Source organism: Mustela nivalis, assembly GCF_964662115.1.
Source record: "Mustela nivalis genome assembly, chromosome: 20".
In the NCBI taxonomy this organism is placed as follows: Eukaryota; Metazoa; Chordata; class Mammalia; order Carnivora; family Mustelidae; genus Mustela; species Mustela nivalis.
This window is the reverse complement of record NC_139039.1, coordinates 27,981,578-28,052,283: the sequence shown is the minus strand read 5'-3', so window position 1 is coordinate 28,052,283 and position 70,706 is coordinate 27,981,578. Positions and strand designations below refer to the sequence as shown.

The window sequence follows — 70,706 nt, the reverse complement described above, 5'->3', positions numbered from 1 at the left end:
ACTCTCCCTCTGCCTCCTCCCCTGCTTGTACTCTGTCTCTCTCTCAAATGAATAAATAAAGAGAGAGACAGCATGAGCCTAAGGCAGACTCTTAATCGGCCAAGCCACCAAGGCACCCCATCTTCCAGAATTTTCTTACATGACATGGGGATCAAAAGCTGATTGTCTAAAACTGAGAGACTAAGAAATTAAAGATTGAGTATATTTAAATGTGTGACAGCTGGCCAACAAAAGAATAATAAAAATGCAACTAACAACAATCGGGAGAAGAATGGGATAGTAAAAGTGATATGGATTTATCATCTTTCACATTCCAAGGGGGAATAAGTACTATTTAAAGTTGAAAAATCAAGAAAGAGAAACATTAGCATATAACTTAGTTACAAAAATAACTGCACAAAGAAACAAAGGCAGAAGATGACATACATTTGTAAATAAATGCTGTTATTTTTAGAGGGGGACCAGGGATGAGAGGGAGAGAGATTTTTACCTTCATTTTATGCCTTTTATTTCCATTGAAAAGTTGCATTTCTGTGAGCATGTGTAAGTATACTTTTTTAAAACTTGGCCAGAACTTAACTCCCTTCATCCAGGCAGCTTGCTCCCAATCTAGAACGTCCATTTCGGGCATTCTCTGTCACATGGACTCCATCTCCCACCTCCAAACTTACATTTTCTTCGAAAATGGGGGAAGTGTTTCTCCTTCTCCCGTGAGGTGAATCTCTCTACCTGTATGTAGGATCCCTGCCCCTTCCACTCCTTTAGAAATTGTTCCCCTTTTTTTCCTTCAGGGCCCCCAAACTCTCCCTCTACTGGCTCTTCCCAGTCACAGAGAAACACGTTCAAGATACTCCCATCTAACTAAAAGCTGTCAGGACGCCATGACCCTTTCTGGCTCTCCCTCTCTTCTCTCCTTCAATCAGTCATCTCCTTTTCCTCTCCTGAACTCGCTCCGTGTTGAGTCTATCTCCACCACTCCACCCTTTTGCTAAGCTCCCCGGAAGGGTTCCAACCTCTACATCCGTTGACAGTATTCCTCTTCCTTGACTTCTCCCCAGCTACCGACGCAGGGGACCACTGTCTACTTAAAGCATCTTTGACTTGCAGGACCCTTCATCTTTTCACTGTGGTTTGACTAACTTGTGACCTCGTAGATCGTTTGCTGTAAATGTTTTCCCTTCACTGCGGACTGTTTCTCAAGCCAAACCATAACCTCAGCCGTGACATTGACTAGAGCATTTGCTTTACCCAGACTGTCGCACTCCACGTGCAGGCTTTGTGCCCAACGCGTCCTAAGTCCTCTTCCTGCAGTCACCCTCAGGAGCAGGAGCCGGCCTTTCGGCTTGCTCCACGTGGGGGAGCCATCTTGCATAAAGGTCGGCTTGCCACAGGAGTTTTTACCAGATTTCTCCAGAGACGCAACAGAGCTTCAATTTTAATGAATGTGCTTTTCTTTGTAACGAAACAATTAATCTCATGAAATTAAGAGAATTCGGCCACTTGCAGCTTAAAACACAATTCGGTGGGGGTAGCAGTGGATATTTCTGTTTATTAGGATTCTCTCTCTGTCCTCTGATCAGATTTCTGGGGGGCAGGCAGAGGTAGGGGAAGTGGCTTGTGTATCATCCTAGCATTGTCTCTGTACTACTTCTCTCTGTACTGTCTTCCCTGTGGGATCTACTGAGAGCGAACTGTCTGATCCCCCAATACAAGTGACATTGGTCACTGGTGGGGAGTTTGAGGGGTTCTCCCCTCTTGATTGGCCCTACCTGGATCTCAGGGGCCTCATGACTTGTTGAGAACTGGCTGCTTTCTCCTTTGAAGCCCAGGCCGTCCTATCCTCTAGATGCATTTGGATCATGCTGCCTGGGAGGCACCCGAGCATTCCTCTCTCTCTCCCTGTAACTTTTTTAATTCCTCTAGGACCTGTGAGAGACATGTGTGTATGTGCTGGGGAGAAGGAATGGGGTGGTATAGTCAGTTCTCAGAGCAATGAAAGGTTCTTTCGGTGCTCATTTCTACTCTTCTAAAAGCCAACCCATGGTGGCTCAGGGAACTAAATGTGCTGTCTTCTCCCAAAGGTGCAGAAAGAGCCAACACTTCCCCTCACATTCACTAATGTTCCTAAATTCTCTTACCTTTTTTCTCTGAATTCTTCCCACAGTCCAAAAAGGAATTTCTCTCCACAGGGTGAGAAGCATTTTCTTTTTCTTTTTTAATATACCATTAAATTTACCATTTAAATTGGTATTATTTAAATTTACCATTTAAATTAAAAATGGTAAATATTTTTACCAAATCTTTACCAATTTACCAAATTTACCATATTAATTTTAATATACCATTACATTTACCATTTAATATACCATTCTTCTAGCTCCGTGGTCCATGGTCTATGCCCTGAATCTCTCTATATGTAAAATAAACTTTTTAGGAATGAGAAATACATGTATCTTTTCTTCCTGTCAAGCCTCTGGCTCTTGGAAAGTACTCTGCCTTTCAGGCCACATTGCTTTTACTGTAACTTTAAAAATTATTTGGGAACTCAGGCATTACTCTCCTCTCAAGGCAATGAACCCCACAGGTGGAAGGCTACATGGGAACAAGAAAACAAGTGAGAGGGGCACCTGGGTGGCTCAATGGGTTAAGCCGCTGCCTTCGGCTCAGGTCATGATCTCGGGGTCCCGGGATCTAGTCCCGCATCGGGCTCTCTGCTCCGCGGAGAGCCTGCTTCCTCCTCTCTCTCTCTCTGCCTCTCTGCCTACTTGTGATTTCTCTCTGTCAAATAAATAAATAAATAAATAAATAAATGAATAAATAAATAAATAAATAAATAAATAAATAAAACAAGTGAGAAAATTCTTGGCTTAAAATGCACACATAGGATCTAGGTATATGATCAGGGATTTTTACGTCATCTTCCCCCATGCCAAAGAACTCATGAAAGCAAATACCGTTACCATTTGTCTTTTAAATTCCCAGATTCTGAAGCCTTTCATCTCAAGTTTCAGAAATTTTCATTGAAGAGGAAAGAACACAATTAGAAGCAAAATCCCAAGCTTCAAAACTCCCTTGGGTCTGTTTGTAGGAAGTTTCACTTAGTATAACAGGAAAGTGGGTATTATTTTCATGTTAATAGCTGGATGGTTTGATTATTCCAGTATGTCCATAAATTACGTTTAAAAAAAATCTTATCCAGTGTGACTTTTTGGGCTTGATTATTCTGATTCAAGCATTTTTGAATCCAAGTCCATAAATGTTTAATGGAAAGAAAATTTATTTTTTACTTCGTAACTGATCATTATTGCACAGCACTTATTTTACCTTACTACAATGTATTGATCTTGAAAACACATACACCTGAAATTGAAATCGTTAGCGATAAGCAAGCCGGCGGCAATGTTTTTAAGTGTGGATATTATAAAGTAGAAAAAAACCGCAAGGGAAAAAAGCTCTAAAGGGGGAAAGGTTTGGGGGGACAGAGATACGCAGGCACTTTTCCACGCTGCCTCCCGGCTATCTGCCCAGCTGGGGGTTACGCTCTGTGACTCTCGGGGACCCAAGTCTTTAGCAGTCCGGGACGCCGCGGCTCGTCCACCTCCGAAGCAGCGCCGCGGGCTGTTTTCTGACACGACCCAAAGATGGAGGCGCGCTTTTGTTGATGGCGGCCCCGCAGAAAACCAGCGACCGCGGCGGAGGCGCGCACACCTCGCCTTGGACTCGCGCCTCGGGCTCAGCGAGGACGCGGGGGCACGCGGGGGCACGCGAGGGGTTGACCCGCCCCGGCCCGGCTGCCCTCCGCCGACCCGGCCCTCCCCGCCCCCACGCCCAGCGCCGCGGCGGGCCCGCGGACGGAGGCGGCGGGAGCGCGCGCGGCGTCACAAAGCCGAGCCGGATCGCGGGGCTGGAACCGGAGACCGGGGGGCCCCCCGCCCCGGCGGCGCGGAAGGCGCGAGCGCTCAGCGCCCACCCGCCCTCCGCCCCCGCAGACGCCCCTCCGCCGCCCGCCCCGGTGGCGGCGTCCCGGGCGCTCGGGCGGCGCAAAGCGTCCTGGGAGAGCCGGCTCGCGCCGGAAGGACGCGCGGGCGCTCGGCGGCGGCGAGGTTATAAAAGGGAAGGAGCCGGCGGCGGGCGGAAGTGGGCGGTTCGGCGGCTGCCGGCGCTGTTGTTTGGCGTTTGGGCCTCCCGAGGGGCGTTCTCCGGAGGGCCGCCGGTGCAGGCCGCAGTGACAGGGCCGCTCGCCCCCGCGCAGCCCGCCTCTCTCCCGGAGCAGCGTCTGCTCGCGGCTTCCGCGACCCGCAGGCCCAACATGGCGCAGGAGGTGTCGGAGTACCTGAGCCAGAACCCGCGGGTGGCCGCCTGGGTGGAGGCGCTGCGCTGCGACGGCGAGACTGACAAACACTGGCGCCACCGCCGCGAGTTTCTGCTCCGCAACGCCGGGGACCTGGCCCCGACGGGCGGCGCGGCGGCCGCCAACGCGGAGGCGGCTGCGGACGCCGAGAGCGGGAGCCGCAATCGGCAGCTGCAGCAGCTCGTCTCCTTCTCCATGGCCTGGGCGAACCACGTCTTCCTCGGGTGCCGGTGAGTGAGCCGGCGCCCCTGACCCGCTCCCCGCGTCGTGTGGCCGCCCCCGGACTGGGGCCCGCAGCCTCCGCGGGGAGCGGGAAGTGGGGAAGCGCGGGAATCTGCGGGACCGGCTGCCCTCTGAGGGTGAGAAGGGCGTCTCCGCCCGAAGCCGACCTGACCCACAACCGGCCCCCGGTTGGGTGGGGGGCGTCTGCTCGGGTTGTGGGCGGACCACGCTCTCGTGGGGGACGCCGAACTGAAGGCTTGGGGAGGAGCGACCCCGCCCCCCAGGCCCTGGAGCGTTTGTTTCTGGGGTTCCAGGAAACCGAAAGTTCTGGCGGTCGGCGCACTTGCTTGATTACAACCAGGAAATGCAGTTCCTGTGGCCTGTTCTTGCATTGCCGAAGTAGTAGCTTAAAAAAAAAAGAAAAAACACCAAAAAGCATTTTTTAAGGGTCTTTTTCTTTTCCAGGTACCCACAAAAAGTTATGGATAAAATACTTAGTATGGCTGAAGGCATCAAAGTGACAGATGCTCCAATCCATACAACAAGAGACGAACTGGTTGCCAAGGTGAAGAAAAGAGGGATATCGAGTAGCAATGGTTAGCAGATCATAGATGTGAACATACATAGGAGTTTAGAACATAAGTTTGATACCATTAGGAATTACTGTTATTACTAATTTTTTTTTTTAACAAGCTAGAATTTTTACGATATTGATAATCAAGTTGGAATGTTAAACCTACGTTATGTGTCTGTGTGTTTTAGGCCCTGGTTTTGATAGTTTCCTTTGACTGCTTTAGATTTTCAAGTGTCAAATGTTGTCTGTGCTGTTGACTTTTTTTAATATTAGAAATTAAATGATGTCATCCAACCCCGTTTTAAGAACTTATGCAAGTTATTCCACACTTTTGAAAGAAACTGCTAGTCCTGAAATACTTTTGCCTCGTGCCTTTATTTTAACAAGTATGTGTCTTGTAAACTTTCAGCTGATCTGTATGAGCTCAACTTAGTCATTTGTCTGTTTTCTTCCTTTTCAGAAGGGGTAGAAGAGTCTGCGAAAAAACGAATCATCGAAGGAAAAAACAGTTCTGCAGTTGAGCAAGATCACGCAAAAATTTCTGCCAAAACAGAACGTGCGTTGGCTCAGCCGGAGAACAGCTCTGCGTGTGCAGGGGCATCTGCGAAGTCGGAGAGTGGTGGGAACTCCAGGCGCAGCTCTGGCACCTCGAGTCAGAATAGCTCTACAGGTGATGGAGATCGGTCTCTTTCTAGCCAAAGTAGCAGCAGCATTTCCTCTCAGGTAACAGCGGCAGGGTCTGGAAAAGCTTCTGAATCAGAAGCTCCAGAGAAACACAGTTCAGCATCCATTGTTTCTTCGTTGTTGAAATCCAGTGTGAATAGTCATGTGACCCCGTCTGCTGATTCCAGACAACAAAGCGGATCACCTAAAAAGAGTGCTTTGGAAGGCTCTTCGGTCTCCTCTTCTCAAAGCATCTCAGAGATTGAGGTGCCTCTGTTGGGCTCCTCCGGAAGCTCAGAAGGAGAGTTGCCACTGTTGTCTTCTAAACCTAGTTCAGAGACAGCTTCAGGTGGGTTAACTTCCAAAACTAGTTCAGAGGCCAGTGTTTCAGCATCTCTTTCTAAAAATAGTTCCTCATCAGGCACATCCTTACTAGTTCCCAAGAGCAGCACATCGACAAGTACCTCGATGCTGACTTCCAAAAGCACTTCGCAGGTAGCTGCCTCACTGTTAGCGTCCAAGAGCAGCCCCCAGACCAGCGGATCTCTAGTTTCCAAAAGCACTTCCTTAGCCAGCGTGTCCCAACTGGCTTCGAAGAGTAGTTCTCAGACTAGCACCTCACAGTTGCCTTCTAAAAGTACGTCACAGTCAAGTGAGAGCTCTGTTAAATTCTCCTGTTGCAAATTAACCAATGAAGATGTGAAGCAGAAACAACCTTTTTTCAACAGACTGTATAAGACAGTGGCCTGGAAGTTGGTAGCTGTTGGTGGCTTTAGTCCCAATGTGAATCATGGAGAGCTCCTAAACGCAGCTATCGAAGCTCTAAAGGCAACACTGGATGTGTTTTTTGTTCCACTAAAAGAACTAGCAGATCTGCCTCAAAATAAAAGCTCCCAAGAAAGTATTGTTTGTGAATTGCGATGCAAGTCTGTGTATTTGGGCACTGGCTGTGGAAAAAGCAAAGAAAATGCAAAAGCTGTTGCATCAAGAGAAGCACTAAAGTTATTTCTCAAGAAGAAGGTAGTGGTAAAGATATGTAAAAGGAAATACAGAGGCAGTGAGATAGAAGATCTGGTACTCCTTGATGAAGAATCAAGGCCTGTAAACTTACCGCCAGCATTAAAACATCCCCAAGAGTTATTATAATACGTCCAGAATACCACTGCATATAATGTCTGGTATTGGAAGAGAAAAACTGGCTTACTTTTGTATAATATAAAACACAGGCTTTCACAAATTTTGTATTGCTTTTTTCCAGTTTTGCAGAAAATTTACATTCGAGTTCTCTTCACACAGTAGAAGTTGTAAATAATTTATGACAGTACATACTAAAAAGTATGCATTAACAGCATACCAGTATGCTGTTTTATTTGCTGAAGAAAATACTGTCTTCTATTTTTAATGATCCGTTAGGTACGATGTGTAGTTCTGTAGAATCTTAAAACTTTTGTACTACTTTCAATTTGGTGAAAATGTATTAAGTTGTCTACCATGCTTTCCTTTTTTTTTTTCCCTAGCTGAATAAACCTGCACATCAAAGGGGACCATAGTATTTGAATGTCTGAAAGTCTGTGAAGCTTAAGGTTTTAAGAATGTTGCCCATAATGTTGAACATGTCTGTTAAAGAATAAAAGAAAAAATAGTTGCCTCAGACTATTTTTATGAGAAGTTGTAAGCATTTTTTAGATATAAAGCAGTATAAAGTACTTAAGGTTATTTTATTCTGAAGTTGTTTAAAATTCACCATGATTTTGACCGCTGCAGATTCTTTAAGTGGGTTAATTTATGTTTGAGGTAAAATACAATTTACTCTTTTTCTTAAAGACATAAATGTGGGTTTCTATATTAAGCATATTTTGTGACTACTATTAACAGATTGATTTGTTTAGATATTAAATGCTTTAAGCTATTTTACCTTTTCAAGAAGTTGTGTTTTTTTTCCCCCCTCTAAGTCCCAACCAGTTCCTGCAAATGGGCTTCCCACTACTAGTCATAAATTACAGTCAGGTAATTTTTCTTGGCTGATACACAACTTTTTAGGGATAGAGATGTTACAGATTACAAATCTAGAAATAGTTAAACTAGATGGTTTTTAAATTTACAAATCTACAAGAAGACTGGGAACAACGGAGAACCAGGGCGGCTTGAATGAGCTTGTTCGGTTGAATTACACTTGTTTGTAATGAAATGGAATCCTGTGTCAGGGGATTCTGACTGTATTACTCTTATTATATATTCTGTTTCATTTGTCTTCACACTCTGGCCCAAGACCTGGCCTTTTCTGTCTAGCTGCTGCACATTGAGAAGTTGTGTATAGAGAAAAATCAAGAAATGACCTTTTATATTCTAGTTTTATTAGAATCGGAAAATTGAATATAAGTAGCACAATTTCAAGTACACAGAAGTTATTTCTGTTTTATATTCTAGAAATAGACAAGGATACTTAACATACTTGAAATGATCAGCTTTCATTTTACCAGATAATCTTCAATGATTCAGTTTCGAGGATACTAAGTAGATACCAAAGTCCATATTTGGTAAATGGGTTGGGTCTTTATATGTTGTAAGAAGCAATGACATGAGTGTTATGAAAGCATAACACATTCCTCAGTCTGGGAATGTGTATTTTGTGGGACAATGATTCCCAGAAAAGTAAGCAAGATACTACAAAGGATAAATAAATTTCTGTAATGCATCTGATTAGGTGGTTTGGTAATTTCCTAAATTGGCTTGTGTCAAGTTAGTATAAAGTTCAGTGAAAATCAGTTATATTGATACGGTAGAATTGGAGGAAGTTGCTTAGTGTAAAAACATTAATTTATAAATGTTTAGTTGCTATAGCCTTACACTCAGCTTATAATACAGCTTATACTTAATAAAAATTTAAAGAATCCCTGATAAAAGAGAAACGCTTATTTTGCAATAGTTCAGGATAGTACAGTGCAGAAGAAAACAAGCTTTGGGTAGGAATCTGTTACTCTTTTTTTTTTTTTTTTTTTTAAGATTTTATTTATTTGACAGAGATTACAAGCAGACAGAGAGGCAGTCAGAGAGAGGAGGAAGCAGCGATCATGACCTGAGCCGAAGGCAGAGGCTTTAACCCACTGAGCCACCCAGGCGCCCAGGAATCTGTTATTCTTGAGATAGAATCTTGGCTCCCCTTGGGAATTTAACCCTTAGACTTCACCTGTAAGATGGACTAATGGCCGTCTCGAAGAGCTATGAGGATTAAGGGAAATAATACATTTAAACTGTCCAGTACAGTGCAATATACCATACTTCATTAATTGCTTGTGTATGTAGGCTAATTTCCTCACAACTTCATGAGTAACTATTCTCATGTGGCCTATTTTTCAGTTGAAACCAAGTTACACGGTCAAAGAGTGAATTCACACCCGTATCTGATTTCAGAGCACAAGCTCTTACTGTTTATCTTTCTCATTTCTCTAAATGCTAAAATTTCTGAAAATCCCCGAGACTGTAGCTTTCTACCAGTTTTATTAAGTGACAAAACATGTTTCCAAAGCCTCATTTCCCTGGAATGAGTCACAGCAGGAACTCTTCTGTTTCTTAGTCCTTTTCCTTAGTAGTTGCATGTCTTAAATATCTTCAACTAGGGAATTAGCCATTATGGGTGTAACTGAAATTTGTTATGATTATTATTTTTAAGATTTTATTTATTAGAGCATAAGCAGGGGTAGCAGTCAGGGGAGAAGCAGGCTCCCTGAGGAGTAGGGAGCTCAGATGTGGGGCTCGATCCCAGGACCAAAGATCTTGACCTGAGCTGAAGTCTGGCGCTTAACTAAGCCACCCAGGTGCTCCTAAAATTTGGTTTTTTGAATTTTTTTTTTTAAGATTTTATTATTTGACAGACAAGTAGGCAGAGACAGAGAGAGAAGGAAGCAGGCTCCGCGCTGAGCAGACAGCCAATGTGGGGCTCAATCCCAGGACCTTGGGACCAGGGCCTGAGCTGAAGGCAGAGGCTTTAACCCACCTAGCCACCCAGGCGCCACCTGAAATTTGTTTTTAAAGAAAGCCCTAAAGGGGTCCCTGGATGGTTCAGTCAGTTAAGTGTCTGCATTTGGCTCAGGTCATAATCCCAGGACCCTGAGATTGTGCCCTGCTTTGGGCTCCCTGAGCAAGGAGCCTGCTCCTGGAGTCTGCTGCTCCCTCCCTCTGACCCTGCTTGCTGCTCCTGCTCTTGCTCACTGGCACGGAGTGAATAAATTACCAAGATGGGAAATAACTGAATTTCATCCTTAAATTGAGCTGAGATGATGTTCTAAAACTGATTTCCCTTGATGGTGCTAAAATCGGGATTTTTTAAAATAGTAAAGTTAGTTTGATGTAGAAGACTGGTGTCATCATGAATTTTTAACCCAAATTTTGGGGGCCTGCCACTGCTTCCATCGACTAGGGTGATTGTCATAAGGATAAGTGTAATTCCAAGGCTTTTGATGTGTATTCTACACACACACACACACACACACACACACACACACACATGCATATATACGTGTATATATGAAATACATATAAAAAGCCTGCTTCAATTTATAAATGAAAGGCCCATCATTTAGCCTACCAAGTGCAGCTTTTTTTTTGGTACACATTTCTCCTTGCTGTTGAGATCCCTGAGTAATGACAGTGAGAAGGTAACCAAAGCCAGCATTGACTGGGAACCAGGTCAGTCCTACAATTGCGTTGTAGTGCAAGGGGAATTTGTAGGCTTTTTGCTCAAAAATTGTACTAAAGTCCTACATGGACTCACATCACTGACAAATCTCTCGGTAGCCATTTCAGCCATGACTTTTAAAAAAATATTTAATGTAATTAATGGATAGAAGTGCTTTCTGTAGCTTTTTACCATTTAAACAAATAGAAAGTGCAGGGGTTGTCAAGCCATTAATTTTCCCACTACGTCACAAGAAAGACATTGGTAGAAATTTCACATTTCCCTGGCTTTCTTGAATGCACTTTGGTTGTTATCCAGCTAAAACCATTTGTTTTTCCTTTGCTTTCTGTTTTAGCAGCTTTATCTGTCTCTACTTTTCTGTTTCCAAAAAAAAAGAAAGAAAGAAAGAAAAGAAGACTAAAGGAGGATTATCCCCTGCAAATGAACATTAATTTTTGAAGATTTCTTTATCTGTTCCTCTGTTGTTTATAGAGGGAAAAAAAATAGTTAGTAGACAAAGTCCCAAACTAAAGTGACTAACTTGGAAAGGGGAAGAATGTTAATACTGAAAAGGAATGGTGACATACAGGACATTTGTTTGAAAACGAGAGATTTCATATGCCAGGACTTTAACAGGAAGCAATCAAATACACCTTTTGTGATTTGGGCATTTTCACAAGTAGAATCTGAATCGACCTTAGCAGTCATTGGGAAGCAACCAAACTGTCTCAACATAAGCAGTAAATACACTGAACTATAAAACCAGTCTGCAGAAGTGGAATGTGTAGAACTTGAAAAGGAATGTAAAGACAGGCCAAAAGGATAGGCACCACCTAGGGTTTGCCCTATGACTGTTGTCATGTAAATCAGTTCACCAGGGCTTGGACACACTGAAATGATAAGACTGGAGCTCGGAATACGTAATCTGTGGTTTTCAAACTTCCCTTTCGCCATATGCCCTAAAAGAAAAATGGGAGCCCCGTGTGTATGAAACAGGAGCAGAACTACCTTAGTTCAAGGAGGGTGGCCCCCAGAGAATTCCTTCTAACTTCCTCATTCCTGCAGCACCTCTCTGGACCCTGAGCAGAAGGGTTAACAACCACGAGGCCCCATGTAGATCGCTTCCTCCTGCAACAGGTATCAGAAAGTCACCAGTTTACTACAAAATGGAAATACTCGCCTTTTAAGTCATTTGCCAAATAGAGACTCTAATTAGTAGGGACTGCAGTAAAGCCCAAGGGACCATCACAGAAAATTAACATTTAAATAACACTCAAAATAACTACCATTCCTTTCTTTTTTATTGTGAAATGGAATTGTGAAAGTGCAGGAAGCCCAATAATGATTAACTGAATGCCCATATAACATTACCTAGCTCACAAAATAAAACTATATCAGCACGACAAGCACTCCCATGTGAGTAGCCACATTTATTTGGTGCCTACATTAAGTTGTTGGTTTGCCTATGTCTTTTTTTTTTTTTAAAGTAAGCTCTCTGCCCAACGTAGGGCTTGAACTCACAACTCCAAGATCAAGAGTCACGTGCTCTACTCAGGCTGAGACTGCCTGGGGCCCCTACCTAGGTTTTATTTAAGCCTCCTTGAGCCCCAAAATATGGGTTGGTATTGCTGACCCTGTGTTACAAACAAGAAAACTGAGGACCGTTTTGAATTGTTTCCCTCAAATCAGAGAACTAGTGTATGCTGAGGCAGAGACTACACTAAGCAATGACTTGGTTCGAATTTGGGGCAGTGAATGTGAACACCAGTGAGACATGCTGCTTTCTATTCTCCAGAAAATATTAAGTGTAACAGATTTTGAGGAAAATTTGAGAAAATTTATTTGACTATTTAAACTAGGAAGCTTCTTGGGCGCCTGGGTGGTTCAGTGGGTTGGGCCGCTGCCTTCGGCTCAAGTCATGATCTCGGGGTCCTGGGATCGAGTCCCGCATCGGGCTCTCTGCTCAGCAGGGAGCCTGCTTCCTCCTCTCTCTCTGCCTGCCTCTCTGCCTACTTGTGATCTCTCTCTGTCAAATAAATAAATAAAATCTTTAAAAAAATAAATAAATAAACTAGGAAGCTTCTAAAGAAGTAAACTTGAAACTGGTCAAGTATAATCATTGGAAAATATTTTCTAGACATTCTATTTGTAGAACTCAAAGGGACAACTCACAGAGGCAATGGTATAACCAATGATGTAATCAGGGGTTGAAACAAATGATGAATCCTGTCTCGTTATCTTTCACCATTTGCATATTATTAAGTGGGTTTTGTACACTAAAGAAAAAATGGTTCTCAGGAAATAGAAACCAATAGAGGTCCAGGGAAGCATTTCTAGTTGATCTTACCCATGTGCACTGATGGCCATATTTAAAGAGGGAGTTCTCAGAGACGCTCAGTAACCCGCAGTTGGGAAACCAATATGGGGTAAAGTAGGCGTACCTTCTGTCCTTGTTTTTCATTCCAAAGTATTCAGTGCAATCAAGATAAATATGATATAGGTAAGATAAAGATACTGCTTTGAAAATATTTGCTCCCCCCCCCCATAATTCACATTCTCTAGCAGTTATTCTGCTGTTAGAGCAGAATACCTCGTCGGGAAGAAGAGGATGATAGGACTTTAGGGCAGTCCATTGTGGGGGTAGCAAGGAAGTAAAAAGCCGTGCATTCCAGCCGTGGTAGATTTTGAGGAGGAGAAGGGTAAGGAAGGGAAACAGGCATTTGAGACCTTGTGGGTCCTGAGCTCTAGCCCTATAGCATGAACTTCGACTGGCAGTCTTGTAGAGGCGGGAGTAAGAGTTTTCATTTAGAGAGCCTGCTTTGTTTATCCTGACTGTAATCAGAGACCGCATCGCTCCTTAGCAGGGTCCAAGAGATCTGAAGAGGGATTGAGTAAGAAATACTGAAGGCATCAGGACCTTAAACCCAGAGACACGGAGTCGTACAACACCACGGGTCATCATTCACGTGGAAAACAATGGGTGTCATTTAATGCAGTGCATGATGTCCCCTCGAGTTTTGTTAAGAGGTGGTCCTTTTTGGAATCCCTGAAATTGTTATATGAATAAACTTATTTTTAAAATCATACTTTAGGGGGCACCTGGGTGGTTCTGTCATTTAAGTGTCTGCCTTCGGCTCAGGTCATGATCTGGGGGGCCTGGAATGGAGTCCCATCTCAGGATTCCCTGCTCAGCGGGGAGTCTTGCTTCTCCCTCTCCCTCTGCGCCCACCCCTACCCCCGCTCATGCTCTCTCTCTCTCAAATAATTTTTAAAAATTTTCAATAAAAAAAAATCTCACTTTAAAAAAGTAATTTGAAATAAATATGAGTGGTTCTAGGAAGCATAAGTAGCATACAAATTCTAACAAACAGTTCTTAGGAGTAGCATATGTTAAAGTACTTGACCTTGCCAGGGGCATTATTTATACATACATGGTCATGAGTTACTTTGCCCAACACATTCTTCTCTAGGAAGAATTATTTTAAGACAGTAGCCTAAAATTAAATCATATTAGGTGAAGCAAGTCTACTTGGGTTATGCTAAGGATTTTTTTTTTCTCACAAAGCTTGGGGGCAATTCAGGAATTAGGCAGGTGAAGAATTATGTCAGCTCAGGTATGGACCAACACTGAGAGTCTGCACTGTGTTCCCTCCTACAGACAGAGACTGTCCCTTAATTATCAGATTTGCTTCCGCACATTCGATGCAACCCCCCCATCCCTCCCTGTTTCCGTTTGATCTGTTTCTTTGCTTTGCTAATTCTCTCTCGGACATTAACTTTGCTGAGGTGAGCTCACCCACATCGGAAGCTTTAAGAGTTTTACTTTCTAAAACCATGGAAGATAGTGTGTGCTTCAAAAGTTGGACATCCCATAAATTTCAGTGTCACTATAAAGCAGGAGGGGGAAGACTGTTACATAGAAAACAACAGAAGATCAGCTCTATCAACTCTGTTCCCATCCAATGGACCTATGGATTTTGTGTAGACTTTGGTAGCTTTTTAGAATTTAAAATTCTATCCCTTATTGTAAGGGAATCCATGCCATCATCTATCAAAACAAACCTTTCCCGCTGAGTCTTGACCTGCAACAGACAAACTGAAATAACATTAACAACATATTGATTTTCTACTGCTGCTATACAAAATCGCCACGATTATGGTGGCTTAAACAATACAAATCTGTAGGAGTGAAGTTAGAAATGATGGGTCGAGTCCTCAAATGGCATTACCCTGGCCCTGCTCCTTCTGCCAAGTCTTTTTTCTGTCCCTAACATCTCTGTCTACTCTTCCACTCCTGCCTTCCTTTCCCTCTTAGAGGGACCCCTGTCATTACATTTGGTTCACAATAATCTCTTTATTTTAAGATCGTCATCAGATGATCACTGATCATCTGATCAACTTCATTAATTCCATTTGCAAACTTCATTCTCTCAGGTAATGTAACATATTCATAGGTTCCAGGGATTAGGACGTGGTGCCCTGGGGGTCCACTACTCTGCCTACCACATAGAGATTTGAATTCACCACCACCATTTATCTTAGGAACGTTGGGCTTTTAACTTCATAAATGACAAGTGTTGACTGCCTTGCTGCTGAGCAAGACGCAGAATGGAAAGTGGTACAGCTTAAAAATGAGTCCCACAGTGCAGTTAAATAAATTGATGTAGTTAAGACGGATATATATATTTATTTATTTATTTTAAAGATTTTATTTATTTATTTGACAGAGAGAAATCACAAGCAGACGGAGAGGCAGGCAGAGAGAGAGAGGGAAGCAGGCTCCCCGCCAAGTAGAGAGCCCGATGCAGGACTCGATCCCAGGACCCTGAGATCATGACCCGAGCTGAAGGCAGTGGCTCAACACACTGAGCCACCCAGGCGCCCGACGGATATATTTATTTTAAATGGGGTCTGATCACAACTAGTTTCTCTGCCATTTAATCCTCAAAGTCTAATAAGGGAAACTCTTTCTCCTCCAAGTGTCCTTAAATAAGAAGGACTTTCTTTTAAGGGTCAAATAATAGAAGTTCAGTAGTAGCTACAATGGTAAACAAACTGTTGACAGGTTTTCAAGACTTCTTTGGGGGCTAGGACTTTCTCTTAAGGGTCAAATAATAGAAGTACAGTATTAACTACAATGGCAAACAAACTCCTGACAGTTTTTCAAGACTTCTTTGGGAGCCAGTAGAATTGCCTCTTTGCCATAATGAGGCTGGTGGGTGTGGTAAGAGCTATAAGGTCAGCACTCCGTGCCTTAACTTCCTTGACTTACTGCCTGACTGATCTCACAAATGTCAAATGTCAGCTTCTCATTGCTGAGGAGGATACATCTTTTTTTTTTTTTTTTTAAAGATTTACTTATTTATTTTAGAGAGAGAGGGAGCTCACATGAGAGAGAAAGGGCAGAGAAGGGGTGTAGGAAGAGGAAGACAAGCAGACTCCCAGCTGAGTAAGGAGCCCAACACGGGGCTCGATCTCAGGATCCTAGGATCATGACCTAAGCTGAATTCAAGAGACACATGCTTAACCAACTGAACCACCCAGGTGCCTCTCATCCTAATATATATATATTTTTTAAGATTTTATTTTTAAGTAATCTCTACACCCAACGTGAGCCTTGAACTCACAACTCTGAGATCAAGAGTCGCAAACGCCACTGACTCCATACCCCAGGTACATCTTAAACTTATAGCTGAACAAATAGCCTAAGGACATAATATAACTCTGAAAACACCTGATTCGACATTCTTTGTAGCCATAATGGTTAAATATATCCTAGGCATTCGAAAAATCACATTGGTTGACTTCAAATATTTCACATTATGTTGCAAGTATCCTAAAGAGGTGAAAGGGACGTGTTCATAAGGAACATGGTGGCACATGTTTTGCTCCAGATAATATGCATACTTCTAAAATCAGAGTTACGTGAGTATTTCTTTTAACAGCAAATTTATAAAACACAAATTTTATGGGCTTCCAAGAAAGAGTATCTTTATTTGGAAAGAATATCTGTATTTCATTAGTTTACCTTCAAAGTGTTTTTAGGCCACCTCTTTTGGAATTGCCTTGTGGTCCAGAAGCATGTTCTTTGGAATTACTTCAGTGATTTAGTGGTAGAAAATATTTGTATTCTGTGGATTGATTTGATTTTTTACTTTTCCTGGAGTTTAGGATACAAAATGCACTTCTCAGATGAGGCCTCAAATTAACTCATCAGTTTTGATGATTCACAAGTCTCCACTTAAGGGCTCTTGTGTCATTTGTCAACTGGCTGAACACAAAGATTGTCCTATCTTATCATCTCTTGAATGCCTATATCAGTTAAGGTTCTTTTGTTTCAAGCTACAGAAATTAACTCTAAAATGGCAAAACGAAAATTATGGAACGGTCATTCATTGAAACAAAGGACAAGTTAAACCACCAAGAATGTAGGCAGCAGATACCTACAAGAGACTCAGTTTCACCTAAAGACACCCATTGATTGAGAGTGAGGGGATGGAGGGATGCTGAGTGGCTCATTTGGTTGAGCCTTCAGCTGGGGTCATGGGAGCAAGTCCCATGTTGGGCTCCTTGCTCAGCAGGGAGCCTGCTTCTCTGTCTAGCGCTTTCCACCTTCCATGAGAAAGTCTTTGTATTGGACACAATAGCCTGTCTTCAGGAGCTGGTGAGAATATTTAGCAGGTGACTCTTGAATGTTAATGAGGCACAGCCCAACTCAGCACAAGGTGACTCGTTTCCTTAGCACTTAGGCATACTCACCAGGCATACTCACCAGGCATACTCATCAGGAATCCAAAATACTTAACCTTTCTCAGAGGGGATTTTTGTCCCTAAAACCTGGCAGCCTGAGGAACCCTGAGGTATACAGCTGGCGTATCGCATTATGAGTCCACAAAGGTCAATCTAAGACACTTCTGCAAAGAAGTTAAGAAAACTAGCACCATAAATAATCTGTTTTGTATTTTAAAATGAAAATGCTGTAAAGCAATGAAAAAGAAAAGCCCACAATTGTAAATTTGTTAATTGGGAAAGAATTTACAAAGAAGAGCTATAGAACAGTATGGCTCAAGAGTAGGACAGATGGGGTAAGAATAAAGCTTTCCAAGGTAAACATTTAAATGAAATTGGCACTTAAATTAATGTGTCTAACTTGGGAACAGATATGAGTTATACATCATGCGTTTATAAGGTTTTGTTATAATACGGACCAATTTTCCAGAATTTGAAATTGGTGGTGTAGAGTCAGCATGTTGCTCTTATTTTCCAGGAAATAATCCAAAAGTGTAAGAGAAAATGAGCAAAAAATAAAAATGTGTGTGTGTGTATGAGAGAGAGAGAGAGAGAGAAATTAGGAGAGAGCAGAAATGCCAGATCATAAAATAGTAGAGGAACTGCGAAAAGCAGTGGAGATCGATCAGCTACAAGCAAGGGAGGATATAGAGAGAAAATGCAACTGCAGGGTTGTAAAGCCAGCAAACTATATTTATCAAAGTGAGGGAGGCACCATGAAGCATAAAAGTTAAATCGTTTGTTTTCAACCGTGGGAACAGGGTACATGCGCTGATGGGATAAGTTCTCACGGAGGAAACAGTCTGTCTCTGTAGCAACAGGAGAAAAGAGATTTGGCATTATGAAAAAAAAAAAAAACCCAAACCTACAAACAAAAGTATGGGTTGTAAGAAAAATCCCAGCCGGGCAGGAACATGGTTTTGGTTCCTCCCCAACATAATGTCCTCCAAATAGCTGGTCCAGGAGTAACTTGTCTGTTTCAGAGATGAGTAAGGAAAAAAAAAAAAAAAAAAAAAAAAAAAGGAAGAAAATAAAACCATGCAGGATTTATAAAAGCATACATCAAGAAAAAAAAAAAAAAAAAAGGTGAAGAGGAGAAACAGAAAAGAAAGTGGTATTCTATAACCACAAAAGAAAAATGCTTCTATAGAACACTTGAATTGTGTTACTTCATGAATTAAAAGAAACAACTTTAAAAAGCAACTAGTCCTTTGAAGCAAGAGCTCAAAGCAGAGATGCAATAACTCAGGAAAGAAAGAATGAGGAACAGGAATACATAAGACATAAACTAGCAGAACTCAGGGAAAAAGTAGAAGAAAAAAGTATAACCATCGTATCAGAATGGAAGCAATATACCAATATATATATTACTACTGGTTCTCTCCCTCTATATCCTATTTGCCCTGTTTCTCTGGAGAACTTTGGCTAATACAAATGTATATGTAATAGGAAGGAACTAATAAATACTGTCTAAAGAAGTAAGAGATTAAGAGCACACTATAAAGTTATAAGGGTAAACTCTGGGAGAAAAACCCAAATCTTGCCACCTATTAAAAGAAACACACACATACAAAACATAGAAAATAGATCACATGCATCATCTTGAAAGAGATAGAAAAAGAGAAAGCACAAAATAAATAGGACAGAACCAACACTAAATATATCTTATCAAAAAATGTAAATGAGTGGCACCTGGGTGGCTCAGTGGGTTAAGCCTCTGCCTTCGGCTCAGGTCATGATCTCAGAGTCCTGGGATCGAGCCCCGCATCGGGATCTCTGTTCAGCAGGGAGCCTGCTTCCTCCTTCCTCCTCTCTCTCTGCCTGCCTCTCTGCCTGCTTGTGATCTCTCTCTGTCAAATAAATAAATAAAATCTTAAAAAAAATGTAAATGAATAAATTTACCCTTTTAAAGCAAAACTGAGAGCAGCACAAGGAGAAAAGACACAGCTGGCCCAGGAACACAGAGACTAGAGATCATGAAAGCGGATGGAAGGAAATGGAAACAAAGTGTTAGAAAGGGTTAGAGAGAGAATGATAGATGGGAAGAACAGAGAAAGGAGATTCACCATAACTGCGGTATCTAAAAATGAAATTTCAAATAGTTGAACAGGACAAAAAATAATTCAAGAAAATATTGTTGGGATAAAAGAAAGCTAGAATCAACATGTCAAAAGAGTACACCACACTCCAGGAAAAATTGTTCCATAGTACTAAATATTTAGATATATCCTAGTAAACTTATGGGACTTGAAATGTTTAAAAAGGAATCCTCTGGGTGTCCAACCAAAAAGATTAAGTCACTTATAAGAAAAAACTCAGAGTGACCTCAAACTTCTTCACAGCAGCTGTCAGTACTAGAAAACATTAAGAAGGAAATGTGACCTTCTGGGACCAGGGTGGCCAAAGCTGGTTAAGCATCTGACTCTTGATTTTGGCTCCGATCATGATCTCAGGGTTGTGAGATTGAGCCCCATGTTGGACTCTGCTCTGGATGTGGTGCTTATTTAAGATTCTCCCTCTGCCCATCTACCCCTCGCTCACCCCCCTTCCCTCTCTAAAAATAAAATAAAAATAAAGGAAACATTCGGACATTAAAGAAAAAGACAAACAATTTTTAACATTCAAAAACTCAAGAAATATTGTCCCTAGGAGCCTTTCATAAGTAGTATACTAGCGAAAACTTTAACCAGGAAGAGATAACTGGGAAAGCTAGGGCATAGCTGTTGGCAGTGATCATTGACTCTATTTAACAGTATAACAAATATTAAAGCAAACGTGAAGATTAAAGTGATAGAAAAGAAAGTAAATATTATATTTTTTGATAACATAGAATGATATAATTAATAAAAGTTGGGGCAGAAGCTGAGTAAGAAGGTAGGTGGTAATAAGTATACAAATTTCCACATCTTTAATGGGATCAAAGGTCACCATTCAGAGTTGGCAAATCAACTAATTTTTTTTTCCCCCAAGTGCTCAAAGGTAAACAGTAAGAAAGACATTCAATGAAGTTTGGGAATGATATACATATTCAACAATCAACTAAATTTGGGAATAGTACATAAAGTAGTGCGATGGTTGATTTTATTTGTTAACTTTCCTGGGCCATGGGGTGCCCAGACACTGGTTAAACATTGTTCTAGATGGGGTGGCTGGGTGGCTGGGTGGCTCAGTCAGTTGAGCATCCAACTCTTGATTTCAGCTCAGGTCATGATCTCAGGGTTGTGAGAACGAGCTCCCAATTGGGCTCTGCGCTGGGCATAGAGCCTGCTGAAGATTCTCTCTCTCTCTTTCTCTACCTCTGCCCCTTCCTGGCACCGCCCCCTCCCCCCAAAACAAAACCAAAAAACCAAAAAGCACTGTCCTGGCTGTCTCTGTGAGTGTGTTTCTGGAAGAAAATAATATCTGGGGGTGCCTGGGTGGCTCAGTGGGTTAAACCTCTGCCTTCAGCTCAGGCCATGGTCTCAGGGTCCTGGGATCGAGCCCCCCACCCCCGCCTGCCTTTCTGCTTACTTGTGATCTCTGTCTGTCAAATAAATAAATAAAATCTTTAAAAAGAGACAGAGAGAATAATATCTGACTTAGTAGACTGGGAAAACAGGTGGTTCTTCCCACTGTGGGTGGGCTTCATCCAATCTATTGAAAGACTGCATAGAACAAAAAGATAGAGGACTAGAGAATTTTCTGTTTCTACCTGACTCTCTTGGAGCTCTAGGACATCAGTCTTCTGCCTTCAGAATCAGACTTGGATTGGGGCATATAACCACCTACTCTCCTGGTTCTCAGATCTTCAGCGAGGGACTGGAACTCTATCAGAAGCTCTCCTGGCTTTCCAGTTTGCTGACTGCAGATCTGGGGCTTCTCAGCCTCCAAAGCCATGTGAGCCAATTCCTTACAATAAATTTCTTTATAATATATAAAGATATAATATATATTATATCTTATATATAGATAGATATAGATAAATATATATCTATATATTTATATAAGATATATAATCATAATGATATTATATATATATATATATATATATATATATATTCCTTTTGGTTCTCTCTATCTATATTCTATGTGTTCTGCTTCTCTGGAGAACCTTGACTAATACAAATGTATATATAATAGTAGGGAACTAACAAGCACTGTCTAAAGAAATAAGAGAATAGGAGCATATATAAGGTAATAAGAGTAAACTCTGGGGAAAAACCCCAAGTCTTACTACTTATTAAAAGAAGCACATACACACAAAACATAGAAAATAGATCATCTGCATCATCTTGAAAGAGTTAGAAAAAGAGAAAGCACAAAATAAATAGGACAGACCCAATACCAAATATAGCTTATAAAAAATGTAAATGAATAAATTTACCCTTTTAAAGAAAACAGTTTCATACTGAATTACAAAGCAAAATATAACTCTATGTGGCATTTAGGAGATATGACTAAAAGAAAATTAAGCAGAAAGTTCGAAAATAAAGGGATAAGCAAAAATATATTAATAAAAGCAAAAAATATTCAATGGGGGTACTGTGCAGGGTGCTTACATGGCTTTGTACATAGAAAGTACTATCAAAATGATGATAGAAAGCAGGAGCTGAGATATTATCTGACAAGAATCCAGGTGAGACCAGGAAAGGCCCTGCTCAAAAGGGAAGGTATCTATTAAACTTTGCCTGGTGATTGACTCCCAAACTAAAAGACAGGAAAACGAGTAATCTTTTTCTAAGACAGGAATTCAGATAAGTATCCCATGCATTAATTCAACATGGAATGATGTTAGCCATTGTTTGCCTTGACTAGAAACAAGGTGGTTAATGCCACCTGTCCATCTACCCATGCATCTATCCTGACCGCGGGTATAGAGCTATGGATATGGCTATATTGGGGGTTTTCCTTTTTTAATCCTAAAACTAACACTTTCATCAGTAACTCTTGGATGGTTTTTGCCAGAGACAACAAAATATGAACTGCGTCCTAATTTTTTTCTTCTACAGCTTACAGGAAGAATTTCCAGTCTATTAGCAATTCTTGGTCATTCCCATATCCCTACTCGGGCTGATCACAGCCTCTGGCTTCCCTGCTAGGTTGCTGTACTCCAATACAATTCTGTGATGCAGCGCCAATCCTCCCCACCCCCTCACCCCACACATAAGAACGCCCTTGCAAACAAACAAACAAACAAACAAACAAACAAAAAAACACCCCAAGTACATAACTGTTTCCATCTTTCCCAAACACTGAAACACTGGAGCTTTTCTACATCTTTGGATAGAAGGCCAACAATACACAAAGAGGAACACAGCCTTGTGTGTATCTGAAACGGGTTCTTTTTCTTTTTAAGATGAATTCGAGTATTTTTTTTTTTTTAAGATTTTATTTATTTGACAGAGAGAGACAGATCACAAGTAGGGAGAGCAGCAGGGGTTGGTGGGGGGAAGCAGGCTCCCCGCTGAGCAGAGAGCCCCATGCGGGGCTGGATCCCAGGACCCTGAGATCATGACCTGAGCCGAAGGCAGAGGCTTAACCCACTGAGCCACCCAGGCGCCCCTGAAATGGTTTTGAATTCATTTCAGATATCTTCTAGTATCACCGAACAACAAAGGGAATGAATAAAATCAAACTTTGAAAGAAACTGGAGCCCCCAGGCCAGGATTGGTTGATATTGGGTATGCGGATCAGGGCAAAGCCCGTGAACCCATCCTCTGCAGGGCTCAGCTCACAAGCCATCTCCCGGAGCGCCCTTCCTGGGCCCCATCAATAAAGTAGTTCCCGCCCAACCGCACTGCCTTTGAATGGTTTCTCAACGGGAACGCCAGGGAGCCCCAGGTTCTAGAAGACACGAAGGGTTCTTCAAGAGCCTGGGACTGAAACGCATCAGTCTGGACTTTGCAGGCTGGGCAACATCAGCACTTCTCACGAGGGATTGTCCTATTAATTTCACTAGAGGTCTTTCAGCCCTTTACTGCAGGCCCAGGAGGACGGTTCTTAGGTGGTTGAGCCCATTCTCCATTTCTGACACCAGATAAAGGGGTCCGCTGATAATCGGATTGCACTACTGCAGTAGGGCGGTGGGGTGATGGGAAGACGGTAGGCTGCTGACATCAATCAGCTCCTCAGTCTCCCCAGGACGCCGCCGACTGACAGCAGCCAATAAGCCTACGGTCAGAACACCGCCTTGGAATGTCCTTTCTAAAGAAAGAATTTTTTGATGCCCTGCGACTCAGCCGCCCACCTCTGCTGCTTTGCTAACGTGAACTGCATAACGGGGGTGACTGCGTGGCTCAGTGGGTTAAGCCTCTGCCTTTGGTTCAGGTCATGATCTCAGGGTCCTGGAATCAAGCCCCGCATCGGGCTCTCTGCTCAATGGGGAGCCTCCTTCCCTCTCCTTCTCTGCCTGCCTCTCTGCCTACTTGTGATCTCTGTCTGTCAAATAAATAAATAAACTCTAAAAAACAAAAACAAAAACTGCAAAATGTAGATTGTGCAAGGTAGAAATGAATTATTAGTTTTTTGCTTGTGATTCTCTCTCTCTCTCTCTTTTTTTAAATTATACTCTTCTCTTTTGTATTTGTTTGTTTTTTTTTTTTGTGCGGTGGTCCAATGTAGCAATTTTGGGGGGGGAAGAGCTATGGAATTGAAGAAGAACATTCTAGGTTTACGCCAAAGGACAATTCTAAATAAGGCTTATTACAACTTTGTGAGTCATTTCACCGCACTAGTAAAATGGAGAATACAGAAGAAAATAGCAGTGAACATTACTTACCAATGGGTTTTGGCAATCCAAGTTGGCCTCTTTGTGTGTTGTCAGACAACTTAAAAACGCAGCAGTGGGTCCAAAAAAAAAAAAAAAAAAAAAAAAAGAATAGTACTTAACTACAAATCATAGCTCTTTGAAAGGCACTGCTTTCTTCACAGGAGGCACTTGAAATACCAAACCCACCGAGATGAAACGCCCAAGGCGCTGAGCGATTTCACAAAAACAGTAAACTGCATTTAAACAAAAGCCCAGCTCGCTTGAGTAGTTTCGCAAAACTGAAAACCCTGACAAAGTCCCATAAAGCTGGTGTGGAGAGAAATCGGGGAGCTTAGCAGAAGAAAAGTTCCCGACCTGGTCTTTGAGCTCAAAGGTGACTTGCGGGAGTACGTCGGGGACAAGAGTGAGGCCGATTTTCTGAGTGCTTTGAAGGTAAAGAATTTCTGCAAACACTTCGTCACATGAACTAGTTGGACAAGCATCCACCAGGCCCTGGAGAAAATGTGTTGACTTCTAGCAGCAAGATTCTTGGGTTTAAAGAGAAACCGAAGCTTTGGAAAAAACACATTGATAAGGAACACCTTGGAACAGCAGTTGCCACTGCTGTTTGGCCTTTAGGGTGAGGGAAGAGATCAGTTGGGTTGAAAGCCTCCTGGAAGAATTCACTGTCAGACAAAAGGAACCATGTTTTCCCTTCCTTTCAAAGCTGCTGAACACCTGGGGGAGGGATCCTTCCTCTGACTCTTCTGCTCAGCTTGGGAGGACTTGACTTTGAGAGACAACGAAGAATTTTCTTTTTGTAAGATATCGTCTGAGGAGAACCCTCTGGATGAGATTCTTGACCTTTGCCTAGAGAAGTTCTGGATTTCTGCAAAAGCAAAGTATACTGCCTCTCGTGGGCAACAATGTTCAACTTCTTTCTTAAACAAGCACGATTTTGTAGCTTAACAAGCATCAAGAACAGGGACAGAAATGGTCCTGTTCCAACTGAAAATGAGATCTATGGGAACCTATTTCAAATTCACTCTGGGATCAAGTATTTGTACAAACATAAGCACAGGATTCTTTTAAAGAAGCAAGATTTAGTCTTTACCTTGAGTTTCTAAAATATTTTTTTTTATGCACAAATGGGCCCTATAAGAGATTAAGAAAACCAACATGTGTAAACAATCATCTTGTGACTGCTGGTCTTATATGATCATTTCATTCAATAAAGGAATGATTTTACAAAGTCTTATATAAAATGATGTAGCAGAGGGACACCTGGGGGGCTCAGTCTGACACACGTCTGCCTTTGGCTTAAGTCATGATCCCAGGGTTCTGAGACTGAGTCCCGTGTCAGGCCCCCTTCTCAGTGGGCAGCCTGCTTCTCCCTCCGACTGCCGCTTCCCCCACTTGTGCTCGCTCTAGCTCCTTCTCTCTCTCTCTCTCTGACAAATAAATAAAATATTTAAAAATTGTGTTCTGGAGTCTATTTTTATTAATATTGCTTTGAGTTCTGTTTGTTTGTTTGTTTTTTAATTTATTTATTTGACAGACAGATCACAAGTAGGCAGAGAGGCAGGCAGAGAGAGAGCCCTGCTGAGTGAGAGCCCGATGCGGGGCTCGATCCCAGGTCCCTGAGATCATGACCTGAGCTGAAGGCAGAGGCTTTAACCCACTGAGCCACCCAGGCACCCCTGAGTTCTGATTTTAATAGCTTTACTACTCAACATTGTCAATACATTTCCATGCTAACATCAATTAAAATCGATTTATAACCTTAAGTTAAAGTCAATCCACTGAGACTACCTTTAAAAAATTAAATCCCAATTTTGACTTAAGTCAGTTATTTATTTTATTGTGCTTCCTTATAACTTTTAAACATTTATGAAAAAGAAAATGATATATCTTAAGAGAGGAAAGCTAAATTGAACTATATTTTAAAAGAATGTTTGGCTACAAAGTAATTTTTAGTTTTAAAATGGGGGGAAAGACTCTTATACATAGCCATATTATATAACACATACATGCTTTATTACCCTCTCACATAGTAGAGATTTTTTTAATAAGAATTGTAGGCCAAGGATGGCTGGGTGGCTCAGTCTGTTAAGCAGCTGCCTTCGGCTCAGGTCATGATCCTGGAGTCCTGGGATCAAGCCCCGCATTGGGCTCCCTGCTCAGCAGAGAGCTTACTTCTCTCTCTCCCTCTGCCTGCCACTCTGCTTTCTTGTGCTCTCTGTCAAATAAATTAAATCTTTAAAAAAAAAATAAAAGTAGGCCAACTTGGATGAGGTTTTTAAAACACCGAGTAGAAATGTAAAGGAAGGAATTATTTGCTTATTCTGCCTACACTACTGTATCCTGGAACATCCTTAACATCTTGTTGGTAGAGGAAAACCACCAAACATAGAAGCTCCCTGCCCGCCAGGAGCATTGGCTGGGAAGACTTAGGTTTAGGAGAAATGTCCAATGACAAGATGCTTGAGCCACCAGGGGGCAGCATTAGGGCACTGATTTCTTAGGGAATTCCTAAAAAGAAGGAAAAGGCAGATAGACATCCCATTCAACTAGTATATATCCAGCATCCTATGTGCCAAACACCTAAGGAATTCACACTGACTGAAGAATGGAACGCTGCTAACAGGTATCAAAAGCAAAGTTGCCTACTTCCAATTTTGCTTATAATTTAGGTCATGAACATTCTCTCTCTTGAATAGCCAGGTTGGCCTTTTTAAAACAAACATTGTGATTTTCTCTCCCCACTTCAGGCCCATCTTTCTGTTATTAGTCCTGCTTCTTTGAATGGATGAGAGTTCAGGTAAGGCTATGTTCATTTTTTTCTTCTTCTTTTTTAATTTTACTTATTTATTTATCAGAGCTAGAGAGAGCACAAGCTGGGGGAGCAGCAGGCAGAGGGAGAAGGAGCCCAATACAGAACTGCTGAGCAAGAATCCCAAAGTGGAACTTGATCCCAGGACCCCGGGATCACGATCTCTAAGCTTCAGGGGCTCTGATCATTTCTAAGTGGGACAAAGAGATTGTCACTTTGGACACTCCTTTTTTTCCCTTTTTTTTTTTTTGGTTGGGGGCGGGGAGGGGAAGAGAGGGAGAAAGAGAACCCCAAGAACGTTCCACACCCAGCATGAGCCGGACATGGGGCTCCATCTCACAACCCTGAGATCATAACCTGAACCAAAATCAAGAGTTGGAGCCCAATGGACGAAGCCACCTAGGCACCCCTTGGCCACTCCTTTCTTAAAATTATAGGCATCATCGTAGATTTTTCTCCTACCAATACCACTGTAGGAGTTTATTTGTATGTAGGTTTCCCTCTAGGCCTGCAAAGACTGCATTATTTATCATCTGGTTCTTTATGGAAAAAGTTTGCCAACTCTCGTTCTAACCTATCATTATCTCTTCTTTGCATAAACTCAAAAGATTCCAGACTGTACATGATCTGGCTTCTTTCTACTTCTTCAATTAGCATGGCCTCTTCCTCAAACACATCAAATCTTCCCCTCTTTAGGACCTTTATACTTGCTGCATTCTTTCCCTAAAATACCTTTATAGGTTCATTCTCATCCTTTAGGTCTTATCTCAAATATCACTGCCTAGGGTGAGTATTCCTTACCCCAGTTGTTCTCTATCACAAAATCACCCTCTTCATTTCCTTTGTAATTATCTCAATTATTTCTCTTTTGCTTACTCATTGCGTCTTTCCTTTACTAGAATGGAAACTTTTTTAAAAATTAATTTATTTATTTTCAGAAAAGCAATATTCATTATTTTTTCACCACACCCAGTGCTCCATGCAATCCGTGCCCTCTATAATACCCACCACCTGGTACCCCAACCTCCCACCCTCCCCGCCACTTCAAACCCCTCAGATTGTTTTTCAGAGTCCATAGTCTCTCATGATTCGCCTCCCCTTCCAATTTACCCCAACTCCCTTCTCCTCTCCATCTCCCTACGTCCTCCATGCTATTTGTTATGCTCCACAAATAAGTGAAACCATATGATAATTGACTCTCTCTGCTTCACTTATTTCACTCAGCATAATCTCTTCCAGTCCCGTCCATGTTGCTACAAAAGTTGGGTATTCATCCTTTCTGATGGAGGCATAATACTCCATAGTGTATATGGACCACATCTTCCTTATCCATTTGTCCGTTGAAGGGCATCTTGGTTCTTTCCAGTTTGGCGACCGTGGCCATTGCTGCTATAAACATTGGGGTACAGAGGGCCCTTCTTTTCATGACATCTGTATCTTTGGGGTAAATACCCAGTAGTGCAATGAAAGGGTCATAGGGAAGTTCTATTTTTAATTTCTTGAGGAATCTCCACACTGTTCTCCAAAGAGGCTGCACCAACTTGCATTCCCACCAACAGTGTAAGAGGGTTCCCCTTTCTCCACATCCTCTCCAACACATGTTGTTTCCCATTTTGTTAATTTTGGCTATTCTAACTGGTGTAAGGTGATATCTCAATGTGGTTTTAATTTGAATCACCCTGAGGGCTAGTGATGATGAACATTTTTTCATGTGTCTGATAGCCATTTGTATGTCTTGATTGGAGAAGTGTCGGTTCATATCTTCTGCCCATTTTTTTATGTGTTTGCCTGTTTTGTGTGTGTTGAGTTTGAGGAGTTCATTATAGATCCTGGATATCAACCTTTTGTCTGTACTGTCATTTGCAAATATCTTCTCCCATTCTCTGGGTTGCCTCTTTGTTTTTTTGACTGTTTCCTTTGCTGTGCAGAAGCTTTTGATTTTGATGAAGTCCCAAAAGTTTATTTTTGCTTTTGTTTCCTTTGCCTTTGGAGACATATCTTGAAAGAAGTTGCCGTGGCTGATATCAAAGAGATTACTGCCTATGTTCTCCTCTAGGATTCTGATGGATTCCTGTCTCACATTGAGGTCTTTTATCCATTTTGAGTTTATCTTTGTGTATGGTGTAAGAGAATGGTCGAGTTTCATTCTTCTACTTATAGCTGTCCAGTTTTCCCAGCACCATTTATTGAAGAGACTGTCTTTTTTCCACTGTATATTTTTTCCTGTTTTGTCGAAGATTAATTGAGCATAGAGTTGAGGGTCCATATCTGGGCTCTCTACTCTGTTCCACTGGTCTATGTGTCTGTTTTTCTGCCAGTACCATGCTGTCTTGGTGATCACAGCTTTGTAATAAAGCTTGAAATCAGGTAACTTGATGCCCCCAGCTCTATTTTTGTTTTTCAACATTTCCTTAGCGATTCGGGGTCTCTAGAATGGAAACTTTATGAGACCAGTCGCCTTACTGCCTTATTTATCAGTGACTGCACATAGTAGGCACTCAATTTTTTTTAAAAGATTTTATTTATTTACTTGACAGAGAGAGAGATCACAAGGAGGTAGAGAGGCAGGCAGAGAGAGAGGAGGAAGCAGGATCCCCGCTGAGCAGAGAGCCCGATGTGGGGCTCGATCCCAGGACCCTGGGATCATGACCCGAGCTGAAGGCAGAGGCTTTAACCCAGGCGCCCCATCAATTTTTTTTATTGTGGTAAATAAAATACACATAACATAAAATTTACCATTTTGAAGCATATAATTCAGTGGCATTAAGGACATTCACAGTGTTGAGCAACTATCACTACCATTTAGCTGAGTATTTTGTTCTCCCCATCCCTTCTACCACCAGTCCCCAGGCTACTTTCTCTCTCTATGAACTTGACTACTCTAGGCAGCATGTATAAGGGGAATCGTAAAATATGTGTCTTTTTATAACTGGCTTATTTCACTTTGTATCATGTCTTCAAGGTTTACCCATACTGTGGCATGTGTCAGACTTTCCTTCCTTTTTAGGACCAAATAATATTCCTTTGTATGTACATAACCACATTTTCTTTATCCATCCATCCATTAATAAACACTGTAGGAAATTTTTTTTTAAAGATTTTATTTATTTATTTGACAGAGAGAGATCACAAGTAGGCAGAGAGGCAGGCAGAGAGAGAGGAAGGGAGGCAAGCTCCCTGCTGAGCAGAGAGCCCGATGCAGGGCTCGACCCCAGGACCCTGAGATCATGACCTGAGCCGAAGGCAATTTAACCCACTGAGCCACTTAACCCACTGAGCCACGCAGGCACCGGAAATTTTTAATTAAAAAAAAAAAAAAATCTTAGCAATAGGAAGCATTTCTTAAGTCTCTTAAAATAAGTTTAACTGAACTTTACAATTATAATTAATGTATGGTTAGTATATGCTTAATTTTATATCTAAAATTCCCACTAGCAAAACTAAGAGAATAATCAGCAACAAGCCCCCAGAGATTTTACAATAAGACAGCCATTCAAAAGCATTAGGGCAGGGGCGCCTGGGTGGCTCAGTGGGTTAAGGCCTCTGCCTTTGGCTCAGGTCATGATTCCAGGGTCCTGGGATCGAGCCCTATATCAAGCCCTATATCAGCAGAGATCCTGCTTCCCTTCCTCTCTCTCTGCCTGACTCTCTGCCTACTTGTGACCTCTGTCAGATAAATAAATAAATCTTTAAAAAAAAAAGCATTAGGGCAAGCAGCTTTTTTTTTCCTTTTAATTTTTTATTATGGAATATATCACATATAATAAAAGAAAATAAAATAGTACAGGAAATCCCATACAATCATCACTCAGCTTAACAAGTACCACTCATCGCCAAACATTTTGTCTATAACTTCATCTACTACCCTCTTTCCTACATTATTGTGAAATAAATAATTTTGTCTATAAATATTTTAAATGTCCCCTAAAAGATAACTAAAGGGTTTTGACATCTTAACATTGTATTAAGTCGATTATTTTTTAAGGTTTTATTTATTCATTAGACAGAGAGAGAGAGAGAGAGAGAGCACAAGCAGGGGGAGTGATAAGCAGAGGGAGAATCAGGCTCCCCACTGAGCAGGGAGCCTGATGTGGGGCCCATCCCAGAACCCTGGAATCATGACCTGAGCTGAAGGGAGATGCCCAACTGACTGAGCCACCCAGGTGTCCCAAGAAGATGTGTTTTTGTTTTTGTTTTTTGCTAAATTTGTTTATGGTGGTATCAGATACATGTCTGTAACTTTGTCATATAATTTGATGGAAAGCACTCCTTACTAAAACAAATTTTAAATTGGATCTTTTAGAAAGATTTATAAATGTTTGATTTTTTTTTTTCAAGAATGAAGACCCTGAGGGAAAATATTTGCCAACATTTAGCCACAAACAAAAAATAAAAAATCTTGGACTACAAGGTGACTATACTTCTTCAGGTGACTGGCATCTGGATAGGGAACCAGACACTAAGTGTATGATTCTCTACTTTAGTGAGAAAAAGAATCACGAGGAGCTTGTTTAAAAAGCAGTTTCCAAGGCCCCACTTCTCTGGATCTCTGATTTCATAGGACTGGGTTGAGATCTAGAAGCATGCATTTCTAATAATTGCTGGAGATAATTCTGATGGAAGGCATCCAAGATGGCCTCAAAACCCTATTCTAAACTTTAGGACTCACTTGCTCCACAACTATGCCATTTAACATTTGTGCCTTTTAGTATTCTGTTCAGGAAAAATTTTCAGGTCCTGATCAAATAAATGTACCATAATCCAGCATTCCTTCCCCCCCTCTTTTAATTCTCTACTTGAATGATACACATTTCCCACAGGTTTATACATGAACACATATGGTTCTATTGTCCCTCTTGTGAGCATGACTAATTTTCATGGGCTTTGGAAATATGATTACTCTCTTGGTTTCCAAAGCAACGGTCTTGGTAAGTCGGGATGACATTGGCCTGAGCCACTTATTACATGAATAAGAGCATATTATGTGTTTGGTAATATTCATAAGTTCTTTTGTATCAGACTATGCCTAATGCTATGGCAGAAACAAATGCAATTTGGCTCAATTTTCTTATTTTAAAAACTATACCTAAATCAGCAATGCTTTTTATTAATTAACAACAATCTTCTTAGAAAATCATTTTATGCTACCTAATTAAAATGTCAGTTTTGCTGGGATGGAGCCATGGCTAAAGGAAAAGCTGAAAGAATAAGTGGCCTAAACAGGAGAAAAATATAGTAGAGGAACACAAAGAATAAAGGGAAGCTGGACTTCAGTTATTTATATAATCATGTTAAAGTGGTAAATTGAAGAGGATCAGAATATGCCATCCCAAACTATGCCCCTTTGGTATAAGGATGATTTTGAACTGATGGCAATGAAGAAACAGCAGACACAAGAAAAACCCTTGAGGGGTACCTGGGTGGCTCAGTGGGTTAAAGCCTCTGCCTTCGGCTCAGGTCATGATTTCAGGGTCCTGGGATTGAGCCCTATATTGGGCTCTCTGCTCAGCAGGGAACCTGCTTCCCTCTCTCCCTCTGCCTGCCTCTCTGACTACTTGTGATCTCTGTCAAGTAAATAAATAAAATCTTAAAAAAAAAAAAAAAGAAAAACCCTTTACTCTCCACATTCTGCCTAAATCAAAGCATACATTTTCCTTTGTGAAGGTGTCTCCTTCTCTTGTAGCAGAAAGAGAAAAACCTTTTATCATGGGAGAGGGAGGGAGCACAGCACTGAGATGAGTCTGCATAAACAAAACCATACTAAATAATCCTATCTTCCGGTGATTTCCCCAGTATATTTACTTTCCCACAATTCACCAACCCCCTTTCACTTTGTCACTTCTACCAAATTCATTGACTTGATTAAGGCAATATATAAACCCCCTGAGTTTAGTTACTTCTGCAGAGCTTCACTTTATATGAAGGCTACCATGCACATAAAAAAATTGAAATATTAACATCAGATAAAATTTGTATGCCATTTCTCCTGTGAATCTTTTTAAATCAAATTTTCATGCTCCAGACATGAACCTTAGAGTGTAGAGGAAACTTTTTCCTCCCCTTCACAATTCTTTAAGAACTGAATCCACTAGGCATTTGCTCACAGTTTTCCTTTAACTAAGAAGGAATAGTGGTATAGTAAAAAGAACTTTGAAGTTGGACTAGCCTGGATTGAAATCTTGAGTCTCCTATTTGATGAATGAGTTTGGGCAAGTTATTTAAATGCTGTACTCGGGGTCCTTGGTGTCTCAGTTGGTTAAGCATCTGCCTTGGACTTCGGTCATGATCCCCAGGGTCCTGGGATCCATCCCTGATCAGGCTCCCTGCTTTTGGACTCCCTGCTTGACAGGGACCCTCCTTCTTTCTCTTCCTCTGCTGCTCCTCCCGCTTGTACTTTCTGTCAAATAAATTTTTTAAAAAATCTTTAAATGCTGTACCTCAATTTCTACATATATAAAACTAAGATGATAAGGCCAACCTAACATAATTGCTGTGAGAATTAAATAAGATGAAACATGCAAAATAATTTGCACAAAGTAGAACCTCAGTAATATTTGGTTCCTCTAAATTTTGATGCATATCTCTGTTGTTAAAATAAATATCCTTTTTATAGAGATAAGAGTTTAGGAAGCAGGCTGGATAGAATGTGAATCTTGAGCTTCTCTCTCTTTCTCTAGGTGGGATGCCATTAAAATACCTAGATGTCTAACTGTTAGACTGTTAGTTGGCAGTCTTGTACAGAGGACTTTGTAACTGAAAGAGGGATTTGAGAAAAATCCAAGATCCCAAAGCACAGAAGGAAAACCCTTAAGACAGTGGATATTGCTGAATGATTCAGAAGAAGGAAGGGAGAAGGGAAGGGAAAGAGAGTATCTGCCTATCATCAATATGTAGCAAGAACTTTTATGCACTAATTCTGCTTAAAGGGGTCTCTATGAAGAAAATAATTTGAAATATATAAAAATAATTAAGCATATAGATGATCATCTCAATCTTAAGAGATTGAGAAGCTGAAAACCTGAATGGACAGAAATTATAAACTAATTATAGTATTTTATATGATAAAATATTCCTTAGCTATTACAATCAATGCAAAGGAGAAGATACATTTATCAGCTCAATTATGTAAAAAAAGGTACACAGATGAAAGAAACTGGAAGGATAAACAAAACAATTTTAGGGACGCCTGAGTGGCTCAGTGGGTTAAAGCCTCTGCCTTCGGCTCAGGTCATGATCCCAGGGTCCTGGGATCGAGTCCCGCATCGGGCTCTCTGCTCAGCAGGGAGCCTGCTTCCTCCTCTCTCTGCCTGCCTCTCTGCCTCCTTATGATTTCTGTCTATCAAATAAATAAATAAATCTTTAAAAAAAAAAAGATTTAAACAAAACAATTTTAAAGGTACTTAACTTTGAGTTAGATCGTAAATACATTTGTAATACAGTTATTTTTAAAAGATTTTATTTATTTGAAAGAAAGAAAGTGAGCAAGAGAGCACGAGTAGGGGGAGGGGCAGAGGGAGAAGCAGACTCCCCACTGAATAGGGAGCCCAACGTGGGGTTTGATCCCAGGACCCCAAGATCATGACCTGAGCTGAAGGCAGAAACTTAATGGACTGAGCCCCCCTGGTGTCCCTAGTCAATTTACATTTAATGTAATTATTGATATGGATGATATGAAGGTCAATGATTTTATTATTTGTTTTGTCTATTCCACTGGGTATTTTTTTTTTCCTCCCATGTTATTCCTTTCTTGATTTCTTTGATGTTAACCGAATAATTTTCAGAATTCTTTTTTAATTTTAGCAAAACCTCTAAGGGTTTTTTTTTAAATGGTTACCTTAGGAATTACAATACACACCCTTAACTTTTTAGTATTTTTAAAGTTAATATTGTACCTCTTCACATAATATACAAGAACCTTGCATCCCACACACACTTTTACTTGTCCTATGTATTATATCTACATATATTATAAACCCCACTATACAATTATGCTTTTTGCTTTAAACTTATATATGACCCCCCAAATCCCTTTCTATTTATTTTTCTGGTGCTTCATTATTCCTTCCTGAACGTTCAGTTTACCATCTAGTACTATTTCCTTTCTGTCTAAAGAGCTTCATTTAACATTCTTTATAGTACAGGCCTGCTGGTAACAAATTCTTAGTTTTCTTTTAAATAAAAACATCTAAAATTGCCTTCATTCTTGAAGGATATTTTCATTTCATCTTGAAGAATATTTTGATACAATTCTGGGTTGACTTTTTTTCTTTTAGCACTTTAAAGGTGCCATTCCTCTTGATTCTGGTGGGGAGTCGGTAGTAGTTCAAATCTTTGTTCCCCTCATTTAATATTTTCTCTGGCTATTTTCAAAATTTTCTCTTTGCTTTTGCTTTTTAGCAGTTTGACTGCTGTACCTAGATGTGATTTTCATTATAGCCTATAGCTTCTTGAATCTGGTAATTTATGTCTTTCATCAAATTTGGGGAAATTTCAGCCATGTTTCTTCAAAAAACTTTTATGGCCCATTCTCTCTCTCTGTCCCTTCTGGAACCCTACATGTTAGACATTTTGGTATCATCTTGAAGGTCGCTGAGGTACTATTCATTATTTATTTTACAGTATTTTTTTCCTCTCAGATCTTCAGATTGAGTACTTTCTATTGATTTATGTTAAAATTCACAAATATTTTATAATTTCCACTCTGATTTTTTTTCTTTTTTTTTTCCACCCTGATCTTAAGGCTATTGAGTGCAAGTTTTATTTCAGATACACTTTTTCAGTTATAGAATTACCTTTTGCTTCTTCTTGAATTTCTTTCTTAGATTTTCTACATTTTCTTTTGTTTTGAGTGTATTTTCTCTAAAGTTCTTGAAGCATAGTCCCAACAGCTGCTTTAAAATCTCTGTCTCTAATTCCAACATCTGGTTCATCTTGGAGCTGATATCCATGGGCTGAATTTTGGATCACATTTTCTTATTTCTCCATATGTCTAGTAATCTTGGATACTATCCTGTATCCAAGTGAACGATGACTTTGTGAATGAAGTACTTTAGAGATGCTTGGTTCTGTTATGTTTCTCTAGTTTTTTGTTTCAGCAGGCATTTTGCCTTGGCTAAGCTCAAATTCCAACTCAGGGCAGTTCTTTTAACCTTATCTAGCCTGCTTGGACTGTCCTGCACATGTGTAGTCTAGGAGTTAGCTAGAGATTCGGCAAGTTTCTGTAGACTTTAAGCCTCCTTCTCTCTGGCTCTCTCCTTGCTGGGATCTCTCTCCCCCACTTCCCAATACTATTTAATTGCCTCTACATCTCATTGTTAAGGGGAAGGAAGAATTCCCATCCTATGTGTATGGGAATGGCCCAACAAATGGCACCTAGCTTTGGACAGAGAAGATCAACAGCAATTTACTGGTCTTATATACTGACAGTCTGAGTGGAAGATACCAAATCCCATGTAGGGCCACATGGAAGTTGTGCTTAGGAATAAATAACCAGGCACTGTGGGAAGCAGGTTTTGTAATATCAAGGGGATGACATAGCCCCTGGTTCCCATGGGAGGATGTGATTTGTTTGTTTGTATAGTTCCATAAGCATGCAGGGAGGAAATCCTTATGGACCTGTGGTCCCCTAGCCAAATAACCCTCCCTGTCTTGGGGACCACAGAGCAGCATGGGGAAGAGGACTTGGACTTATGTCAGTCAAGACACTTCTGATTTTACCAGATGTCAAGGCAGTATATGATATTAATTTTAGACCTTATACCACACTATGTTTGCCCTGGACTCCATTCTCTGGTTCATCAAGCCAATAAGCCTGCAAGTTTCAATCTAAGTTTAGGTCACCCTACATGACTGGATGCTGCAGGCTAAAAGACTTAAAACTAGGAAACTCCTGAAGTGCCATCTCGTTCTTCCAAGTGTTGACTTCCTTCAAGAATTTGCCTTCTTTTGCTTGTTCCCCAGTGTCTTTTTTTTTTTTTTTTAAATATCTGTGATCTAATAGGAGCTCTTTGGCCATTACCAGAAGCAGAGCTTTCAAAGTTCACTCTTAACCTTTGGATCTAAGCACTTTAAGTAAATAGCTGAAGAAACTACCAAATACTGCTTCTTGACTAAAATGGGAATTGGTGTGGAGTCTTTGGAATGATTCTACATAAGAATACTAACTCACCGCTGAAATAATTGCAGAACTCAATCACTACATACAATACTTACATCGTAATTTTGTACAGATTTTTATTCCACACAAATAATTCAAATTTGAGTTTGACTCAGTACCTAACAGATAAAACCGAGAAAAAAATGTTTTTTCTTTTACATTTTTTATATACTGTTGAAGTATACATGGGCAAAAAGACAAAAGCTACGGTTTGACAAGCTGGTTGTGTATTTCTTCTGAAATATGCCCCATATTTACATCTTGACTGACTCTAACCAATTTTAGTCTTTTAATTTGCCTTGCTTCTATATTCATTTCTAATTCGCTTTTATTTATACTTAAGCCTGTAAGCATTTTCCTGACACTCTATCTCTGTCCTATATCCCTATAGAGACTATAAATGTCTCCTGGGCATGAGCCAAAGACTCGATTTAGTTTAAATCTACACACACAGATACATACTTACATCTGTTAATTTTTTTTTTCCAGAAAATCCTACCAAGACTTGGATGGACAAATTGGGTTTTAAATTTCTTCAGCATTTTGTATATTTGGTGCCCCCAGAAGGACTCAGAAGACTCAAGAGCATGTTATACACATAACTAAAATTTATTACAGCAAATGGTAGAGAGCAAAAGTAATGGGGAAAAGATCCATTGGTGAAGTCCAGAGAGGTTCAGCACAGACTTCTCTCTCTAGCAGCAAACTATAGGAATCTGTGGAATGCCTCTGCCCATGGAAACCCAACGCTTCTATGAAGTCTCTTAATACATATATATATTCTGCTGTGCAATCAGCCATGGCAACTGATACTCAGGACCCCAACAACAAAACCAAAGCAATTGCTCCAGGTGTATGTAACAAAGTCATTGTCATTACCATAAAAACACTCCAAGGGGGGCACCTGGGTGGCTCAGTGGGTTAAAGCCTTTGCCTTCAGCTCAGGTCATGATCTCAGGGTCCTGGGATTGAGCCCCATGTCGGTCTCTCTGCTCAGCAGGGAGCCTGCTTCCTCCTCTCTCTCTGCCTGACTTTCTGCCTACTTGTGATCTCTGTCTGTCAAATAAGTAAATAAAATATTAAAACAAAACAAAACTAAACACTCCAAGGGCCAAATTCCCAGGGTTGGGCAAGGGTCAATCATGGTTCCTTTGGAGGCAAGCAAGGAATAATCAAATACCCGCCACATTAACTTTTTAAGGGTCTGTATTTGTCCTTGGTATCTTCTATTTCAATTCCTGGCTTACTGATAGAAATAATAGGAAGCTAAGTCCTGGCGTGTGGAAAGACATTTTTAAGACCACTGTATATCTAAATCATTTCCCCACTCTTTCTACTCTTCCCAACACATTCCCAGCCTCCAATTTCTGTAGCTGGCTGTTCTTTACAAACAAGCAAGCTACTTATAGGAAGCGATAGTTTCTGTGGTTTGACAGAGGAGGTCAAAGACCAATAGAGCCCAAAGATGTAAAAACTACAGTTATCTCCTCGCATGATTTAAGTGTCTCCCCCACAAACCTGCTTTGCCTCCTGGAGTTTCTATTTCATACAGCATTGCCATGACCCACTAATGGCCCAACCCAAAATTCTAGATGACTTCTCTCCCATCCCCTAAATACAGTCACTAAAATCAGGTGATATTACCACCTAGAAGTTTCCTGGATCTATCTCATTCTTTCCATATGACTGGATTTCCCTGTTAATTGCTCCTTTTTTGCTTTCCCTTCCCTCTTCCTGTCAGCTGTCACTCGTTACAGCAGTGCTGTCACTCCAGTTCTTTTCTAGAAAGCAACAAGCCATATACTGAAGAATAACTTTCTGAAGATGGTCTCTTTCATAAGGTATTGTAACCACTCAGGTCACTATGCTCAATTGTTTTCTTATGTCTTATGTATCTACTAATATCTATTTTATTAGACAAAAATTGATGTCTTTTTAAAAAAATTTTTTTTAAATTTTTAATTTATTATTTATTTGACAGCAAGAGAGGGAACACAAGCAGGGGAAGTGTGAAAGGGAGAAGCAGACTCCCTGCTGAGCAGGGAGCCCAATGTGGGGCTCAATCCCAGGACCCTGGGATCATGACCTGAGCAGAAGACAGACACTTAAAGTCTGAGCCACCTAGACGCCCCCAGAAAAGAATTCATTTCTATCCTAAATTGAAAGCTATGTCCAGTGGGGTGGAGTCAAATTTCTTGGAGTTCTTTGAGTCATGCAACAGAGCAAATAATGCTTCCTGGACATCATCCTCTCTTTGCTTTATGACGTCTGGACTCTTCTCCCCATCTTTTCGCTTTCTCATCTGCTACATTCAGATTCCTCTTCATTAGATACTTCTGTTAAATTTCAATCCTGTAGAGAAGACCACAGCTAAATAAGAGTCTTCAGGGAAGGACTCCTTCTTGGGTAGATATACTTCATAGGTCCCATCTGAGATCGTAGGCAGAAGTTATAGTTGGCATTAATACATAATATTGACCTGAATATGAATTTTCAAACATTCCATTTATAAAAATGATTACAAAATTTATTCTACCTTAATAACATAAAGTACTCAAATAAGATTCACAAAATTTTAAAAAGCTCTTAACAAGTTGAGGGCTATACTGAAGTAAAAAAAAAAGGTTACATGGAACTTCTCTTAAACTGCCAAAAACCTTCACAAAAAAATGTATTTCTGATGCAAAACTTCCCAGAATATTTCCTCAAATAGGAAGCCTTCAAAAGCTTCAAATTTACCAATTGAATTTCTTGGTTTTAATTTATATAATAATAAATATGCAATTATAATGCTGGTGTGCCAAGTGGAGACAATATTAATAGCAGTAGTAGAAACATTCTCATAAGAGTGAACTAAATCTTGGGGCCACCTGGGTGGCTCAACTGGTTAAGTGTCCAACCCTTGATTTTGGCTCAGGTAATGATCTCAGAGTTGAGAGACTGAGTCCCAGTGTGGAACCTGCTTAAGATTCTCTCTGTCCCTCTCCCTCTACTGCTTCCCCCTCAAAAGTGAACTAAATCTAAATATTTAGATTATATGCCCCTTTCCTAGTAGGAAGTATACATATGCATTTTGCTATTCCAGAATGTACAGAAAGCTTTCTTTCATATTTAAAGTTTAGATTTTATTAAAGTAATACATGTAGCAAAAAATTAAATACATAGCATAATTCATAAACTTTTCTGAATCACTGTGCTGTACACCTAAAACTAATGTAACATTGTGTCAATGATACTCAAATTAAAAAATGTCAATTAAATGTACAAAATGGTATTTGTGAAAACTAAGTGTCCTTCCAACTGTAGGTCCCTAGGCCCTAAATTAGAGATAAATACTATCAGTAAATACTGCTGGACTATTCTTCCAGAGATATTTTACCTGAATACAAAAAGTCAGGGATAGTCTAAGATAATACCATATAAGAAAAGCACTAGGCTCTTTTGAAATTAATTTGAGTCAACTTGTCAATTTTCAAACATTAAGTTAGAGATACTATTAATCCAATCCTGTATTACAACTGTCTTTTCATTATGCATAAAAGTATCACAACTAGTTTCCATAGATATAATTTATATATCATGGTCCCTAAATTTTAATTCTAATATTGTACAACTACCATTAATGGCTTAAATAATCATTCCTTTCTCTGATTTTCCATAATAGAAAACTACTCAGCCTCTAATATTTTCCAAATAAATGTTTCCCCTTTTTTATCTTTGATTTTTTATCCCTCTAATTCTAGTACTTACTTTTGCCAGATACCAGAAGAAAACATTTCTACTATCACTTTCTTTAAAGTCTTCTTCCTGAAGATGACATTTCTGTAACCAAAGCATATCATGCTTAAGGTATCTGGAATGTATACCACAGAATGTATACCAAGCAAAAGAAACTATACTTCAGTTGCAATTAGATAATGAAGAATACAACCTAGTTTTCTCAAGAACAAAACACTTGAGGACATTCTAATAAATGAAATAAAATCAGACAAATTTTGCCTTAAATATTTTCAAAACTTGGATCTCTTATTTTATAGAATGGCATGTTTAAAATTACTTATAGCAAAGTAAGGTTTAAGCACAATTTTTCAGAAACACATACATTGGATAAAGCGAGATATACTGGTTTATATATTCTTTTGTATGTAAAGGAGTCAGAAAATGGGGGGGATCAGGAAAATAGATAAAGGGGATTAAGAGATACAAACTGCCAGTTATAAAATAAATAACTCACAGAAGTGAAAAGTACAGCACAGAGAATATAGTAAAAAATATTGTAATAACATTGTGGGGTGACAGATCCTGACTATTTGGTGGCTCCTGAGTAACGTATAGGATTGTCGAATCAATGTTGTACATCTGAAACTAATAAATCATTGTATATTAATTATACTTTACTAAAAAAAGTAAAATGCCTACCCCCAAAAAACACTTAAAAAAAAAAAAGAGCCAGAAGACCTCAATTTATGGAAATAAAACTGGCTAAGCAATTTTTAAAAATTTATCACCCTTAGAAATCAGTATCTACCAAAGTGGTGGATTAAATTAACCATGACAAGAGTCATTAATGTAAGAATAGCTCCAACAGAGCCTCATTAAATAATCAATTAGAAACAAGTCACAAGGGGATGCCTTGTGGCTCAGTGGGTTAAAGCCTCTGCCTTCAGCTCAGGTCATGATCTCAGGGTCCTGGGATTGAGTCCCTATCCGGCTCTCTGCTCAGCAGGGAGCTTGCTTCCCTTTCTCTCTCTCTGCCTGCCTCTTTGCCTACTTGTGATCTCTGTTTGTCAAATAAATAAAAATCTTAAAAAAAAAAAAAAAAAGAAAGAAGTCACAGGGATGAAAAGTACAACACAGGGACTATAGTCAATAATAATGCAATCATTTTGTATGATGACAGATGGGAACTATACTTATCATGGTACGGATTGCCTATTGTGTCTGATACTACTGTGGGAACAGTATGTTGTACACCTGAAACTATTATAGCATTGTATGCATACTTGAATTAAGAAAGAAACAGCAATGAAAAAATATTTAAATTAATAAGGGTCAAAACCTGTTAAATAAAATATATCTCATCCTCCTAGCAAAACAAAACAATGAGTCAGAATTATTTATTTATTTATTTATTTATTTTTAAAAAGATTTTATTTATTTATTTGACAGACAGAGATCACAAGTAGGCAGAGAGGCAGGCAGAGAGAGGGGAGGAAGTAGGCTCCCCGCTGAGCAGAGAGCCCAATTCCACAACCCTGAGATCATGATCTGAGCTGAAGGCAGAGGCTTAACCCACTGAGCCACCCAGGCACCCCGAGTTAGAATAATTTAAAAGAAACAAAAGGTTAAGCAAAAGGCTCCTGGCCAGTAGTATTAGCATTCTCTATAAAAGATCATACTTACTTTGGCCAGAACTGAAGGTATGAGGCATTTGCATTGACAGTAACAGTCTAAGAAAACAGGGTTTCTATCACTTTCGATTTTATGATTATTTTGAATATTATTGTTCAGGAAATTCTAATTTACCTTTAGAGGTAATTTTGTTAAATTTGCTGTAGGAGTTCTCAGAAAAAGTAATTTTATAATGCCCCAAATTCTTAACTTTTCTCCCTATGGGTACTTTTGTCCTTTCTAATGATTACCAGTCAGATGATAAAACTAACAAGTATCTGCTTTACTCTTAAATTTCTAGGTGTACACTTTTTTCATAAATTACTATGTAACCCGGGGCAAATTAATTAACTTCTCTGGGTCTCCAAATCACCATCTGTAAAAACATGTGGGTCTAGGAGTCATCTATCAACAGGGACCCCCAGCCTTGCCCCAGGCCTCCAGCCATGTAGTTATGATAAATTACTATTAGTGTCAGAGGCTCACCCAGCTTCTCAGGGAGGCTGCCTGTTGTCCCCTCTCTCTTCCTTTGGGGGGAATCATTGATCGGAGATTACTTTTAGCTAAAAACATCTATGAGTCTAAACTGATGATCATGAGATTAAAAATAACCACTTGCAATTCCTGCAACCTTGAGATGCAATTTTTCATTTTCTTTTCCTGCATCCAGCTTTTAGTTATTGAGCACTGTGCGAGCTCTGAAACAATAGACATGGTTCCTGAATAAAATAATCATCTTGTGAGGTTCTTAATTAAAAAAAAAATATATATATATACATAAAATATATGTGGGTATATATAGGATGTATACATGTACATATGTAAACACATTTATACATACACATATACAGGATCAATCTATGCTACCACAGCTTTCAAGTTTCCTTTCTTTCCTTCCTTCCTCCCCCCATCCCTTCCTTCCTACCTTCCCTTCTTCCTTCTTCTTCTTCTTCTTTTTTTTTTTTTTTTTAAATAGGCTCCAAGCCCAATCTAGGGCTTGAGATCAAGAATTGCTTGCTCGGGGCCCCTGGGTGGCTCAGTGGGTTAAGACTCTGCCTTCGGCTCAGGTCATGATCTTAGTCCTGGGATCGAGCCCAGCATCTGGCTCTCTGCTTGGCACAGAGCCTGCTTCCCCCCCCCCCTCCCTCTGCCTGCCTCTATCCCTACTTGTGATCTCTCTCTCTCTCTGTCAAATAAATAAATAAAATCTTAAAAAAAAAAAAAAAAAGAATTCCTCGCTCTACCAATGGAGCTAACCAGGTGTGCCACTAACACAACTTTCCAAACAATCCCTCCCTACTACTTTTCTCTATTCATTTGATGAAATTAATGGGAAAACCTCTTTAACAAAGTAAGAGGGGCATTGCAACAAGCTTTATTCTCAAGACTTAAAAGGTAAGAAGTCAAAGCTTCCGTTTACACATGATTTAGCTACTCCAAGATTCTAGGCTATTGTTGGGTTTGCTGATTACCTGCAAAAGCATTTTAAGATAAGATACCTCGCTAAGATAAACAGGTTATCTTCAAGGAATACATTGGCATCTCTTATCACACTTCTGGATTACAGCACACACTGTTACAGCATTTGTATGGACTGAACAATTTCTACCTACAGTGTCAACTATTTAATTTTGGGCAAAATTTTAGGTTTCACTGGCATAGTGAGACCAGAATTTCAAATTTTGAACATATAGTATAAATCTCTCTTCCTTAAAATGTAAACCCTTTCCCGTTTTTAGGAAACATAATTGCATAATTCAGACTCCTTCAATACTGTGACCTAGTTCCTCTTCTTGATGTTATAAACAGCTCATGTAACTATGGTAACCACCTAGGAAAAACTAAATGTTTTTCTGGTCAGCAATATGCAAAGTATACCATATGTGTTATTTTTTCTCTCTGAGATAACCAAAGTAGGTAATATGTGTCTGCTTTTTCTTCTTGGCTATGGGAACGATAGTTCATGATACTGAATTTTCTCTTTACTACAGGCCCCGTCATTCACAGTCCCTTCCATTTTTTGCTGTGATCATCTTGCTGACAGTCGTCATTCTAAATGCTGAACAATACTATGACCCAGAGTGGGATGATTGACTGCACACACCCAACTTCAAATCTGTGCTACCTCATGAACTAAACGTACAGACCAACACTGCTCATATTTCGAATGTTCCACCTCAAGAATCTGGTTATTTTCTTAACTTAATCTTTTAGTTCTGGCTAAAGTATTTCCTTAAAGCAAAAAAGCAAAGTGGAATTATATCTTGAGGAAATACTTAGAAACCAAAAAAAGCTATCTCCAGTTCATAGTGATTTTTATGCATCTGCTTTTTAGCTCTATTTTCTGTTTTTTTTTTAATACAATTAGTGTACACTACGTATGCAATAAAGCAATTAAAAATACTTGAAAACTGACCTTGGTGGAGACCATTTGTTTTAGTTGCCTATTGTACTAGTGAACCGACAAAGTTTTAGACTCTTTTCACTACAATTTAAAATGCTTCACTGGATCTTCCAGAACAAATTACACTGCAAACTAATACAAACTCTTAGATTTGTATTGATTTATTTATTTGCATTAGATATAATTATATTTCTACTGTGGGCTATCAATTGGTGACCTTTTAATATGAGGATTTTTGTTTAAAGTGCTTTCCTAGACTTTCCTTACACTTTTAACAGTGCTTTTTAACTACCCAATATCCTCCTTAGAAAAACATTGCTATTTGCTTCACTGAGTTAAATTGGGAATTAACTGCCTCTTACTGGTTCAGAAAAGATCTAACTAAATGCAAGGTGTGGAACTTGTTTGGATTCTGTTAAACCTAGAGTAAAATAATATTGAGACAATAGGGAAATTTGGAAATTTGAATGGTCTGAATATTAAATGATAATCTTTTTTTTTTTTAGATTATTTATTCATTTATTTGACAGAGAGAAATCACAAGTAGATGGAGAGGCAGGCAGAGAGAGAGAGAGGGGAGCAGGCTCCCTGCTGAGCAGAAAGCCTGATGCAGGACTCGATCCCAGGACCCCGAGATCATGACCTGAGCCGAAGGCAGCGGCTTAACCCACTGAGCCACCCACGTGCCCCAAATGATAATCTTTTTGATGGGATAATGGAATTGTGGGTGTGTGGTTTTTCTTTCTTTCTTTCTTTCTTTCTTTTTTTAAAAAATTATCTCTTATCCCTTTATATTTAAAGTATTTACAGATAAAATATAACAATGCAGCAAGGGAAAGGAAGTGTGAAAGGCCACAGGTGAAATAATGTTGGCCATATATTTAAATATTTTTTATTTATTTATCTGACAGATGGATCACGAATAGGCAGAGAGGCAGGAGGAGAGGGAAGGAAGCAGGCTCCCCACCGAGCAGAGAGCCCTGTGCGGGGTTCAATCCCAGGACCCTGGGATCATGACCTGAGCCGAAGGCAGAGGCTTCTTCCTTCTTCCTCCCACTAAGCCACCCAGGTGCCCCAGTGTTGGCCATATATTGATATATGTTCAAGCTGGGTGAATAGTGCATTAGGATTATTATATTATTACCTCTACTCTTCTTTTTTTTTTTAGATTTTTAAAAGATTTTAATTTTTTGCCAAAGAGAGAGAGCACGAGCAGGGGGAGCAGCAGGCAGAGGGAAAAGCAGGCTCCCTGCTCATCAGGGAGCCCAATGTGGGACTCTATCCCAGGACTCTGGAATCATGACCTGAGCTCAAGGCAGATGCTTAACCCACTGAGTCACCCAGGCATCCCTATTACCTCTACTCATGTGCATGTTTGAAATTTTCGATAATTAAAAAGTTTTGTAAAACATTAAGAAGTAAAGAAGAAAAGCATTTCAAATTGAATTGGCCTGACTTAAGCAATAGCTGAATTTTCTTAGGCGGTATCTTTAGGAATCCTTCAGACTATCTGCTAGTTTATTTTCACTGAGAGTTTGAAGCTTTGTCCTCCCCCCTCACAATAAAAACAAAAGCTACAAGACATACGTTTAGAGGCATAAACACTTCCTAACAGTGATCTCTTAAAAGAAACTGATTTTAAAATTACAGGTAACCCCAGACACACCTACTAATTTTGGGGTCACCTGTCTTTTTTTTAAGGTTACCTCCTGGTAGGAAATATTTTAAAAAGTAAATAAGATGCCTTTTTGCTTTATCAGAGGATTTAATATCACCAGTTAATTTCTACTTTGCAGAGAACTGGTGACTTTAAAATCTCGCATTTGGTTTGATAAGGCAATCCAATGTGAAAAGTCTCCAAATGTCCAGGTAAGTGGTTACTGAGAAGAAAAGACCACAATAAATACCCACCAGTAGAGTTGAGTTTGGGGAATATGATGATTTTATTTTCCCCCATGTAAGTACTCCCCACCCCAACCTCAGTGTGCTTTTATAAATATGGCAGGTATAAGGAACTGATTAATTTTATAAGTATAGCCAAAAAAGCACATCTGAAATATTCACAGACACACACACACACACACACACACACCCATATTACAGTGTTCTTATTCGTGTACACCAACACAAGCTGAAAAATCACTATTTGGATTTTTTGCTTGCATTCAGCCTGTTCGACCGTTATGAAAGGTGAAAATAATGTATAAAAGATCTCCATTATCATACTCTGCCTCCTTTCCTCTCTTCTTGCTCCAGGTTCCTGGAGACCACAGTCTTAAGTATTCTGTATCTCCGCTTCCCTGATTGCTAGGTTCTAACCACGTGTCCTATCTGCCTGCAGGTTACTTCTCAGAGTGTGAATAAAATCCATAGGTACATTCAGGGCCTAACCTGAATCAGTAAAAATCGCATCTTGCATGATTTTGGGCTTCCAATAAGGACTACTGAAATCAAGCCCATTAGTAAACAAAAGCAGTAGGGGTCAAGTAAAAACCAACAAAATTCCATTTTTAACAGTGACTGGTGTTTGGACAAAATCTGGCAGTTCAGTCTGAAAGACTGCAAGGATGACAATGAAATCCCTACACGGTTCCCCGAGACGCACCACACCGTACTACTGCCTGGGTCGATTTTACTATTCCGGTCGTCAAAACCACAAAAGTGTCACAGGGTAACACACCCAGACAATCTCCGAGTCCCGCGCGGTATTTGTGTTGTTCCCGCGATGCCGAATTTTCTGGAGGGCTTTGTTTTGGCTCGCAGTTTAAAATGTCCTGTCGATCAAAGTCTACCCTTCCCTGTGCACGTCCGTGGTTACTTCTACGCCCGTTCTCAAAAAGTGCTCTACATAGGTCACGACACAGGTGTCCCACCCCCCGGGAACGAACTGGACAGGAGGAGAAATCCAAGTTAAACACCCACTTACGTTGCCTTTTCAACTCCCAGGTACTATTCAGAAGAGGACTCGTTTTCCTGGGCTTGCCACTGAAATTCTGCGCGAATTCCTTCTATTTACAGCCTTTTCTTCCCGAAAACAAACGGGAGTACGTACTGAGAGTTCGTGGGGCATGAACATCAGCCCCTCTGCCGGGCGTTTCAAGAATGAAGCCCTGAAAGTCGATCACATAGATAAGGACGTGGGCCTGATTACTGATGCGGCTTTTATTCTCATTTCCCGTCTTCCCACCACCCCCCCGCCCCGACCCCCCAGCGGTTTTCGGCCCAGGGGTAAAGAAGAGATGAAAAGCGGGTGCTGCGCCCCTCTGGACTCTAAGCCCGCGCCGACGTTTAATGCTTAAACGTTCTGACACCCGGAGGGGGTAAAATCCCCCTTAAAGGCTGTGTGTTGGGCAAACACATTTCTGGGGCAGAGGGCGACGAAACTAAACGGAGGATTCCTGAAGAGCCGGAAGGTGGCCCCAACCTGCCAGGTACTTGGGCGGCGGGAGACCCTCCCGCCCACGGGGAAGGGCGGAAACAGGCTCCAGCCAGGAGGGAGATTTAAAAGGCGAGCTGACTCAGAGAAAGGAAATGCCGGGGGCCGCGGGAGCACCGCCTACCTCGGCGACCAGCACCCCCGCCCCAGCCCTCCCCGCGCTCCGGGAGGCCGAGAGCCGCCGCGGGAGGAGGGCCGGGGCCCGCGGGCAGCGCTGAGGCGGCGGCCGAGCGAGCCGCGGCCGATCGGCGGGAACACGGCCGCCGAGCATGCCGGGAGCCGCGCCCGCTGCACGCTGGGTCGCGTAGTTCTCGCCGGCCCTACTCCGGGTTGTAGCGACAAGCGGCCGGCCGCCTGCTGCTCTTTTAAAGCCCCGCGAGTTGCCGCGCCAGATCCACCTGACGGGGAAAATGTCGGTAACACCGGGCCGAGGGAGCTGGACCGAGGTTCCCTTTCCCTGTGGGAAAGACGGAAGGAAGGAGCCAGCCACCTCTCCTCTCAAGTCCCATTCAGACATTGAGCAAAGAGGCGGGCTTGACAGTGCTTCCCCTTTAAGAGGGGGCGGGGCGCAGCCTGCCGTTTGGCCGTCCTCCGCACCCTCCCCCCCGGGCCGAGAGTTGACAGACCAATCGCCGGGTGGTGGAGGGAAGGCGGGAGAATGCGAACCCTTCGGTAGGGCGGTAGGGGCGGGCCCTCGGCCTTATTAGGAGTAAGTCCTGCGCAGGCGCAGAGGCGGCCGCAGGCGAAGGGGCGGGGGCAGTCCAGTGAGAGACTCTCCGACAGGCACCGAGGGTGATTGGGAGGAAAGCGGGCAGCGAGGGGCTTGTCATGGGGATCCGTGCTACGTGACGGCACTGGTAGCATCTGGGGACTCCGAGGGGGACAGGAAGTGTCAACGCCCGGGACCCCGGCGCCAGGTCCGCCGGGGGATCCCCGCTGCTCTAGTCTTGGGGAGGGAGGGGAAAAAGGAGGGAGCCCTGATCTCGCCCCGCCCCTGGGCTTGTTACCGCGGGGGCGGGGAGTGAGGGCTTCTTTTGGGGGGAGTGGAGATCGGGGGACTCGGCTGTGCCCTCTTGAGCGGCTGCCGGTGTCCCCGCGGCGCCGGGCTGCCGAGCGGAGGAGCCGCGGCGGCCGCGGCTGTTGCATGTGTGGCTGCTGGATGCGGAGGCGGCGGCGGCGGCGGCGGCGAGGAGCAGCAGCGGCGGCAGGATGTTAGGGCAGCAGCAGCAGCAACTGTACTCGTCGGCCGCGCTCCTGACCGGGGAGCGGAGCCGGCTCCTCACCTGCTACGTGCAGGACTACCTCGAGTGTGTGGAGTCGCTGCCCCACGACATGCAGAGGAACGTGTCTGTGCTCCGCGAGCTGGACAACAAATATCAAGGTAGGGGGCCGCGGGGCTGCCCGTGCGGGTCCTCCCCTCAGTCGGATTCGCCGGCCTCCGCGCACTGTCGCTCGGAGCCTGCCCTGGGAAGTGCCACTTTACATTTCTCCGCTGACAGGCTCCCCGAGTGCACGGAGGGGGTCTGGTGTGTGGGACGGAGGAGGGGGGCCGGAGACCGGGTTCGCGGCCCTCCCTTCCCCCGCTGCGGTCGGCGAGGACTTCTGTGGGGTATCACGGGTGGGGGTGGGGGCCGCTCGTCAGCCCCCGCTGCAGACCCAGCGGCTGCAGCTGGTGTGGAGAGGAATCAGCCATTTTAAGCAGCGTTTGTTCCGGCGCTTGCCTGCCCCGTGCCGCAGACCCTTCTGCCCCGGCGAGGCAGCGTGCAGCGGGCGGGAGGCTGTAGGGAGTGAGCGGCCGGCCGCAGCCGGGCTCCCGCTGGTCTCCGGGGCCCGGCTTTCCCCCCACTCCCCTCTCCGGCCCGCACCCCGAGAGGAGATGCATTGGAACGTGCGGGGGGGTGGGGGCCGGAGAGGGCCGCGAAGGCGGACTCGGGGAGGTCCCTCCCTCGGCTCTCCGGCTCCCGGCTCGGGAACAGAGTACGTTCCCTCCTCCCGCCCCGGGGAAAGTTCCGGGCCGCAGCCTTTCCCCAGCGCCATCAGTCAAATGGTTAAAAGGGGAGGGGTCCCCGCGGGGAAAGGAAGAGGGGTGTGTGTGTGTGGCGGGGAGGGCCTCCTGTCCCCGGGGGCGGGGCCTGGGGAGTGACGTAGAACGTGGGAGGGGCGCGGACGGGCGCGCTCCCGCCCGCCTCGGAAATGGCTGGTGGCCGGAAGGTTTGGGCGGAGCTGGCTGCGGGGAAGGCGTCGGATGCTTGCGGAGCGTTAGTTCGTGCCTAACAGAGTCAGTGTTGAGGTTTGGGACATGTTTTTCGACCCTTTCTCCGCCATTCAGTCAGGACGAAGAAACGCTCAGCTACGAGGACCACCGCTGACCCTAGCACCTCGTAGGTTCCGGGCCTTGCGTCACTTCCGGGCTCCGGGTGGAAGTGGGTGGTTGACTGGGCAACCGCCTGGCGTCCTTTAACCCGTGGGTCCCTCCTTCGCCGAGTTTGAGTGACGAGGCCAAAACCACCCTTTGTGGTCCGCCCCGAGAAATCCAAGACAGGGAATCAGGCTTTCCTACAGAGGGTTTCATTCATCATCCACTGTCGGTGGGCCTTTCTGGTGCCACTGGGAGGGGAGAAATTTCAGTGTAACGGTTTTGCGTTTAATAAGCCTGATGAAGGCGTAGACCGTGGACCGAATGTGGAAACAGCCGCTCGGACTTTCAAAAGATAGCTTTTCGGATCCCATTCTCTGTTTTTCTAGACCCGTCACTCATCTTATGATGTGGTCTCCAGGGAACCCACTTCTGGGGTGATATCTTCTGGCCTGTAGCGTGTTCGAGTAGTTAAGTGTCTGTGTTTTCGAATCTGTAGTTTATTTCTGCCTTCCGAACCCAGATGGTGGGGTGGTTGATAGGACTGATCTCTGTTCGAGGGAAAGAGAATTAAATAGTGATTACTTACTGTGTGTCATCGCGGTGTGCCAGGTCCAGAGATTATCTCTCAATAATTCTATGAAGTAAAAACATATTTTACAGACAAGTTAAAGTTTGCAAGAGTTTAACTGACTTGTTTGATGGGGTGGGCAAGTAGCCTGGCTACTTCATGTGCACATCTTTTTTTTTTTTTAACTATTAACTTTTTATAAAAACTTATTTAGTAAAATCTCTCCAAAGGTATTTTCTACAGACCTGGAACACATACATGAATTGTAGCCTAAAAATGATGCACATGTGCTGTATATCGAACATGTTTAGTTTTCCAGATAGTAACTGTGAAGTTTGTAAAGCTTGCATGGTTTACATTTCGTGAAAGACATGTATTTGCCTTTACAGAGTTAAGCTATTTTCATTTGAATCTGGGAGAGAAAATCGGTTACAGGGAAGTCTGCCATTTTTACCATCTAGAATTGTCCCAAGTAAATCTAGTAACAGGAGAAACAATATTAAGCTTTAAAAGACTGAGAGATTGTAAACATTTTCAGCTCCATTAAGCTTGGTTAGTTTCTAGATTAATATAAAAGAAGGATCTAGTTTTCAGTCTGTGCCCATGCTTACTTACTAAGCTCCACATGGAGAATTTAGCTTTATGTACTCGTGTGTTCTTGGTTCAGATTTCATATGCTTTTTTTTTCTTTTCTTTTTTTTTTTTTAAGATTTTATATATTTATTTGACAGAGAGAGATCACAGTAGACAGGCAGGCAGAGAGAGAGAGAGGGAAGCAGGCTCCCTGCTGAGCAGAGAGCCGGATGTGGGACTCGATCCCAGGACCCTGAGATCATGACCTGAGCCGAAGGCAGCGGCTTAACCCACTGAGCCACCCAGGCGCCCTCATATGCTTTTTTATTTCTTTGCTAGTTCTTAAGTATTTTCTGTTTTTGGATTTAATATTTACTGCAGTATTTAGTGATACAAGTTATACGAGAAATCAAAACAGTTTCTCTCCTGCGTATTTGAGACGCTTTAAGAAATTACTGAAGAATCACTAAAAGTAACCTTAAAAACTTTAAAACTAAAGAAATGAAGACAATAGTTTCACAATTGAAAGAAATATTTACTATGGGATATGGTTATTGGAGAACCTCAGTTTTTGTTTTGATATTCTTGTTCATAATCTCTTGGGTAAATAACCATTGAACTAAAAATTAATATTTATTTTCAAGTGCCTTCCATGTAGCTTAGTAGAAAGTGCTTCAGCAGCGGAGCCAGACATACCTATCTGGCAGAGTTCAGAGTCTGGGGCTGTTACCTCTTGAACTTCATTATCTTCATGTATAGAAGTGATAGCTTCCTCGTGGGGTTGCCTTGGGGATTAAAAGAGAAAATCTTTATCGAATAAAAGTGCTTAGTAAGTGTTGGTTTCCTTTTTTCTTTCACTTTGTAATTAAGGAGTCTTAGAAATATGAATTCTTCTCACAGGTAGTATCAGTGTGCCTCTATGATGTACTAGCATCTAACTCATGATAGTTAGGGACAGAATATTTAAAATGAGGTTTACCTTTATATTTTAATTCTCAAGTTTTGTGGCTGAGGGGAAAATTCAAAATTATTTTTCCTGGGGAAAAATTATATTCTTAAGAAAACCACTTATATGCCCAGCTGGCCAATGGACTAGATATGAACTTTGTTTTAAAATATGCTCTGCAGGGTGCCTGGGTGACTCAGTGGGTTAAGCCTCTGCCTTCAGCTCAGGTCATGATCTCAGGGTTCTGGGATCGAAACCCACATTGGGCTTTGTGCTCAGCAGGGAGCCTGCTTCCCCCAACCCTCTCTCTCTGCCTGCCTCTCTGCCTATGCTGTGCAGGTATGCGTACGCTCAAATGTGTTGGCACTTTGTCCTGTATCCCAGGTTAAGCAGTTGTCCATCACATGTGAGTACTTATAATTTCTAGGGAGGAATTAATTCATAAGAATTGTGTTGAAGACCTGCTTTGTGTTAACAATTCTTGGAGATAGCCCTAGTGTATGCATTTTACTTGTCTAACATTTCTTCTGTTATCATTAGAGTAATAATATTGGAAAGTAGAATGATGGTGTGCCACGTGCTGGTAGTACTATGAGAACATAAAACAGTGATATGTCATGTGGTGTGATAAATTGGAGTTAATTTTTGCCTCTCCACCTTTAGTAAGACAGTTCTGTTAGATAGCTTTATATCTCATAATGACAAGAAATAGAACAGACTTGAATAAAAAACTGATCTTACATTAATTTTTGGTGACATCTGGAACTATATTTTCAGATTATTGTATACTGTCTAGTGACTCAGACATTTTTAATTGATTTAAATGTGTCCCAGATGCTATACAATACCCAAATCAGCAGTTCAGAAAGCTTAAAACCAACTGCTGAGTTCTCTGCAAAAGCAGAGTGACCCGATGCTGACCTTACCGTAATTTTGTTAGTAGCTTCGTCAGTTGATGCCAGAATCTGAACCTAAACCTAACCTGGAAATAGTTTGGTTTTCAGAATCTCCCATATGATAAAATAAACGAGCTAGTAAGACTAATATGGTGGGAAGAGTTACCTGTGTCTGCTTTGTTCAAGAGTCCAGGGGTATGATATGAAAGTCAAGGTGCAATGTCTCTCTTGAGTCATGTAGCAAGTCATCGATTGAACTGTAAGTCCTGTAAACACAGTTGGATAGGCATCTATAGCCTACTTTTAGAACCTCTCTAAGTTTTACAGTTGAAGTCTGGCATGTCAGTTTTATCACCGTGCTGTTTTGAAGTTCAAATGAAGTAATAAGTAACTTTGCGAGGTAGACTATAAAGTGCATACAGTGTTCTTGTCCGTGTAAAATATTTTGAGTACTAATTAGTACACACATCTCTTCTTATCCTTAAAAAAATTTTTTTTTAAACATTTTGTCTGTACTTGACAGAGATAGCACAAGCAGAGGGAGCTGCAGGCAGAGAGAAATGGAGAAGTAGGCTCCCCCCCCGCCCATCCCAACAAGGAGCCCAATGCGGGGCTCAGTCCCAGGACCCTGGGATCATGACCGGAGCCCAAGGCAGATGCTCCACCAACTAAGCCACGCAGACACCCACCCCCAATTTTTTTTTTTTTTTTTTTTTTTTAAGTAAGCTCAATGCCCAGTGTGGGCTTGAATTCATGATCCTGCGATCAAGAGTCATATGTTCTACCACCTGAGCCAGCCACATCTCTTTTTAATACAGATTCATGAGTATTAGAAAGCTTTGTAAAAAAATTAAAAATTTTAAAAAAGAAAGCTTTGTATTCTTATTAGTTTATTTCTAAATATATTTTCATATTGGATGACATATGATCTTTCTGTGGGAAATAATGTTTTTCAGTGTATATATACCAAGAGGAGTGTGATTTTATGATTTGAGTTCATTCAACTTTACCAGTTCTGTGAAAGATAGCTAGCTTAAAAAATATTATATGTGCTAATGCACAAATGTTCTGATTTTTCTCTTACGTTTTTAGAAACATTAAAGGAAATTGATGATGTCTATGAAAAATATAAGAAAGAAGATGATTCAAACCAGAAAAAACGCCTACAGCAGCATCTCCAGAGAGCATTAATCAATAGTCAAGAATTGGGAGATGAGAAAATTCAGATTGTCACACAGATGCTCGAACTGGTGGAAAATCGGGCAAGGCAAATGGAGTTGCATTCACAGTGTTTTCAAGATCCTGCTGAAGGTGAACGGGCCTCGGATAAGGCGAAGATGGATTCCAGCCAACCGGAAAGATCTTCAAGAAGACCCCGCAGACAGCGAACCAGTGAAAGCCGTGATTTATGTCACATGACGAATGGGATTGAAGACTGTGACGATCAGCCACCTAAAGAAAAGAAATCCAAGTCAGCCAAGAAAAAGAAACGCTCCAAGGCCAAGCAGGAAAGGGAAGCATCGCCTGTTGAGTTTGCAATAGATCCCAATGAACCTACATACTGTTTATGTAACCAAGTGTCTTACGGGGAAATGATCGGATGTGACAATGAACAGTGTCCAATTGAATGGTTTCACTTTTCGTGTGTTTCGCTTACCTATAAACCAAAGGGGAAGTGGTATTGCCCAAAGTGCAGGGGAGATAATGAGAAAACAATGGACAGAAGTACTGACAAGGCAAAAAAGGATAGAAGATCGAGGTAGTAAATGCCATCCACATTTTAAAAGGTTATTTGTCTTTTATATAATTCTTTCAGAATTTACTTTCGGAAAATGTTTTAGGGTAAATGCATAAGACTATGCAATAATTTTTAATCATTAGTATTAATGGTGTATTAAAAGTTGTTGTACTTTGTCTGTGACCTTAATTTTCTGCACTGAATTACCAAATATTTTAAACCAGGTAGGCTTTAGATCACCTGAAGAAAGGAGCAGGGAGTAGGGAGAGCGTGGTGTGGACATCATAAAAGCTTCACAAACCAGGCCTGTTTTCACTTTCATTTAAAACTACAGTGCTGTTTTTTGGGTAAACACCAAAGTGTTGCGCACATTTTAGTTCTCTGGGCTTTAAACAACGTAGGTACAGTTGGAGTTCTCTGGAAACCTTCAGATTATCGGTAATTTAAATACGAACACTACATGTAGAGCTTCTTTCTCCCTAGCCCCATTTATACACTCACACATGTTCATCTCTAGTCTTCCAGGAGTCCAAGGAGCTAGAGATAAGAGTAATTTGGGATTCCATGTGGAATACTGTGCTCTTACTAGAGTATTTGCTGCTGTATTTTCCTTAGTAGCATTTTGATACACTGTCAGTAGCCCGTTTGTAAATGCCTTGCTGCTGCCTCCTAGGGACATTTCATCTAGTGCTTAATAAGGGAGTTTTGTTTTGTTCTAATTGGGACAGGTAAGCATAGTTAGGATCTCAAGAATGGTGCCATTGGCTTCTAGTGGAAAATTCGGGGTTATGTAGTATCATGGTTCAAGGCTGAGCAATTCAAAAAAGGTATCTTATTTAACAACATTTTCCAATGACCCGCTGCTGTGATGCCTGACCACAGGCCCGTCAGTGGGCAAAAGGGCACACACGAGTCTTTAAATACTGCCTTTATGTCAAACAGGAGTTCAGATGGTTTTCTAGTGGCTATAGTTGATTTCTGTCCCAATCAGTGATTCTATATTATTTTAAGTAATAGTGTATTCACTTTAACTTTCTGGTATTGGTGCTGTTTGATGTTTTCATGTTTAATGAACTAATTTCATGATAACAATGCAATGAATAATGTATTTGTAAATTGAATTTTCCAAGATTCTGCTATTTTAAGGATAAGCGTATTGATGGATATATGAACATCTGTTCGGAGAATTTTTTTGGTTTGGGGAGGGGGCATCAGATTAACTAGTCCTTTAAATCTGTGTGTAACATACTTTTTATTCCTCATTTCTCCCTAATCTGATGATCTTGATTCTTTTTGATTAACATGTGAAAAATTCTGTCTGCTTGTTTGGAAAAAAAAAAAATTTTTTTTTTTCTCTTCTAGCTCTCTGTGTGACTTTTAGGCACGTTATTTCACCTCTGGGGGTCAGATTATTCATCTGTAACATGAGGTTGGCCTAAGAATCTCCAAGGTTCTTTTGAAATCTATAGTATTTGCACTACAGTGGGGTTTTAATAATCAAATGACTTGTTTTTCTTTCTTGTTAATTTTGTTCTTCATTCTGAGGCAGGAATACAGTTTAAAGGTGACCTTTGAGACAGGCACATGCACAATATTTGATTAACTTCTGTCCTAAGGATGTTTTGCTTGATGACTGGAACCCGTTGTTGGTTATGTTGCTTCTTGAGCGAGAAATCTCAGACAGCATGATGAAGAATTTATTTTATTGTAACATAGTTGTGAAAAAAATTGTTTTCCCTCTTGAGAATACAGCTTTTTGTCTTAGTGATTATATCCTCGTTACCAGGATAGAGCTATTTACCTGACACCATTAAAAATATCTGTATGTTCACAGTCTCTGAAAGCTTTCACATGTGACTATGTAGAAGTCAACACTTCTTCATACATTAAATTTCCCTCAGTATGTGAGGAAAAAACAAAACAAACAAAAAACTTTGTAACAGAAGTACCCAAATTTGGATTAGTCTTGATAGGAAAACCTTGGAAAATGTGCTCTTTTTAAGACCTAATGTTTGAGACAGTTTTAGTTTTATGAATTTTTTTGTTTTCTATATCACATGGGAAATAGAAGTCTTAAGTTTGCATAAGATTTTGACTAGGATTTCTTTCTTTTTTTAAAGATTTTATTATTTGACAGAGAGAAAGAGATCACAAGGAGCAGAGAGGCAGGCAGAGAGAGAGCGGGAAGCAGACTCCTGGCTGAGCAAAGAGCCCGATGCAGGGCTCGATCCCAGGACCCTGAGATCGTGACCTGAGCTGAAGGGAGAGGCTTAACCCACTGAGCCACTGAGGCGCCCCTAGGATTTCTTTGTTAAGTGTTCTGGATTTCATATACCATCTCATACTGTGATTACCAACTCATGCTATAAACCAGTGGCTCCTAAACTTGTCTCCTATTAGAATTACCGCAAAAGCTTCAAGAAATGCAGATACTTATGTCCCATACCCAGCAATTGTGGTCTAATTCATTTGGAATGTGGCTGAAACATTAGAATTTTTTTTAAATCCCCAGGTGATTCTAATCTACAGAAATGTTTTTTTAGAACTGCCATATTAGGAAAATTTGAGCCTCTTGAAAACTAGGTGGCTTCTCTACATCCAGATTTTTTTAAATTTTTTTTTTTTAATTATTATTATTCATTTGACAGACAGAGATCACAAGCAGGCAGGGAAGCAGGCTCCCTGCTGAGCAGAGAGCCCAACTCGGGGCTCGATCCCAGGACCCCAATTTCATGACCTGAGCCGAAGGCAGAGGCTTTAACCCACTGAGCCACCCAGGTGCCCTTCTACATCCAGATTTATGACTCTCTAGCCCTAGAACAACATGCACAAGAAGTTGTCCCTTGTCCCCAGTGGTCTGCCAACACTTGAAGACTCAACACTTGAGTTTTCCTTGTGTGCTGTGGCACCATTCTAACCAGTGGCGGTTTCACAAGAAAAAGTCCTTGCTCACGCATCAGACGTTCTATGGGGAGTCAGAGTAGGTAACATTAGGTAACTATTAGAGGGGAGTAAAGCAGAGTAACAAAATGGATGGGAAGGTAGGTCATTCTTAATTATGGTGATTAAAGAAAGTCTTGAAGGAGGTGATCTTTGAGCTGTACCAGAGGGAAATAAGGAAGTGAGGAAAGCAAAGATTTAAGGGAAAAGAGTAAAACAAGCTTGTCGGTTTGACGAGAGAACTTGACGCTGTGGAAGGCACTAGAAAAGCATGACTCTTGAAATCCATGGTAGTAAATTCCAGAAGGGTTTATATTGAAGAGTTTATATTTGAGTTTATATTGAAGACTTCTTTTAAGATCACAATATCATGCTGCATGCAAAATGTGTCATAGAGAGTCTTGGTGAAAACAGGGAGTATCAGGAGACTCTCTTAGAAGTCTTTGCCCCAGAGATATTGGTAGCTTAGACCAGGGCAGAAGCAGCGGAAATGGTGGCCAGTGGTAGGACTCTGTTTATGTCTTCAAGATCTTGCCAGTGGGAGGATTTTGGCCTAGCGATTTGAAAGCAAAGAGATGATAAGGGTAACCTTAGGTTTTTAGGCTGGAGGGGACAATTCAAGATTTCTGATTGCCTTTGGGTTTGAGATACGGGATTTCTCATGGGATGCAGCATGGAATTGAGGAAGGGGCCAGAAGCCAAACATTTGGGAATTAGCCAATGAATAAGAGTTTAAAGCCACGTGACTGAAATCACTTGTAAACAGATAAGTGCCTCTCAAATTTTAATGTACCTCAGAGTCACCTGTTTTTGCTAAGATGCAGATTCAGATTCGGTAGGTCTGGTGTGGGACCTGAGATGCTACATTCCTAACAAGCTCTTCAGCCAGGCTGATGCTGCTGGCTCAGGGACCCACGGTCTGAGGCGCAACCCTGTCGTTCCAGAAGAGGGTGGGGTGGGCCCTGGGACCCTCCAGCATTTGGAAGGGGGAGCCAGCAAAAGAAACTTCCAGATCTCTCAGATAAAGCAGAATAATGTGGCACACCACAACAGAAGTGCCGCTTTTCGAGAAGGGAATGGCCATTCAAGTGCTGATCAAATAAGGTGAGGGCTGAGTTAGCCACTAGGTTGGGGGATTTTTGGAGTTAACAGGCTCGGAATTTGGGGATGAAGAATGGCTTGGAGTGGGCTGTGAGCAGAAGGGGACAGAAGCAGAATCCGCAGTTGCAGACAACTCATGTTTTGATGTAAAGTGGAGTGTGGACAGAGCTGAGTGGGTGAGCTAAGGGAGGATTTTAACTCAAGGAGACCAGGCAGCATGGTCATACACAGATTGGAATATTCCATTAGAAGGGGACACATACATGCTGTCAAGAGAAGTGGCTTAGTGCACACCTGAAACCTGACTGGGCAGGCGGGAAGGATTGAGAACTTGGACTCATGAAAGCTTCATCTCAGGTAGGCACAGGGACAGTCCCGGTCCCTGTGTCAAGAAGGAAGATGCTGTTTTAACTCATTTATGGAAATACTTACTGTACCCCGATTACTTACAAGGCACTGTTTTAGGTCCTCGGGAGTAAAACAGGGATCAAGACAGGACCCGAATCTTTGTAACCTGGGAGCTTGGGTTCTGGAAGTGAACATGTGTGAATGCAGGTAGCTCCCTAGATTTGGTATTGGGCAAAATGAGATTTTCTTTTAACAGCTGCCACTTTCCCCATGAAGGCCTGAGATGGGGAAGAGGGGAAGGGGTGTTGGAAACATCCCTGAGGACAGTGGGAGAGTGGACCGGGAAGTGCAGTCAGAACTGTGGGTCGGCTGGAGTCTTTGGTCATAACTTGTTGCCTGGATGCAAGCAAAGAGACCAAATTTCAAAATATCCCTACAGGGAGCTGGAAAAAACAGCTCCCCTGTCCTTTTTATATGCCCAGTGGGTGGCTTCCTTGGAGGGATCTGTCCTCATTCCCTTCCACCCGAAATGGAGAAGAGCCTGTCTTCAAGGAGCAGTGGGGGGAGAAGTAAGCCAGACCATCCTTCAGCCCTTCCGAATCAAGTGCTCATAGTCTGATGTCATTGAAAATCTATTTTGAGTAAAGTGTAAGTTATCTTGAAATTACCCTCACTGTGTTGCCTAACCTATACATCAATTACAGAGACCAGAGCTCCTTTATCATATCCTATATGTGAAGGCAGTACAGTACCCTGTCTGAGGATTCCAGAGACACGGATTTCTCTGGGGTCTCGGCTGGCTGGCGTGTCCTCCTTGGCCTGCAGTTTGTTCAGCTGTAAGACGAGTGATTTAAGATCCAGTTATGCCAAAAACATGGTTATTATTATTCACATCCCTTAGCATTCTTAGGAAAGAGTTCTCCGGGTCACAAACCTACTAATTGTTGAGTTTATGAGATAACGGTGTTTAGTTCACGTACGCGGTAACGGGACTTTCAAACAGGGTTTTTTAAGTTTCAGAAACTAGAGTGATCTTGATGGATTTTCGCCATGTCCACACCCCATTCTAATTTTATATTTGAAAGTGTTACTTACTCAAAACTCTTTAAAACAACTCACTTTTGAGGTCGATTTATTTTTTAAAGAAAGCATATCCCTTTGGTGAGTGGAAAATTGATAATTGATTTGACGGGATTTACTTTAAAATATAATGAAAACAGAGCAGTGTTTATTAAATTCTAGCTGTGTAGGATTGCTGTGAAAACGGCCTCAAAACTGTTCTCCCCTTTTAAGAAGTGTGATTAATGAATACTATTAGGTAAGGGTGAAGAATTGTAAGCACCAAGTCAAGTCTTTCTGTGTGATGGAATCAAAAGGATTTAAAGAGAATTTTGAGCACTTCCTTACCACCCTTCTCTGGGAAACACTTTAAGCAACAGAAGGTTAACTACTGCTGTTTCTCGACTATCAGTGTAAAACAGAAATATGAACAGGTCTTGAAGGCATCTGTGTACCTACATGTATGCAGAGAGACTCCACCTCGTTATAAAGGTTTCTGTCAACACCGCCCCCCCCTCCGCCGCTGCCGCCGCCAACACCAAGATAGTGACCAGCATTACCCACATCAGTATTTTTTTTTTAAGATTTTATTTATTGGGGCTCCTGGGTGGTTCAGTGGGTTAAAGCCTCTGCCTTCGGCTCAGGTCATGATCTCAGGGTCCTGGGATCGAGCCCCGCATCGCATCGGGCTCTCTGCTCAGTAGGGAGCCTGCTTTCCCCTCTCTCTCTGCCTGCCTCCCTACCTACTTGTGATTGCTCTCTGTCAAATAAATTAAAAAAAAAATTTATTTGACACACAGAGAGTACGAATGGGGAGGGGGCGGGGAGCAGCAGGCAGAGAGAGAGGGGAAGCAGGCTCCCGCTTAGCGAGCAGCCCAACGTGGGGCTCCATCCCAGGACCCTGGGTTGACCTGAACTGAAGGCAGACGCTTAACCACTCAACCATCTGAGCCACCTGGGTGCCCTACCTGCATCAGTATTAAAGTAACTGATGTTATCCTGACTCCCCTAAGTTTCTGGTCACCTCATTTATTCTTAATCTCAGGATAAAAAAACCTGCAGCTTCTCCGACGCTACTCAGTGAGCCGAGAGAGCTGTCCCAAGTGGGGTTGTCTGTAGTTGCTTTTGAGGCCGGCATTACAGCCTGGGGGGAAAAAATCCTTAAGATTTTCCATGTAACTTCCTCAGCTGCTCACTGGCTAGTGGATTCTTGATTTGGCAATCTTCACTTAAAAAAAAATTTCAAATTTCCTTATGAATTAGATAACACCGACATGTCCTGACCCCGAAGGCCTGAGATTTGGGGAGTTGCAGTGTGTTTTGGGCCTTGTGCGCCCACACGCACTAAAGCAGTCTTTCTCATTTTAATTGCATTAGATACAAATTTGTCCTGCCTTCTTGGATACGTCCTTCAATCCTTTTCGACATAAATGAAGATTTGAGATCTTCATCTTTTGACTTGGCACCCGGTTTATGTACGGGACGCCCTACCATTTTGCCCCAGTGTGGAGGGCTGCTACCTCTCTACCGGCCTCAGACTAGTTCTTTTTAAAATAAATGTGGCTGCTTTTAATGAGTTCTGTTTTTCGTTGCTTCTAAAACTGCCTGCCTAGCCCCGGAAAAGCATTTGGTCAAATTTGCGTCTAGCTTAAAAATAAATACATTCTAAGAGAGGATCCAGTGCTCCAGTGGCAATGTATGATTTAGGTTTTTTATTTTTTTAAGATTTTATTCATTTATTTGACAGACAGAGATCACAAGTAGACAGAGAGAAAGGCAGAGAGAGAGGAAGGCAAGCAGGCTCCCTGCCGAGCAAACGAGAGCCGGATGCAGGACTTGATTCCAGAACCCTGGGATCATGACCTGAGCTGAAGGCAGAGGCTTAACCCACTGAGCCACCCAGTCGCCCCAATTTTGGTTTTTTAAATATGTGGTTTTCCTCTCCTGATTCTGACTGTTCAGATGGCAGTGTATTGTTACATTCTTGCTTTGAACAGCAAAAATGAATTACTTTGACCAGAGTCCTTTGTTTATGTAGTACATTAATTTTAGAAACTTCCCACATAGAAGCAAAGGTGTTTGGCCAGCCAGCTTGTTTGCTCTCCAAAGATTCAGGGTTTAGATCCGTGATACGGGATTGTGCCCTCAGTGGGAAGTAAGGGTTTGGATACAGACAGAAGAACCTGCTGTTAGGCTTATCGGGAATGTAGAATTAGGTAGTACTTGGCACTACCAAGCCTTGAAGACAGATTTTTACTGCACTTCCGGCCCTTCCTGAGACATGGTAAATCCCTCAACTGTCGGAAATTTCTCCCTCTGATCTTTACGGTGCATTTTGCTTTTTGGTTATAAATTTGCATTTCTCACCAACTTGAAAAAAATCAGTTCTCACAGATTAAAAAAAGAGATTATATACACTGTAGCAAAATAGTGACTGAAAAGTTACTCAGCTTTGACTACAAAATGTTTATAGTAGCTTTGGCTTTGAATTTATGATGCTTGAGTATCACACTGAAAGTTTTCTACATCTCCATCAGTTTAGTGTTATTTTGGAGAAATTCTGGCTGAATGTGAAGTGCAGTTTAGTAAAACAGACAATCTAGAACTTTCCTGATTCCACAATGGAAAAGAAACTTTCCATGCTAGTTAAGAGAGGAAAATATAGAAGGGTGTAAGTTATTTTTTCTTCTTTAAGTCTTTGTTAAAATGCATCTGAAATTAATTAGGTTTCTCTTTCCAATGTAGATCAAATGCTTAATTATCTGGGATTGAGAGATTTTAAAACTTTTATACATGATTTTCATGTCATTTGAAAATCTGAAAACAAGACTGAGCCTTTGAAACTAACAAGAGTGAGTTTAGGATCTTGGTAAAGCATTTTTGTAAAGAAGCACTTTAAGGGTCAGAGGTGGTAGTGCCTGCTTACATATCCAGTGGTTAACTCCATGAGGTGCAAAATAGTAGCTCCGGGTACTACTTTATGTGAGAGGTTAAGGTAGGGAAATTGCTGGGGTAGTTTGCTTGTTTTTGTTTTTTACCAGATACGCGAATCTTTGTTTTACTCCTCACGCTCCACTGAAAACCATCCTCCTGAGGGAACAAGAACCCAAATATTATGCTATGAAAGAGAATGTTAGCACACAATCATTGGTAAATAATTCCCAGACAGGAACTAGATGTCATTTGTTTCCTTGCTGTCCTTGTCCATTTTCCCACTGCCTTGCCTCATCCCGACCTTTGACATTAATATGACAATTCCAGGATAATGTAGGTAGGCAGAAAGAGTAATTCGCAAAAGCATACCCTAGAACTGGAACATTCCTGTGGTGACCAGCCAACATGTCTGCCTCGCGGGGACATTATATTCCAATCCAGAGTTTCCTAAAGTGTTCAGTGGGTCCTGGAATGCTCTTCTGTCCCCCAAAGCTGGGGTATGTGGCCTGTGGTACCCCTACTCTTAGAGATGCATGCTAGAGGTCCTGAGAAATCTTGCCACATTTTGCCCATAATGGCTCTTTGTACTCTGAGGAAGTAGGCAGGCTTTCCAACTTTTTGAGACTACTGCCCTATTTCGGGTGAGGATGTTGTATAGGGAGTTACACCCCAGCCCCTCTTTCCCATAAGCCTCCGTATTCTTGATACCGCTGGTACCATTGTTCAAAGGCCTCAGGGACAAGGCCTTGTACCTTCTTTCTGTCTGTTAGGCAGTACTCCGCAGTCAGGTGGAGGAAGGGTTTTAAGCCTTCCTGAATGAATCTGATACAACAAATAACAATATTGTTCAAGTCAGAATTGTCCATCAAATGTAATTGGGTTATGTAGCCCTATTAGCTCAACCTCGAAAGTATTGTGCTCAGTTTCTCGATTGGTAAAATTGGCCTAGATTTCTGAGGTACAAAGGAGCTATATAGCTTTCATGTTTGATCAGAGAAATTCCAGAAGAGACCCCTGTTAATAATCTTGTACCTGTTTCTGGGAAGAGCAGGAAATATAAAGAGTAAGTTTTAATAAAGATATGAACCCAAACCATATTTTAGTATTACCATTTGAGTCAATGATGGAAGAACTGACCTCTGGGGAAAATTTGGTGCTCCCAGTGGGCTCTGACATTTATTAGGATGTACTGTCGTGATACCCCTTTGGCTTTAGAAACTATAAAGATCAAGTAAACTGTTGTCCTTGGAGATTTTTATTGTTATTTCAAAGTAATATAATCTGTTTCTATAAAATGCATTTACTGAAAAGGCAGAATTTCTTAACCAATGTCATGGTCAAAAATTTCTGTGAAAGGGTACGGAAATACTTTCTGTCGATAGAACCAAAATCTGAATTGTGTACAAGGCACAGAGCCTCTGGAGAAAAGGGGTGGTCCGTTGCCCAAGACTTACAACTTCAGGCAGTAACTGGCAGAGTTCCAAATTTACCATTTCTAGCACCGTTGAGTTGAGAGAGTAGGAAATCTTTTTGTTTCACCTTGTTATTAGTTGGGGTCTTTGGAAAGCTCAATAGCCATGAAGAATAAGGTAAGTACCTTATTCCTGGAACCAGAACCAATTCTGACTTGAACAATATTGTTATTTGTTGTATCAGATTCATTCAGGAAGGCTTAAAACCCTTCCTCCACCTGACTGATGGGTACTGCCTAACAGACAGAAAGAAGGTACAAGGCCTTGTCCCTGAGGCCTTTGAACAGTGGTACCAGCGGTATCAAGAATACAGAGGCTTATGGGGAAAGAAGGGCTGGGGTGTAACTCCCTATACAGCAGTAACCGATGGGCTGGCCTCTATATACTGAGAAGCAACAGGCTTCCTGTCAGTCTCTAGAAATGGGTTTGGTAAAGCTATTTTGAGAATAGTTTGTTTATTCAGAAGTGAACAAAGTATTGAGTTCAAGGGTGGGTGATAGGCAAAAGGAAAATCTCCCTGCTCCCTTTTCACAATCATGCTCGTTTTACATGAAGAAAGAAAGAAAGAAAAGAAAAGAATAGAAAAAAAGAAAAGGAAGAAGAAAAGAAGAAAGAAAGAAAGAAAGAAAGAAAGAAAGAAAGAAAGAAAGAAAGAAAAGAGAGAAAGAAAGAAAGAGAAAAAAAGGAAAGGAAAGGAAGAAAAGAAAGGGAGGGAAGAAGGAAAAAAGGGAAAGAGAAAGGAAAGGAAAAGAAAAAAGAAAAAAAAAAGAGCAAAGCCCTTTCCCTACCACCATCATGCTGTGGAACATCATGTCAAGTTTTTTTTCCAAACTGCTGAAGTGCCATAAATTCTAAAACATTGAAAAAGCACCAGCTTTTTACTCCCATTGTTTCATGATAGTCTTGAAGGCCGTGCTAGGTAAGAGAGCAATTCATTTGGCTGCCTCAAATTTTTTAAGTTTTGGGGGAATCTTTGGGGAATATTTGAACCTGGGGAACACCCAAAATACCGGTATTGGGAAACCTTTCACAAAGTGCATAAAACGCACTCGCAGATCTTTGTCATGCTTTACACAGTTTTCCTTATCTTTAATAAATTATCAATCTTATAATGTTTTAAGCAGTTGTGCACTAGTAATCGTAATACTCACAGTTCAGAAAGTTTTTAACGTAGAGGCATATTTTTGTTGCAAAGAAGTAGAAGAGGGTAGCCAAGCAATCCTTAAGCCTAAAGAATGCATCATTAGGGTACTATTTTGTGGGGGAAGTGGAATGGATGTGTAATTTCAGGGAGAAAACAGTGTTAAACTCTTTTTTTAAATTTTTTTTAAAAGATTTTATTTATTTATTTGACAGAGAGAGATCACAAGTAGGCAGAGAGGCAGGCAGAGAGAGAGGGAAGCAGGCTCCCTGCTGAGCAGAGAGCCTGATGCAGGACTCGATCCCAGGACCCTGAGATCATGACTTGAGCTGAAGGCAGTGGCTTAACCCACTGAGCCACTCAGGCACCCAACAGTGTTAAACTCTTATCTGTTAATGCCTTTACATGCATAGTGTTTATATTCCATTGACTTTGAGTAATGATAATGGCTTTATTTTAAAATGGCGGTATGGGGCATCTGGCTGGCTCAGTCGGTCCGGCGGGAGACTGTTGAACTTGAGGTCCTGATTTCCAGCCCCACAATGAGCATAGAGCTTCCTAAATAAATAAATAATAAATAAAATGCTGATGTAGATAATATGCCAGAATTTATATTTTTCGCACACATGTAAGCTTATGACGGAACATTTTAGAGGTCAGGTTCTGTGTCTGAGAGGATACACGGTTTTTCCAAAAACATTTAGTAGATGTGAGAGCAAAACCAGAAATCATTGACAGACATAATCCATTCAGTCCATTGGCCTTGACCCCTCTCGCTTCAAATACTTCATCCTGCTTTAGCCTGAGACTTTGTGATTACCAGAATCTTCACCTGCTACCAAAGGGCCGTTCTTGATTTTCAGCACCCTACCCTCTGACCACCACCTCCTGTCATTCTGGCGCCTTCCTTTCTCTACTCTGACTCGAGCTCGCCTTCAGCACCAGGACCTCCAAAATCCTCCCGCCGAACCTTCCCACTCCCTCACCTTCTCAGGTTGGCTTTGGCCCCTTTACCTGACTCAGACTCCAGGGCCCATCACACCTCCAGTGTTCGCACACATTCTCGATTCCTTTGCTTCTTTACCCTCAACCCTGTCTACACCCAGCTCAGCCCACTTGGCTTCTGCAGCCTGGGGGGCCAGAAGGAGGTTAGCGGGGCCTCACAGACCTCCTCCAATCTGTAGCCCCCTTCTCAATCTGGGGACCCCTGTTCTGCTCTTGCTGCCCTGCAAATGTGCAGTGGCTTCCACCCTCTACACTCACAAGTGGATTAATTCACTTCTTTTTTCACTGGCAACAACAAGGTTCATTGGAGTTCTCCAGCCACTCTTTCTACAGAACTGAGCTCTCTTGGCCTGCCTGCCTTCCATCGCCTTCCAGGGCATGGCTCTCTGTTCTAGAAGCCCCACCCACCTGCACATGGGGACTTACGCTGCCATGGTTACGCCTTCTGGTCCAAATGACCCCCGCCTGCCCCTTCCACTGGACTTCCTACTGGCATATAATGTTGCAGCATTTCCCATCTTAAAAACAAGAAGGAAAAAATAGTGACAGCAGCAGTCCTACGTCCTCCCCCAACTCGTGTCCCATTTTCACTCACCTGTGGGGTGAAACTCCCCAAAGGGCTTGACTCTCTTCCCTTCCATTCTCTTCAGAACGGCTTTGTCTTCAGCATTCCAAGGAAACTGGCTTCGCATTGTCCACTTCAATTGTTGGTTCTCTGTCCTTATTGTTCCAAATGCCAGCACTGGACACAAATGGTCACTCTTTCTTAAAACATTTTGTCTCTTTTCACTCGGCCTCCAGGGTACAGAGTGCACTTGCTCGCGCATCCCCGCCGACCTCACACATTGTTCCAGCTCATTCTATTTTGCTGAATGTGCTCCTTCTTCCTGTCCTCCGAGGCTGGAGTGTCCCAGGCGGAGGCTTCTGAAGGACACTGATGAATGTTCCCTGCAGAATCTCAGCCTGTCTGGTGGCTTTAAACTCCTTGTGTACTTGGATGGCTCCCAAATGTGTACGATCAACCCAACCCACATCTCAGCTCGCCTAGCCCTCCGCCCTCCTGCCCTTTGCCTGTCTGATGGCCATCTCAAATGAAATACCTTAGCCCTTAGTCTTTGTACTCCCCAACCCCCATGACGTGACCACCAGCCTGTTCTTTCCTTGTCTTTCTCTTTGTAGTAAAGGGCAGTTCCATCTTTCAGTTGTTTGGGCCAAAAATCTTGGAGTCATCCTTGGTTCCTTTAGTTCTCTTACACTCCCAGACAAATCTGTCTGCAAATCCCATCAGTGTGACCTTCAAGATATATTAAGTGGCTTGCTGCTCTGCTGATCTTTACCTCATCTAGACCATCGTCAATCACTTCTGCCAGAACTGTTGTAATGACTTCCCAACCAATTTTCCTGTTTCTACCCATGTCCATATGTGTATTTTCTTTCTTTTTTTTTTTTAAGATTTTATTTATTTATTTGACAGAGAGATCACAAGTAGACAGAGAGAGAGGAGGAAGCAGGCTCCCTGCTGAGCAGAGAGCCCAATTCGGGACTTGATCGCAGGACCCTGAGACCATGACCTGAGCTGGCAGAGGCTTAACCCACTGAGCCACCCAGGTGCCCCATGTGTGTATTTTCAACAAAGCCGCTAAAGAGATTCAGCAAAGCAGTCTCTCCTCTGCTAAACGTCCTTCAGTGGATGCCCAAATTAGAGTAAAATCCAAAATCTTTACAGTGGCCTAAAAGGCCGCATTTCATCAGGCTCTGTGTGTTGACTTCTCCTAGCACTCTCCTTCAGTTCACTCTATTCCAGCCATATCAGATTGGCCACCTTGCTGTGCCCTGAACATATCTATCACTTCAGCCACAGGGCCTTTGCACTTACTCTTCCCTCTGGCCTGCAGTGTTCTGCTCTCAAATTTCCATTTCATTTTCTCCCTCCATCACTCCACAAATACCTATTTTATGTTGTAGAATGCCCTGTGTTCCTCTACTAAAATTCTTACCCAACTCCATCCAGGTTAGAAGAAAGACCATAATTTATGACATTCTAACTAAAGAATGATTATCTATCCCAGTGGTGCCTCTAAAAGAATAAAAATATTTTAAAAATAAAATAAAAAATAAAAAAAGAACGATTATCTGACCTTAGCCTTCTCGCCAGAATTTTAATATCATTAGTCCTGCTAATATGGTATTAATCCAAACAAATCTTGAGTTTCTGGAAATTTGAGATTGCATACGAACACAATTCAAAAAGAACACCAATGAAAGGAAAAAGTGTTCCAATGATGCATTATCTCCCCCTTTCCCTTTAATTTTTCTTCAGATCATATAGCTACTTGACTGTCTTCTCCCACTAAAATGTAAGCTCCTTGGGAACGGGGACCATGTCTTGCTCACAGCTATATTTTCAGTGCCTAGAACAGAGCAAACACACTATATGTCCTTAATAAATACGTTTTTGCATGAATGTCATAAAATTTTGCTAACCTAGGCCAGCATCTTTGGTCTTTAACCATATCATCCATTTTCAATAGACCTCTTTTCTTGGAATGAAGATGATGAATGGAACCAGTACTTGTCCATATTACTGACTGATCAATGGATCTGCCAGGGATCTACTTCTCAGCACACTAAGGGAACACTGAGGTTGTGTCTTTTCTCTAAAATTAAAAACTGATGCATTTAGTTCATGTTTGGGGAGCAAACATGTTTGGAAGGAAAACACAAGAACATTTTTGGTTCCAAAGCAAGACATAAAATACCAAGTTGAGTAGAGGAAATGAGAAATTAATTTTAATAATGCCTAATTCTTTTTTAAAAAATATTTTATTTATTTATTTGACACAGAGAGATCACAAGGAGGCAGAGAGGCAGGCAGAGAGAGAGAGAGGAAGCAGGCTCCCTGCCGAGCAGAGAGCCCGATGCAGGACTCGATCCCAGGACTCTGAGATCATGACCTGAGCCGAAGGTAGAGACTTAACCCACTGAGCCATCCAGGTGCCCAATAATGCTTAATTCTTTATGGAATAGTACATAGCACAAGCCTGTTATAAAGGCATTACATGGACAGTCACTATCACAAAATACCAACTGTGCACTGGACAGTTGGGTCTGAATAAAGGAAGACAGAGCTCACTGAATTTTACTTGAACCTACTATGACTGCAAAAACAAATTTGTCAGATTCTGTAACAATCAAGCCATACACACAGGACTTGCTGTTTATCCCCTGGGAAAGATGAAGGGTCAACTTATTACCCTTGATTTCCTGTGTCAAATTGTAGAAAACCATCCTCTGCTATCCAGACATCAAAACCGTATTACTTCCATCAGGGAGACCCTTCCCAGATTCTGTCTTTGTCAGTATACAAATGCTCTCCTTTTCAGGGTGTTGTTCTTTGCCTAAACA

The 70,706-nt window shown here is 41.7% G+C and overlaps 3 protein-coding genes and 1 long non-coding RNA gene across 8 annotated transcripts; 2 read left to right on the top strand and 2 right to left on the bottom strand.

Annotated features, from left to right (window-relative positions):
* The first annotated feature begins 3,260 nt into the window (after nt 1-3,260).
* Nucleotides 3,261-7,733, top strand: CDKN2AIP (CDKN2A interacting protein). Of its 2 annotated transcripts, none has more exons than XM_082715820.1 (3): nt 3,261-4,581; nt 5,039-5,138; nt 5,608-7,733. In XM_082715820.1, the coding sequence occupies exons 1-3, from the start codon at nt 3,662-3,664 to the stop codon at nt 5,614-5,616; spliced, it is 1,029 nt and encodes a 342-aa protein (XP_082571946.1). In that variant the 5' UTR covers nt 3,261-3,661; the 3' UTR covers nt 5,617-7,733. The 2 variants fall into 2 exon arrangements, with proteins under 2 accessions (XP_082571946.1, XP_082571945.1); XM_082715819.1 differs by having other exon boundaries at nt 3,991-4,581; nt 5,039-5,169.
* Nucleotides 7,734-37,576: 29,843 nt separating this feature from the next.
* LOC309855463 (uncharacterized protein) lies at nt 37,577-48,865 on the bottom strand. Of its 3 annotated transcripts, none has more exons than XR_014306817.1 (4): nt 48,210-48,477; nt 47,712-47,895; nt 40,741-40,812; nt 37,577-39,420 (listed from the first exon to the last, which is right to left on the bottom strand). XR_014306817.1 is itself a non-coding variant. In XM_082715811.1 (4 exons), the coding sequence occupies exons 1-2, from the start codon at nt 48,736-48,738 to the stop codon at nt 47,794-47,796; spliced, it is 495 nt and encodes a 164-aa protein (XP_082571937.1). In that variant the 5' UTR covers nt 48,739-48,865; the 3' UTR covers nt 37,577-39,420; nt 40,741-40,812; nt 47,712-47,793. The 3 variants fall into 3 exon arrangements, 2 of the variants coding, with proteins under 2 accessions (XP_082571937.1, XP_082571936.1); XM_082715811.1 differs by having other exon boundaries at nt 48,346-48,865; XM_082715810.1 differs by having other exon boundaries at nt 38,923-39,342; nt 48,346-48,770.
* An 84-nt stretch (nt 48,866-48,949) lies between these two features.
* On the top strand, nt 48,950-56,662 carry ING2 (inhibitor of growth family member 2). 2 transcript variants are annotated; one of them, XM_082715808.1, is made up of 2 exons: nt 48,950-49,602; nt 54,656-56,662. In XM_082715808.1, exons 1-2 carry the CDS (start codon nt 49,431-49,433, stop codon nt 55,324-55,326), a joined length of 843 nt encoding a protein of 280 aa, XP_082571934.1. In that variant the 5' UTR covers nt 48,950-49,430; the 3' UTR covers nt 55,327-56,662. The 2 variants fall into 2 exon arrangements, with proteins under 2 accessions (XP_082571934.1, XP_082571935.1); XM_082715809.1 differs by lacking the exon at nt 48,950-49,602 and adding an exon at nt 50,375-50,602.
* Nucleotides 56,663-66,548: 9,886 nt separating this feature from the next.
* On the bottom strand, nt 66,549-68,606 carry LOC309855203. The gene is made up of 3 exons (XR_014306659.1): nt 67,897-68,606; nt 67,710-67,819; nt 66,549-66,854 (listed from the first exon to the last, which is right to left on the bottom strand). It is a non-coding gene; the product is annotated as an uncharacterized lncRNA (long non-coding RNA).
* Between the last annotated feature and the right edge of the window lie 2,100 nt (nt 68,607-70,706).

Coding starts and splice junctions, on each gene's coding strand:
- ING2 (XM_082715808.1), top strand. CDS start 49,431: ATGTTAGGGCAGCAGCAGCAGCAACTGTACTCGTCGGCCGCGCTCCTG. Junction 49,603..54,655: donor GCTGGACAACAAATATCAAG/GTAGGGGGCCGC, acceptor TTACGTTTTTAG/AAACATTAAAGGAAATTGAT.
- LOC309855463 (XM_082715811.1), bottom strand. CDS start 48,738: ATGTCTGAATGGGACTTGAGAGGAGAGGTGGCTGGCTCCTTCCTTCCG. Junction 47,896..48,345: donor CGGGGGTGCTGGTCGCCGAG/GTAGGCGGTGCT, acceptor ATCGACTTTCAG/GGCTTCATTCTTGAAACGCC.
- CDKN2AIP (XM_082715819.1), top strand. CDS start 4,310: ATGGCGCAGGAGGTGTCGGAGTACCTGAGCCAGAACCCGCGGGTGGCC. Junction 4,582..5,038: donor CACGTCTTCCTCGGGTGCCG/GTGAGTGAGCCG, acceptor TTTCTTTTCCAG/GTACCCACAAAAAGTTATGG. Junction 5,170..5,607: donor AGGGATATCGAGTAGCAATG/GTTAGCAGATCA, acceptor CTTCCTTTTCAG/AAGGGGTAGAAGAGTCTGCG.